Source organism: Bos indicus x Bos taurus, chromosome 2 (assembly GCF_003369695.1).
Source record: "Bos indicus x Bos taurus breed Angus x Brahman F1 hybrid chromosome 2, Bos_hybrid_MaternalHap_v2.0, whole genome shotgun sequence".
Taxonomy (NCBI): Eukaryota; Metazoa; Chordata; class Mammalia; order Artiodactyla; family Bovidae; genus Bos; species Bos indicus x Bos taurus.
The window spans coordinates 24,733,646-24,805,734 of NC_040077.1; the positions used below are offsets into that span (position 1 = coordinate 24,733,646).

The following is a 72,089-nucleotide window of genomic DNA, read 5'->3' on the forward strand; positions in this document are numbered from 1 at the left end:
TAGGAGGAGCAGGAGCCAGAGTGGGGCTGCCCTGGGTGATGCCTGACTCAGGTTTTATAGGAGATGCTGAATTTAGCAAGGCTCAGAAGGTGGGGTGATGTTTGGTCTCTTTTACCAGATGTTGACCATCTTGTAAGCTATTTCAGGGAGGTGGTTGGTGCTAAGCTTAGAAAGGAACCACTACTTAAAGCAGTTAATCTGCCATATCAGTGTAGTATTGTAAACCAGAATAGAGTTGCAGAGACTATTATGCTATACAATAGGACTTTAGGTACTGTGTGTACTTGATAAATTAGTAACCAGTATTATCTTCACAAGATTTTCCCATCTGTTTTTCCCTCTTCCTCTTCACAATCTTTTTATTCTAAAAAGAGATATTATTTCTGTACTAAAGGGGGAAATTAACTCATGCCAAAGATATCACCTGGGAAAAGATCAATTTAAAATTAAAAAATAAAAAGTTGGGTTGCTCACTTGGAATAAAGTACTGAATTGGTCAGTAGTAGACTCCTTTCTCGGAGAAGGCAATGGCACCCCACTCCAGTACTCTTGCCTGGAGAATCCCATGGATGGAGGAGCCTGGTGGGCTGAAGTCCATGGGGTCGCGAAGAGTCAGACACGACTGAGCGACTTCACTTTCACTTTTCATTTTCATGCATTGGAGAAGGAAATGGCAACCCACTCCAGTGTTCTTGCCTGGAGAATCCCAGGGACGGGGGAGCCTGATGGGCTGCCGTCTCTGGGGTTGCACAGAGTCGGACACAACTGAAGCGACGTAGCAGCAGCAGCAGACTCCTTTCTGTAGTCCATGGGGTTGCGAAGAGTCAGACACGATTGAAGCGACTTAGCAGCAGCAGCAGACTCCTTCCAGAATCCAAGTAAAAAACGCCTTTGCTTTCACATGGTGCGTATCCCCTCAAGTAACCTGTCCTTGCATGTATTTGTTTTGTCTGTATTCCCATCTCAAAGTGTCAAGCTGTTGGAATAAGATCTCAGATTCAGAATATTTATTTTGTCCAGTGACACAAACCTAGATGCTCAGACATTTTTAAGTGGAGATCACAATCCCTTAATATTCCCTTACAGTTCTTACCTTACAACAAAGGTCAAACTCTCACCTTAATTGCAGGCTATTTAAAACAGGTATGTTTTCTGCAGCATTTAGTTAAGTGAGAATTAAATCTAAGTGGATAATAAGCAAGGTCTGGTTTTGGCAAGAAGTTGTAAGGACACCTTGAATAAGGCTGTCCTCTGATCAGCTTTTCCCAACGCAAAGCAGTCATTCTGCAGCTATTCCATGAAAACAAACAGAAAAGATCTTTCTGGTCAAAATCAGTAAAATACTGCATATTATATACTCTGCCTTGTAGATTCACATCATATAAGCATGTTATAATGATATGCTAATTCATATCACTAGCAATGAAAGGGCGTCCCTGGTAGCTCAGCTGGTAAAGAATCTGCCTGCAATGCAGGAGACCCTGGTTTGATTCCTGGATCGGGAAGATTCCATGGAGAAGGAATAGGCCACCCATTCCAGTATTCTTGGGCTTCCCTGGTGGCTCAGATGGTAAAGAATCTGCCTGCGATGTGGGAGACCTGGGTTCAATCCCTGGGTCAGGAAGATCCCATGGAGGAGGACATGGCAACCCACTCCAGTATTCTTGCCTGGAGAATCCCATGGGCAGAGGAGCCTGGCAGGCTACAGTCCATGGGGTCGCAAAGAGTCGGACACAACTGAGCGACTAGGCACAGCACACAGCACAGCAATGAAAAGTGTTGCAAAGTTCTGGTTTCTAGTAATGGAGGAGTAACTTCTATTAGACAAGCCCTTCCACAGATAACAGCTAAAAATTCTGGGAAAAAAATTTTTTTTAAACTACCTGAAGACACTAGAAAGCAATGAAAAGCAGGCAGAAATCTGAGTACAGCCTACATTTGGAAGAAGGGATTGGCACTAGGTAAGTTTCCATTTTTAGTTTTTATGCTGAAGAGAGGCTCTGATCTCTATAGCACGGAGGCTGAAATTCAATAGAAAACTCTAGGCTTTATCTGCTTGAAGAACCAAAGGACAAAGTTCAGAGTGACCAGAGCAGCTTGAAAGAATGGAGAGAATCCTAGGCAGAAGAGAGGCTCTAAGGAAGAGTTTTAATTCCGCACAGAAACTCTAATCACATCTTTGGCTGCCCTTGAATTATATATGCATGAGCAGATGCTAAAAGAACTGAGCAGAAACTTCAGCTGCTGCTTGTTTGTCAGTCTGACCAAGTTTACTGCCTACTAAAGCAAAAGGTCAGTACTCTTAGAATAGCAGTCCCCAACCTTTCTGGTACCAGAGACCAATTTCATGGAAGACAATTTTTCCATGAAGTGAGGAGTGGGAGGGGGTGGCTGCAGGATGACTGAGGCATGTTTCTTTTGTTGTGCACTTTATTTCTGTTATTATTACATCAGCTCCACCTCAGATCATTAGGCATTAGATCCCGAGTTTGGGGACCCCTGCTTTAGAGGAATATGATCCAGAGTCTCTTCAACCATTAACAGTGTCTAGGATACAATAAAAATTGGTAGACATACTAAGAAATACAAATGCAATCCACATTCAAGAGAAAAGGCAATCATTGGGAACTCATCTCAAAATGATCAAGACATTGGTATCAGTAGACAAAAGTTATAAAGCAGCTATGCTCAGGGATAGAAATGGAAACATGCTTGAAATGAATGGACACAGAAATCCATGCCCATACAAATCACAACCAAATTCCCAAAAACAAAAAACAAAGGAAAGGTCTTGAAAACAGCAAGAAAGAAAGTTACCTTACATATTTAAGGGAAAAACTATTTAAATGACCACAGATTTCACATCAGAAACCACAGAGGCCAGAAAGGAATGGGTAACATTCTCCAAGTCCTGAAAGAAAAAACAGTGAACCCAGAATTCAATATTCACTGAGAATATCCTTCAAGAATGCAGAGGAAATAAAGTCATTCTGAGATAAAAACTAAGAAAATGTGTTGTGAGAAGACCTGCTCTAAAAGAATGGATATGGAATGTTTCTTAAAAAGAAAGAAATCTTGGAACATTGGAAAGTAAGGAATAACAAAGGAGAGAGCAAATATTAATATATATGGAAAATGCAATGAATTTCTTCCTAATCTTGAGTCTTCTAAACTTTGGTTGGATGGTTGAATCAAAAATTGTATACTATCTGATGTGATTCTCAATAGGTAGAGGAAATACTTAAGACAACCATAATAAAATTTGGTGGGTGGGGGAAGAGAATATAAATGGTGTAGGGGAGAGGAAGTAAATTTGAATATAAGAGTTTTGTGAGAGAACTTTGTGGTAATGCACAAAGTTGGATCTTGATTGTGGTGGTGGTATCATGAATCTATACATGATAAAGTGGCAGAGAACTATAAGCTTGCATTGCACCATTGCCAGTTTTATATTATACTATACTTATGCAAGGGCTTCCCTGCTGGCTCAGTGGTAAAGAATCTGCCTGCAATGCAGGAGCCACAGGAGACCTGGGTGTGATCCCTGGGTTGGGAAGATCCCCTGGAGGGGGGCATGGCAACCCATTCAGGTATTCTTGCCTGGAGAATCTCATGGGCAGAGGAACCTGGTGGGCTGCAGTCCATTGGGTTGCAAAGAGTTGGGCATGACTGAAGTGACTTAGCATGCATGCACACACACACATATTTATGCATGATATCATCATTGGGGCATACTGGGTCAAAAGTACATGATACCTCTGTACCATCTTTGCAACTTCCTATGAGCCTGTATTATTTCAAAACTACACTTTTTTTTTTTTAAGTAGAAGAAGAGGGAATATAAAATACAGAAATATTCACTGACTTGAATTCTTACTTACTAAAAATATATATAATTTTAAAAAATGAACAGAGCCTCAGTGACCTGGGAGCAGTATCAAAAGCTCAAACACATTGTAAATGGAGTTCTAGAAAGAGAAGAGAGAATGAGGCAGAAAAATATTTGGAGACACAATGGCTAAAAATGCTCCAAGTTTGGTAGAAGACATACATTTATAGATTCAAGAGGTTCAGTAAGCCTAAAGTACAACTTTTTAAAAAAACATACACTTGAGTATATCATAAGTAAACTGCCAAAACCAAAGATAAAGAGAAAATCTTGAAAGTGGCCAGAAACAAAAAAACACATTACATACAAGGAAACAATAACACGACTACTGCTGACTACTATCTTTTTTTTTTTTCTCTATTATGCAATGTGCAGGATCTTAGTTCCCAGGGTTGAAACCCAACTCCAGCAGCAAGAGGGCCGAGTCCTAGCCACTGGACCACCAGGGAACTCCCCTAACTACTGTCTAAACATCATAAGTTACTGAGGCAAAAACACAGTAGAATAACATCTTTAGAGTGTCAAAATGAAAAATCTATCAACCCAGAATTCTACACCCAGGGAATATATCTTTCAAAAATGAAAATTATATAGACTATTTTTAGAAAAATGAAAACAAGAATTTATCATCAGCAGACCCACACTAAAGAATTACTAAAGGAAGTTCTTCAGGATGAGGTAGAGGATGCCTGGTGGAAACTTAGACTTCAGGAGAGGATGACGAACACTGGAAAACTACTTGTGATTTCTTTCTTTCTTTCATAAGATTTTTCATTTGAAATATGGTCTAAGAAACACGAATGTAGTACATCTTCATTTCTTTAAAATACTTATGATTATATAAAACCAAACTGTAAACATTATATTGTGGACTTATAGTAATATGTATAATTAATTGTGACAGAGGAAATGCAGGTTGTGTGTGGTCAGTAAAATGGAGCTGCCTGGAGGGGCCAGGGCATGGTGGGCACTGTGACATGTCTAGACCACTTGGAAATTAAACTGAATGAGCTAATATATATAAAATTACATGACCATGTGCTTGAGTCATATATTTTAAAAAATGTCAAAAGTACTTGCCAATTAAGATCAATCTGAAATGAAATATGATATGCCTGAAATTGATAATATAAATCAGTGACAAAATATATAACTTATACAGATTCAATTTACCCAATATCATGGCTCTATCGCATAATAGGACATTCACAATTAGTGTTATTACACCTACGCAACATAAAATACCATTAACATTTCCCAGGAGACAAAAAGTAGGTGAAAAAGACTAAATGAACAATTAAATTAAGATTCAATGAATATTGACACTGCTCAGATGCTAATTATCTTTTTCTGTGTGGAAAAAATAAAAATCCAACCATTCATCCATAATGAATTATGTTTTCTCAAAGATTGTGTGTGTGTGCTCAGCTGGTCAGTCACGTGCAAACTCTTTGTGACCCCATGGATTATAGCCCACCTGGCTCCTCTGTTCATGGGATCCTCTGGGCAAGAATACTGGAGTAGATTGCCATTTCCTCCTCCAGGGAATCTTCCCAACCCAGGGATCAAACCTGTGTCTCTTGTGTCTCCTGTATTGGGAGGCAGGTTCTCTATCACTAGCGCCACCTGGGAAGGCTTTCTTGAGAATGAGTGAGTGAGTGAAGTCGCTCAGTCGTGTCCAATTCTTTGCGACCCCATGGACTGTAGCCCACCAGGCTCCTCCGTAGCCCACCAGGCTCCTCCTTCCATGGGATTCTTCAGGCAAGTGTACTAGAGTGGGTTGCCATTTCCTTCTTCAGGGGATCTTCTCAACCCAGGGATCGAACCCAGGTCTCCTGCATTGCAGTCAGACGCTTTAACCTCTGAGCCACCAGGGAAGCCCCCTTCTTGAGAATAATTTACTATAAATACAGAGTTCTGTAATAACTAGCAGTTTTATTATTTTTTAATATTTATTTGACTGAGCCAGGGGTCTTAGGAGGGGTAAGCGGGATCTGTAGTTGTGAAATGTGAGATCTAGTTCCCTGATCAAGGATTAAACCCAGGCACCTCTCTCCACGTTGCGAGCGTGGAGTCTTAGCCACTGGACCACCAAAGGAAGTCTTTTTCTAACTTACACTGCATCTGCTTTGATTGCTTAATTTTGGTTCCCTTCTATACTATAGAGTATGGTGCCAGCTTAGATCCTATATGGAGGAAAAACCATGACAGTTTTGAAACAGTCTCTGATCCTTCTGGCAATATAAAGGTACGGTACTCAGAGTACACGCTTTAGAGAAATCTGACAGCATTTTCAATAATAAACAAACTGTCGACTAAAAAATTAGTTTACAACCTGAAAGCAGAGAGTGTTTTATTCGGTGGGAGAATCTTAGGACTTCAAGTCTAGGAGACAGGATCTCAGGTAGACCTGAGCGACTGCTCCAAGGAGGAGGGAGTCAGGCTACACCCAAGTTTGTAACAAAGGGGGCAGGCGCTTGAACATCAAAGATTATTGTTAAGTAAGGAAAACCAGATAGCAAGGTAAGGAGTTTATCATTCTTCTATGTATGGGAAGAAGCAAGAGTCTGGGATTTTTGAAGTCATTCCTTTCATATGCATCTCAGCTATCTGGGCCAGCGTCTGTATCTGTTTTTTGACTTTTCACTGCCCTCCTCCCCTCACTCCCACCCAGCTCCTTGGCAATCACCGTAGGGGGCATGGTGGCATGTGCTGGATTGCAGGTATTGTTTCCCCCTTGGGAGACTTCATTCACACTTGGAGGCCTGAAATCGCTAATAGCTGTTACATCCTTATTTACTGATATTCCATTCCACAAAACGTAAAAAAATTCTTCCCCACTGAAAAACTAACAAAAAAAAAACCTGGGAAAGAGACTTTCAGAACAATGTCTACAACACAAATAATATACACAAATAGCTTCCAAAATAACTTTTATTACTATATAAAAACAAGAAAAAAATAGATGCATATTTTTTCTACAAAATTACAAAATATTCAAGCTATTTAACATTTTTGCATAAATGTATTGAGATTAAAAAGGTAGATTTTAAACAGAGGAATCTTTCCCACTTAAAGTTTTCAGGTACTTTGTAGAGGATAAAGAAGTTTTCATTCTTCTATACTTTCCTATGTGTAGCTCGAAGACATAGCAGTAACAGTTTTCTGTCAGAGTTATCTAAAAAAGGACATACAAAGATAAAAATTCCATCTTGCTGCAATAAAATTAGCAAAAAGCTTTACTTCAGGCTTTCAAATTTGGCAGTTGCGGTCTATCAGTTTTGCACTGGAATTTCCAACTCAGCAGGGAAAGAGCCTAATTAAAAGCAAGACATCCTCTTTATTTTGTCCTTTAGAAACAAAAATCACTTGTCAGTATTCCTGAAAAAGTGCGATTATCTCCTTTGTCATTTGATCATAAGGTCTGAGATACTGTTTCTAACCCGCACAGCTTAAATGAAACCAGGAGAAGAAAGGGAGGAAGGTACTTTGGAGGGTGGATTCAGTTTGACACAATGAGCACAGGAATTTGTACAGTTTTGATAACATTAATTTAAAAAGTATAATCATCTGAGTTTCTCAATAAACCCTTCGAGACAAAAGGCTTTAGTGTTGATTTAGATGCGTGTTAAAATATAGCTTTTTTTCCTGAAATTATATTATGGGGTAAGGCAAGCCAGACTATCTCTGTAGATGATATAAGCTATAATTATTTGGGAAGATTTCAATCACTGTTTTGGAATTGACACCTAAGGCTTTCTTCTCCCGTGTTCTTTTTGTGGACTTTTTAATGAGATATTTTGGGGGGAGATGCTTTAGGTAGGAAATACCAGCTTTTGAAAGATAAAGGTATAATTATCATTAGAATAAAAGGTCCATTAAGAGAATCTCATAACAGAAAGGTTTCTAGATATATTTTACTATGCATTGTTTTCACAAAGGTTGAGAAAGAAAGAAAAGAAGTTCTTATAATATCTGTAAGATGAACCTCACATTAACCCACAAGAGGGATAAAATAAAGGGCTAAGATGAGGAGTGCTCCAATACTTCTCAATGGGGCAGCACAGCCTAGTGCCAAACCCATAATTAACTTTTCATTGATAACCTCTTTCCTGAACTGTAGGAAATGGAATGGCAGCTTCAATTCTTGGGGTGGTCATTAACCCCTTGCCCCCCAAAATACCTGGAATTTTGTGCACCTCTATGTAATGAAACATCCATTTACCAAAATATGTTTCTGTGTGACAATTCAATTCCTCCTTCCACTTAGGACCCAAATTGCAGCAGGCTCTACTTCTACTGAATTTATGTGCATATTGCATACATATATGCCAGGCACTGGGCTGGGCACTGGGGATCCCTATGACTATTGCCAAAATTTTGGAAACAGAATGAAGAAGACAACAGTGTTTTGGCGAGTGACTCAAATGATTATCATCAAATTTCAGGGATGTGATGAAGAGTAGCTTGTACTCAGTCTATGGGCATAATAACCAGTTACCCTAAAAGGAAATTCGCTAAACACCAAAAACGTTAAGTTTATTTGGTAGAAACAGTTTAAAATTGCAGGGAAACCAAAAATTAACCCTCAGATAAAAATACATTGTTTCAGCATAGGCACCACTCTAGGTTTTACCAGGCCAGAGTCTATACAGAGATCTCATGCATGAAAACTATCATCTCTGAGTCTTAATTCACTACTGAGAACCCAAAACACAAGATAGCCCCGAGAATTCCATCCAAATCAGGAAGGACCCTAGCTCTTGCTCCCTGGGAAGGGCAGACCATGAAGTTCATCTCTCCTACCTCCAAACCCAAAGCTGTTTAGCAGCTAAGATTCTGAAGAACCGAATTGATAATTGATGAACTTTGAAAGCTATAGATGTTCTTGCCTAAACCTCTCTTTATTACCAAGACACAATTTTAAGATCAAAGGAGCATCAAGGTAAGCCATGGCTTGTTGGCAGTGGCAGGGTGCCCATGGTGAATCTCCAGGTAAGGGTAGGCCCTTTTCCTTGTTTATTTGAGGAATCTGCCTTGTAAATGGAGCCAGAAGGTAAATTTTAAAAACTCTACTGTATCCCACCAAATGAGGTTTATCCAAGGGTGGGTCAAAGCAGGTGTAAATTAGCAAGGGCTTCCCTAGTGGCTCAGAGAGTAAAGAATCCACCTGTAATGCAGAAGATCTGGGTTTGCTCCCTGGGTTGGGAAGATCCCCTGGAGAAAGAAATGGCAACCCACTCCAGGATTCTTGTCTGGAGAACCCCATGGACAGAGAAGCCAGGCAGGGACTTGGGGTCGCAGAGACACGACTGAGCAACTTAGGATGCATGCATGAAGACAACAATATGGTGAATCATGGACTGACCTGAGGTGCCAAAATGCCAGTTTTGGAGTCTCAGTTTCACTACTCATTAGCTGTGTGACCTTCAGGCAGGCTACTAACCTCTCTCAGATATCTCATCTGTAAAATGAAGATTTTAATGGTGCCTACTGCAAAAGTTATATCTGGGGATTGAATGAGCTAAGATTTATAAAGTGCTTAGGATAGTACTGGCACTTAGTAAGTTCCATGTTTAAAAACACCAGAAACTTGGGAGAAAGTGTTCTTTAAGGTTTGTAGAGCAGTTTATACTGCTTATGTATTCAGGTATATTCTCATCATAATTAGGTTTGGAATCTGGATCATAAAGTACATCAAACCCAAGGAAGCCTTGGGATTAAGTCAACTTGGAAAAACTTCTGGTCTGACCAGAGGAGACCTTCAGCTACCTACAGTCTTGTCACTGCTCCAAAGTGCCCTAAAATAAATCCTGCTCTCCAAGGCCAATCTAAGGACAAACCAGCCGGGGAGGGAGCAAAGGGCAGGTACAGGGAAAAGGGAGCCAGTTCCTTTCCTACATTTTTTTCTGGGCTCTAGTCATGATACCTGTGGAGCATTAACTCTGTCCCAGATAGTCATGATCTGATTCCAAAACTTTATAACTGGATTCCAGAATACACAGAAAATGACTACATGATAAGAGGCCAGGGAAACTGCCAGTTTATCAGATTTACCAACTGTAGACACATTTTGATCATTTGTTCTATGCAAGGCACTGTGCTAAATGCTTTGGTCCTCAACGAGAAAAAGGTAATATAAGCACAATTTATATCTACTGTTATTAATATTTACACTGATCATCTCCCTCTCAATTTGGGTAAGTTTATAAGCCTCAGTCAATATAAACACTTTCAAGACATCCTATTTTTTGATTAGAATAAATATTGACTCTGTGGACCTCAATCATCTCACGGGTAAGTAGGAGAAGCTAAACTGGAGAGCTAGTTTTTTACACTGGAGTTATATGGCTACATTGCTACCCCATTTTACATGGTGGATCTCTGTCCAGCCTCATCAAGGGTGATGTTTCTTTTCCTTGCTGCTGCTTCACTGTTTAACTCCGAATCTGATTTGTCCACATTGCCAAAGTTCATTGCCATGGAACTTTCCACTCCCTCTGGAGCACCTCCGTTTGGCTGAAGAAGGACAGAATTTGGTTCTTTAGGACGTTTCCATTGTGGTCTGGTGACTATCCAAAAAATGAGAGCCCCAAACACCAGAATCAGAAGGCCAAGGGTGTTTGTGAAAATACCTTCTGGTGGCAATGAACTGTATGAAGGATTTTTCCTATAGAAAAAGAGAGAGTATGTCCAGTTACAAACAGGGTGATACAGCAACATGCTAAACAGTCTTGAATTATTTGCTCAAAGGGCACACTGGTACAGTGTGTGTAAATTCAACATAAATTCCCTTAAAGCTTGATATTAAGAAATTCATATAATTCACTCAGTGGATTAGTACAAAACTGTTAAAAATTTCATAAAGTATGAAAATAATATAGCATCTAAAACATCTGTACCACTTAAAATCAAAAAAAGGATGATACAAAAATAGGTATATCATAATTAGTTAACATAAAACATGTATATCAAATTGTATATCATGTATATCATAAAACATGTATATCAATTGAAAGGGCATGTATAACTTCAAAGGTTGCTTTGTAAGAGTGGTACAATTTGTTGGACTGCTTGGTTTTTCTTTCAAGCATTATTAATGCTATATTACATGTATAACACATTTTTTAAAATAAATATTTAAATTTTTTATTTTCACCATTTAAAAAATTTTGTCACATTTATATTTGTCCAGTGAGCAAGTATGTAATATTTTGTAGCTGAAGAATTGCAGTTAGGAAAACTATGAAACTTACAGGGCAAAAATCAGTTTCTCAGTCAATCCCATAAGTACAGTTGCAATCACTGTTCCAAAGATGAAAAGTCCGGAATAGACGTGTATGGGCATGAGAAGTGCTCGGAGAGAAAGTGGAGCCCAAGGAAGCAGAAAGACAAAAAAACCTAGGAGAAGCTAAACATAAAAAATTCAGAGGTTATCAATTAATTGTAAGTTTTAACTGTTTTAAAATTATTGTTAGAGAAGCAATATGTGCACGAGAAAACATTTCATTTAGAACCAAGTTTCCCCATTCTAGTTCCACTCAAAACTGACACCTACTATGACTTTCTCAAGCATCTTTTCATAAAATTTCTATGACCAAACAAGCATATGTGTGTGTGTGTTTAAAGAGAAAGTGAGTTAGACATAGAAAATGAACTTATGGTTACCAAAGGTTAAAGGGTGGGGAGGAATAAATTAAGAGGATGGGATTAAAACATACTCCCTACTATACATAAGATAGATAACCAAAAAGGCTTATTGTATAGCACAGGGAATTATAGTCAATATCCTGTAATAACCTAAAATGGAAAGAATCTAAAAAAGAGTGTGTGTGTGTGTGTGTGGCGCGCGCACACGGTCTCCCCAGGTGGCGCTAGTGGTAAAAAACCCGCTTGCCAATACAGGAGATGTAAGGGATGTGGGTTCGATCCCTGAGTCAGGAAGATCCCCTGGAGAAGGGCATGGCAACCCACTCCAAGTATTCTTGCCTGGAGAATCCCATGGACAAAGGAGCCTGGCAGGCTATAGTCCATAGGGTCGCAGAGAGTTGGAGACAACTGAAGTGACTTAGCACAGCACAGTACGTGTGTGTGTGTGTGTGTGTGTGTGTGTGTGTGTGTGTACACACACATATATATTTACATATAACTGAATCATCTTGCTGTATACCTGAAACTAACACAACATGTAAATCAACTATATTTCAATAAAAATTTTTTTAGAGAGAGAAAGAGGGAGTTTTTAAAAATGTAAGTGGGGTTTTATTGTACATATTTGTTCTGCATATTGCTTTTTTCTCTTAACAGTATATCTTGGAGATCTTTTCGTATCAACTCATGTTAATCTAGTTTATTCTTTCTAATGGCTAATATTTTAAGACTAACAAATTATTCAGTTCCCTGTTACTGGACATTTCTATTTCCAGGTTTTTGCAGCCATTAATAAGGCTACAATGGACATTCTGATACTTAATTGTTCTTATCAGTTTCCGTAAGATTGCCAAGTAGGAAGGGAAGTAAAAGACTTTTAAGTCACTAAATCTAAGTACAATAGGACACATTTTGTCAGTACAACCTAAAGAAAGCTATGTGGAAAAAACATGACAATTTTTGTTTTTTTTTTTTATGAGGAAGAAATGAATTCTGCAGAAAATTCTCTCCATCTCCTCAATAATTAAATCCTTACTGGGATACTTCTCTGCAGTGAAGACAGTAAGATCCTTACAGAAACCAAAGTCTGTTAATGCTTTCACATTTGTTTTGTTGTCCCACACTCCTGCCCATTAAGGAATCACTTCGCCTCCAGAAAATAAAGATGACTTAATGACCACTGAGTTTAGAGGGGTATTTTTTTTTCAGCTATCTCTTTGGGATCTACCACCCTAACAAAACAACTATGAGAAGACACGAGAATGAGAAGAAACACTAGCATCACTGTTCATTTTTCCTGATTGAGATCAAAGGGGGATAGAGAAGAATGAAAACAGAAGGGGTTTGAAGCCCTAAAACACATTTAGAAATCAGCATAAAGGCAATAGTAATGAATGCAAAGTAACTGAAAATGCATTTTATAGGCTGGTTTGCATACTTTATTTTTCATTAACGTCACAAATGCCTGAATATATTAGAAAGGGTTCAGAGAGTCCTCCTTGGTGGTTCAGAGTGTTCCTAATCCTCCTTCAGTGCTCTTTAGTGATTGATTCTTTTAGTATTAATATCAAAGGGCAAGCATCCTAATGTACAGGTTGCACTTTCTATACAAAAATGGGGCTTAGGTGAGTGACTGCCAAGGATTTAGGACAAATATATTTCTATGAGTAAGTCACACTATCTTTTCTGTGACTAATCCATGGAAATATTTTTTTTTCCATATTCCTATTCTCCTGCCTCTTCTGAAATTTCTAAGATTCTTATTGTTTTAAATAATTCTTAATGTTTTCTCTTATTTCTTTCAGGATTTATCTTGTGTGTCTCTTATAATCCCATAAAGCTCAATGATCTAAGTAGATGGGACATCGGACTTACAGGACTCCAGGGTGATTGCGCTCTAAGTCTTACTTTTGCTATGAAAACATTTTTTTCAACATCAAGTTATTTTTAAAAGGAAAAGAAAAAAAATTACAGGATGCTTATCTTTGATTAAAAGTGTTCCAAATTATGCAAATTTATAACATAAAGATGTATAGTTTATATTAATCATTCTTTATTTCCTTTTTCTAAGCATTTCTCTTTGGGCCCATGCTTGTCTTATGGAACGATGTATCCCCCACAAGCTAGATAGGTATCCAATGCATAATTGGTATTTAATTCTGTTGAAAAATGGATAAGTATTTTTCAACAGAGTTAAATGGGGTCCTGTAAGCAAATTTCTGATGTCCCATCTACTTATATCATTGAGCTTTACGGGATTATAAGAGACACACAAGATAAATTCTGAAAGAAATAAGAGAAAACAGTAAGAATCATTCAAAACAATAAGAATCTTAGGAATCTCAGAAGAGGCAGGAGAATAGGAATATGGAAAAAATATATTTCCATGGATAAATCATGAATAAAATTTCAATGACATAAAATGATATTCTCAACCATGAAGGTGTTAATGATCTATAGCTGAAATGAAAAGGTCATCTTCAGGTTGTAAAGGAGCCTACCACAAGGCTTCCAGTTTTAATAACAACAGTTGACTTGTGTCATTCTAGTACGCTAAGCCCTAGTCTGAGCCTTTCGATGCATTATTTGTCCGTGGTTCCTATGATGTTGTGAAGGATGTATGAAAGTCTTACTAAGTGAGCAAACTAAGCCCAGAAAAGTTCAATAACAAGTCCAAAGGTCACAAATTACAAATGAATGAAACTGATTCAAACTGAGGTCTTCCGGATTCCAAGTCCTGTGTTCATAAATACTACCAGATATTTGGATGTAAGCAAGGAAAAAGTCAGGGACCACATTTTCTCCTGTTAAACAAAAGTTATAAAGTTGTGACGTGGCATTTCTGAGAAGCCTAGTTAGTACACAGATAAAACAATAAGAGATAAGAATCTGAATATTTCAGAGAGCAAAAGAGAATCTTGAAACAATTAAAAATGTTTTCAATTTACCCAAGTTTAATATTAGAATATCCATTGATGTAACTGACTACGTTAACAGATTAAAGAGGAAAAACCGAAGTCACATCTCAACATACACAAAAAACATCCAATAAAATTATACATTCATTCATGATCTCAGGTCTTCCCTGGTGGCTCAGATGGTAAAGAATCTGCCTGCAATGTGGGAGACCTGGGTTCAATCCCTGGGTTGGGAAGATCCCTTGGAGAAGGGAAGCACTACCCACTCCAGCATTCTGGCCTGGAGAATTCCATAGACTGTATAGTCCATGGGGTCACTAAGACTCAGACGTGACTGAGCGATTTTCACTTTCATGATTTCAAAAGAAAAACAAAACCAATTCACAAACTGGAATAAGAGAAAATGTGAAGCATCTGTACTGAATAGTGAAATATTAGAAGTATCCTCTTCAAAAAAAGAACAGTACAAAGATTCTTATCTCTACCTCTATTTTATACCCTGTAAATACTTCTATATACTTCTGTGTACTTCAACAGCTTCCCTGGTGGCTCAGTTGTAAAGAATCTGCCTGCCAGGGCAGGAGATGTGAGTTTGATGCCTGGGTCAGGAAGATCCCTGGAGAAGGAAATGGAAATCCACGCCAGTATTCTTACCTGGAAAATCCCATAGACTACAGTCCATAGGGTTGCAAAAGAGTTGGACACAACTGAATGACTAAACGACAACAAATATATACTTTAATACTTCTATACTCTTCAATTCCACTGGCTTGGATGCAGAGAAAAAGAGACAAAACTGGCAGTGCAGATAAATGGCAAAGACAGGGACAATTCAATAAATGGTGCTGGGGAAAGAGCTTATCAATCTGCAGAAAAAATGAAGTTAGATAACAGTATCTCATCATGAACTAACAATTCTAGATGAATTAAGTATACTTCATATCAAAGACAAAACTTTAATACTCTTAATAGAAAACATAAAAGAAATTAATATTTCCAATAATATTATTGTAATGTAACCTCTTGGCTATTCATAGGTTTTTCTCTTCGACCAACTGTTCTCAAATATTAGTGTGTATCTGAGTCACTTTCAGGGACCATGAAAGCACATATTGCGGGGCCCACCCACCTTCCCCCTCCCCCACCCTCCATCGTTGAGTTTTTGATCTAGGAGGTCTGGAGTAGAACCTGAGAACTGGTTTGTTTTGACCTCACGGTACAGAAGGATTTCATAAACAAGTCATCAAAACAAAACAAAAAATGATAACCTAAAGGAAAAGATGATTAATTTGTTTCACTAAAATTAAGAATTTCTATTCGTCAAAAAATGCTAAGAAAAGAGAAAATACAAGCCTCAATGCTTGAAGATATATATAATACATATAAATGAACAGGAATCTGACACAGAATACCTACAAACCTTTAAGAAAAAGGAAAACAAACTCATTGTTTAAATGCACAAAAGACACAAACAGGTATCTTTTTTTAGAGGTGAACCCTGAGTAACCAGTGAAATAAACAAGAAAATCACAAGACATCATTTTATACCCACCACTTTGGCAATACTTAAAAAGTGAGAAGAGGATGCATGTTGGCAACAATGTGCCATATGTGAACTCTTATTTGCTGCTGACAGCAACATAATTGGAAACACTTTGGAAAACAAGTTGACACTCTTTTAGACTGAGCATACAACTGTTATTGTAAGAATACCGCCAGAGAAACCTTTGCATATGAGGGCCAAGAGATGTGTATGTGAATGATCAATTCAGCATTGTCAGAAACAGAATACAACTCAAAATCATCTAAAAGTGTAATAGCAGGAGAATAGATAAGTAAATGTGTGGCCTATTTATGCAGCAGAATACAAAAGTAGAAATGATTAAACTACAGCTAGAGGAGTCGGTATAGTTGAATCGATAGAATGAAAAAAATTGTAATCAAATACTTAATGATACTGTTTCTTAAAAAAATAAAAAATACAAAGTAAACAACATATTGTTCGGGAATTTACAGCATGTAGTAAAATTACAAAGAAAAACAGGAATGAGAAAAAGGTTCTGGAAAATGGTTACCTGCAGGAGTTAGGATAGGTAGAAAAATGTGGGATCAAGTTGAGGGGGAGAGGGGTTCTATGTTTTCTAAATTAAGGTGGATAGTGGAATTATGAGAGTTAATTTTATTACGATTCATAACTTCTACATACACACACACACACTGGCTTTTTTTTTTTTTAAATCCCCCATAGGCTAGATGTCACAAGTAGAAAAAAAGAGCCTAAAATTTGAAATGCTTTGCAATTCATAGACAAACACAGGAAGCGTGAAGACTTTCAGCTTGTTTTGGTTGTATTGCTTTGTTGCTAGTCCCCTTTCTTGCTTCTTTTCATTTATTGAAACAGCCTGGACCCTGGCTTCATTTGGCCGGTAAATCTTGACTTTATAAAGTGGTTAAACCAAAGTTCAAGATCGCTAAGGTAATCTCTTGACAATCTCTTCCATGCTCTTCATACTCTGTGGTAGGTTTGTTTACTGAGTTGGTCTTGGGAAGAATGCAAACAGACCTCACAAACGTGGATGAATGGCCTGCACACAATTATACTTTGCAATTGAAGTGCACAACAGTTGGCGGCTGTGCAAGTGAGCAGCAAGCAGGCTGCTGTAGCTGCTCCAAGAGGGGGGGACTTCCTGTTCTCCACCTACAAGCGGCAGCTCTGAGAACCTCCACTTACGGAGAATTCGTCCTGATTCACGGAGAAAATGGTTCCCCTTTTTTACTTCTAACTTAATCTGACAGAGGCACATCTCTGTCAAAGCATGTTTTTGTGGTTCATGAATTTTTACAACTAAGAATAGGGAGGGATCTTTGTAAATCTTAATAAGAAAGAGGCTTGAAAGTGAAAGTGAAGTCGTGTCAGGCTCTTTGCAACCCCATGGACTGTAGCCTACCAGACTCCTCCGTCCATGGGATTTTCTAGGCAAGAGTACTGGAGTGGGCTGCCATTTCCTTCTCCAGGAGGTCTTCCCAACCCCAGGAATCGAACCCAGGTCTCCTACATTGCAGGCAGACGCTTTACCGTCTGAGCCACCAGGGAAGCCTAAGAAAGAGGCTTAGCTCCTATCAAAAGCGAAGAAAGCAAGCTTAGAATTGGTTTCTTTCCATGGGGATAGGAAATATTCTTTCGTTTAATTTCTTCCTGAGAACATCTGGGTGATCTCTTCTGTCACTTCTTCAGGGAAGCAATGCAAGTAACTTAAAAACAGCTTGGATGCAATAACCGAATAAAGTTGGAATGTAGTCATCTTTCCCAGAAAAGGAATAGGAAGGAAATGGTTCATCTGGTCTCCAAACAACCAACCAGAAGTTACCACACGTGACATGAATATTCACAACCTGATTTGAGGGAACACTGTTTGCTTATTTAGTTTTAAAAATTGTGTATATATGATCTTTTGTGACATGTGATTTACTTATATTTTAAGACAAAAGAGCCACAAGTTCAAGCAAGAAAAACAAGATGCATTTAAAAATTTAATACCCTCCCCCAGAACAAATAATTCCCCAACAACCCCACAATAGTATTCTGGTATATTCTCCCATAACTTTCTTTACCCATCTACACATAAATGCTTTTTTCCCTTTCTTTCCTCCCCCCTTCTCAAATGACACTTTACTATACACATTATTCTTCAGTATTTTTTTACATTGAAGAACATATAGGAGATGCAAGAGATGCCGGGTTCAATCCCAGGGTCAGGAAGATCCCCCGGAGAAGGAAATGGCAACCCACTCCAGTATTCTTGCCTGGAGAATCCCATGGACAGAGGAGCCTGGCAGGCTATAGTCCATGGGGTTCACAAAGAGATACAACTGAGCATGCATACATATCACACACTAGACAGAACTACATTCTTTGTAATAGCTGTGTCATATTCAACAGATTTACCACAGGTTCTTATTGATGGTCATTTAGTTTGCTTCCCATTTCCTGCAAGCACTGCTGCACTAAAAATCCTTTTTTAGAGTTCCTTTTGTGACAGCATTTTATTTCTGATCTCCCCAAATGTGGGACTGCTAGGTTAAAGAGTAAGTATATATGTTACAATGTTGTGTAAAAGTATATACATATTTTTTTAAAAAATAATAGATATTAACAAACTACTTCCCTAATTTGGTGGCAATTCACTTTTCCATAAGCAGTGTAGGAGCGTACCCTTACCTCTCACCTCTATGCCAGCAATGGATATCATTATTGTTCTGTCTATTTCATGGGAGGAAAATTACATTTTATTGTTATTTTAACTTACATTTCTCTAATTTCTTAGTGAGGTTGGACATTTTCTCATATGCTCATTGGTGATTTAATTCTTTCTTATCTGAACTGTCCAAATCTTTTGTTCATAATTCTATTAGGTTGACTTTTTAATTATTGATTTTTAGGAGTTGTTTTGTATATTAAACACATTAAGCCTTAACACATAACAAGATTACTCCCCATATCTCCTTGAGCAGTTCCTGGTGATTTATTATCTTTGGTCACATATACAAACAGTCCTCTATAGCCCCAGGTTCAGAATCCATAAATTCCACCAACCAGAGATAAAAAAAAAAATGTTCAGAAAAATAACTGCAGAAAGTTCCAAAAAGCAAAACATGAATTTGCCATAGACCAGGAAATATTTATATAGGATTTACATTGTATTCACATAGCATTTAAATTGTATTAGGTATTGTAAGTAATCTACAGATGATTTAAAGTATATGGGAGAATGCATATAGGTTATATGCAAATATGTGCTTAGTCACTCAGTCGAGTCCCACTCTTTGCAACTCCATGGACTGTAGCCACCAGGCTCTTCTGTCCATGGGGATTCTCCAGGCAATACTGGAGTGGGTTGCCATGCCCTCCTGCAAGGGATCTTCCCAGCCTAGGGATCAAACCCAGGTCTTCCTCATTGCAGGCTGATTCTTTACCATCTGACCCACCAGGCAAGTCCTGTATGCAAATACCACACCAATTTTTACAAGAAGCTTGAGTATCTTTGGAATTTGGTATCTGAGAGGGTCCTGGAACCAATCCCCCCAAAATATTAAGAGATGAAAATAATTTTAAAAAAATTTATGTACCCATATATGTCTTTCTTTTCCTTCTAGATTTCTTGTCAACCTTATAGCCTGCCCTACCTCAGTATTATACAGATTACATGCTTTTTAATTTTCTTTTTCTCTTTTGATTTTGGATTTTTTTTTATATCCATATCTTTAATCTACTGTATCTGGTATCTTTTTTTTCTTTTGTGTGATATACATAGTCTTTTTGTTTGGTTTCCTTCAAATGGGCAGTCAGTTATGATGATAACATTGATTAAATAAGCATTCTTTCCCTGGTAAATTAAAATACTATAATGCCATAGAAAAAGTTATTATATATACTGTCTGTCTTCTGTGTTCTGGCCATGAATATATTTTGTTTATTCCTGTGGGAATACCTTGTTTTGAATAAAGCAGGTCTCCCTGCACTTCAAAATTTTCTTGGTTATCCTTGGGCACTTATTCTTTTGCATAAAGTTTAAAATTCTCATTGGGTTTAAAATTATAATAAAAATACAGTTGAAGAAGGAAGAATGTTTCTATATTAATTTTTCTCTCTCAGTAGCATGGTATTCCTCTCTTCATACCATATTTTCTGTTTTTTGGTAGAATTTTATAGTACTGCACTGTAAAATTTACAGGATTCTACTTCCTATTCTACGTGGTTATTTGTAGTATAGGGAAAAGTCATTGGATTCTGTTGGCTATCTTTTATCCAGATACTTTTCCAAATTCTTTCATAATTTAGTCATCTCTTGGATTTGTAGATATCATATGATCTGAAAACAGGAAAAAAGGTCACAAATTTTGTATTATTTATATGTATTTTTTTCATTAGCTGTACATTAGCTAAAACCTCTAAAATGAAATTGAATACAAAGGTTGCAAACATCAGTGTTTTATTTTTTAATGGAAATGTCTTCAGTATTTCAGAGTTTAAGCTTATGTTTGCTGTTAGATGTTGGTAAAGGTGTTTATTATTAAAGCCGCCTCCTTAGATATGAAGTATGCAGTACACAATGGGGCCACGTTGAAGAAGAGCTTGTTTCCTCCCAATGTACTGGATTGGTTTAAAGTATTAGTTCCTTGTAGGTCAAAGTATAAAACAATCTGGAACTGCTAAGCTGCTAAGTCACTTCAGTCGTGTCCGACTCTGTGCGACCCCATAGACAGCAGCCCACCAGGCTCCCCTGTCCCTCGGATTCTCCAGGCAAGAACACTGGAGTGGGTTGCCATTTCCTTCTCCAATGCATGAAAGTGCAAAGTGAAAGTGAAGTTGCTCAGTTGTGTCTGACTCTTAGCGACCCTATGGACTGCAGCCTACCAGGCTCCTCTGCCCATGGGATTTTCCAGGCAACAGTACTGGAGTGGGTTACCATTGCCTTCTCCTAATGTCTTTTTTAAATGATAGATTTCAAATGACCTGACGAATCGCTTATAATGTTATTGGTCTGCTTAGGTTTTCTAATTCCTCTTGGGTCAACTTGTTAGTTTATACTTGGCAAGAAAATAATCATTTTTTCTTTAAGATTTTAAAGAATATTACCATATTATTAAAATTTAATAAACGGTCCTAATTTTAAAATATTATTTGTATCTGTGATTATATTTTTAAAATTCTGAATGATGTGTATATTATGCTTTTTCTCAATCAGATTTGCAGTGGTTTATCTATTTTTATCCTGGGCTTCCTAGGTGGTGCTAGTGGTAAAGAACACACCTACCAATGCAGTAGACGCAGGAGATGTGGGTTCAGTCCCTGGGTTGGAAAGATCCCCTGGAGGAGGACATGGCAACCCACTCCAGTATTCTTGCCTGGAGAACACGATGGACAGAGAAGCCTGGTGGGCTACAGTCTATAGTCGCGAAGACTTGGACACAACTGAAGCAATTTGCTCACGTGCACTTTTATTTTATTCTACTTGTTTTAAAGAACCAGCTTTTCATTTTATCTATAATTTCTTCTATTTTTTTTTTTTTAAATTTATGGTTCTGATAGGCTAAATCATGCCTTTTCCCAAAGATGTCTACAGCTTAATCCCTGCAAGCTGTGAATACATTATAGTAGCAAAAGACACTTTCCTGATGTAATTAAGGTTATGGATGCTTCTGATTGGGGAAAAACCCTGGATTATATGGGCAGCCCAATCTAATCACATAAACCCTTTCAAAAGCAGAGAACTTTGGCTGGAGGAAGAAGAGATGAAGAGGAGAAAGAGGGAGAAGTCAGAGAGATTCCAAGCCAGTTTGATGGAGGGGGGCCATGTGCAAGGAACAGAGTGAGAAGCTAGGAACAGCCCTGAGCTAATAGCCAGTGAAAGACTAGCACCTCAGTCTTACAAGCACAAGGAACTAGATTCTGCCAACAACCTGACCTATTTTGCAAGTTGATTCTACCCTAGAGTCTTTCTATAAAAAGCCCAGGCCAGCTAACACCTTGACTTTGGCCTTGTGAGACCCTGAGCAGAGAAACCAGCCAAGCCAACATGGATTTCTGATGTGCAGAAACTGTGAGGTAATATATTTGTATTGTTTTAAGCCCCCATGTTTGTGGTAAATTGTTACGGCAACAACAGAAAATAATACAATTGTTCACAGATTTTTTTTGGATGGGAGGGAGGGGGTCTTTACTATTCCTTGTATATTTTGCTGTTCTTTTTTATTTCCTTTTTTTCCCTTGTTTTACTGAGATATAAACAATCTTTTATTTTCTTAAGTGAATACTTCATTTATATATTTTAAGTTTTTCTTTCCAATAAATAAACACATTTAAGCCTATATTCCTCTGAGAACCATTTTATCTAAGACCCCAAAATTTTAGAATAAATATTCTCTTTTTTGCTAATCCCGATATATTTCTTGCTGCTGCTGCTAAGTCACTTCAGTCGTGTCCGACTCTGTGCAACCCCATAGACGGCAGCCCACCAGGCTCCCCCATCCCTGGGATTCTCCAGGCAAGAGTACTGGAGTGGGTTGCCATTGCCTTCTCCAATATATATTTCCTAATCTTACATATTAAGATATAGAGCACAGCATAAAATTAGTTTTCAGAAATTCCAGTTTAAAAGATCTAGTGTAAGAAACTTTGTTTTCATTTTAAAAGCTTTTTATTGTTATACAAGAAATGCATCTATATTTAGAAGATGCAGAAAGTGAAAAGAAAAATAATCAACTAGAATACAGCCCCATAGAGATCATCAGCATTAACATTCTGATACATCTTTGCAAGTGTTCAGAGAATGCTTTGGTGTATAACTAACTTAGTAAAGGCATTTCATCTAATCCATTTTAACTTTGTACTCAGAAGCACAGAACCCTCTCACAGGGAAGCTACACAGAGTTGGGGTGGGTGGTTTCCATTCGGCTTCTCAGAGACACGGCCCTCCACCGAGGATGCTCAAACACAGGTGAGTGATGATGGGGATGTTGCGGAGGCAGCAGAAGCAAGCGGGGAGGGCTCAGGATTGGCAAGACCAGGACCTGAGTCCTAGCTCTGCCACCTGTTCTTCCTCAGTGACCGTAAAGGTTATCTCACTTAAGGGGTTACAGGAGGTAAGCAGAATGCTGTCTGCAGAATGCACAGTGGTATCTGCAGAATGCACTCTGGCTCTCCTTTACTGCGTCGTGGTGTGGCCCACAGGAGGTGAGGCAAAGTGAGGGGAACAGACAGCTGAAAGCAGAACAGCGAGCTGAGAAAGTCCCAAAAAGATGGTAGTAGGCCAAGGGGACCCCCAAAGCAACTGAGGGATGTCCCCTGCTCGTACCATCCTACTCTGAAGGGAAACGGCCCACTGACTGCAGCAGAGGAGGACACTGTTCCAGATGAGAACACTGAGGGAAAATCAACTTTGAGGGCAGGAGATCTGGGCTTGGCCCGGCCATCCAGCATGGCATCTTTTCCTTGTTCCTTCTTGATCAGGAAGATCATGTTTGATATAGGATTTTCCCCATGCTCCCCTCTTGTCTGGCACCTTTCAATCCCCTGATCCTTATCTCCTGGCATGCTGATCCAAATTAAATAATTAATAGTGTCCGTATAGCTAGCAACTTCTATTTAGTTAAAATTAAAGAAGACTTAAGGCTTTAAAATCCTTACTTAAGAAGAAGAAAAATGACAAATAAATGTCTTCTAAGAGATCCCTATTTAAAAAGGTCATACATTCATATATTCTAAGATATGCCTTGAGGCTTTACAAACTCACTCCCATTTCTTCTCCTATATCCACAGGAAAGTAAGTTCACAATGATGTCCCAATCAGGAGTTGGATATATGTACTAAGGAAGGGAAATGAATTGACATAGTTTACAAAGATTTTTCAACAAAATGGTTAACACCAAAAACTTAAAAAATTAACCTTTACTTTTGTGACCTTGAACAGCCAAATTCCTATCTCACTCCCTTAACATGTTTAAAAATAGTGCCCTCAAGAGTATGTGTTTTTAATAAATAAAGACATTTAATGAGTGAAATGAAAATAAAACAATCACTGAGCCTTCAAAATCTAACAAAGATGCAAAAATTCATCTCTTTACTCATAAACTTAGAAAATAGAAATGACAGGGAATGTGGGGAAGAAATATCGAGCTCTTGCCTGTGCTAGTTCATCCAGCACATGGAATTTAAAGAGCGAACGATGGCAGCCTAGAAATGGTGAGATGGCACTTTCTCAACATACATATGTCCATATTTGAAACCTCACAATCATGCTCATAACTGAATTCTGGTGCCCTCTCAAGGGAAAATACTTATAATGGAAACAAACTGAATGATGACTAGTGGAAATGAAATGATTTCCAAGAAACTATGAAAAACAGAAAACATCGACAGTATCTGAATTGTTTTACTTTTTGTATCTTGTTTAGAAATACACTGAGATACTGACCTGTAAGATGTAGAGAATGACAGCTGTCAGTCCAACCCAGCTGTGCAGACTGTACATATTGGGGATCTTCTTGGCATTGTGGAAATCAAAAACAGCCACCAGAGAAATAATTGCAAGAATGGCAGCAACAGTGTTTAGCCCTGCATGGATGGATTTCATCAGGAGCTTGCTGCATTTCCAGGTCCATGGCAGTCTGTATACAATGATGGCTGAAGAGAGAAAAAAGGGCACAGAATGTAGTGTTGCTGTTCTTTTAACCAACACGAGATGAACATTTTGACACAGTGAACACTCCCTTCTATGAAACCCTTTTCTGTTAACTTTGGCTTCTCCTCTCTTCCCTGCCTCTCAGTGGTTTCTTCTTAAGCTCTTTGCTGGCATCTTCTTTACTCCCAACTTACGAATGAACCTTGATGCCTCTCAGGCTCAGTCTTAGGATTTTTTCCTCTCTCTGTGGGTGATCTCATTCAGTCTCTCACTAAAATGCTACCTCCATGGTTGGGACTCCAAAATTCTCATCTCCAGCCCAGAACTTCTGAACTCCAGACCTACATATTCCAATGGCTTCTTGACATCTCTACATAGATGCCTCTCAAATATCTCAAACTCAACATGTCCCAAACTAAATTCCTAATCTTATGGTCTGGTTTCTTCATATAAGTGCCTTAATTTGACAAGAAAAAGACAGGCTAAAGAATAGAAAAAATAAGCGCAAAGATTTAAATAGACGAAAGAGTATTTCTAAGTATTTCATAAAAGAGTATATCCAAGTGACTAGTAAGCATAATAAAGATATCAACTTCATTGGTCAACAGAGAAATGAGAATACCTCTATCACACGTCTGAATGGCTGAACACGGAAAATACTGAGTACTGGAGAGGCTATGAAACAACAAAACTCTCATGCTCTGCTGCTGAGAGTTTAAAGGAGAACAAACACTTGGGAAAACTAGCAGTATCTACTTAAGCTAAACTTATGCATACCTTTTGTTGTTATTTAGTTGCTCAAGGCTGTATATTGTCTCCCTGCTTATTTAACTTCTATGCAGAGTACATCATGAGAAATGCTGGACTGGAAGAAACACAAGCTAGAATCAAGATTGCCAGGAGAAATATCAATAACCTCAGATATGCAGATGACACCACCCTTATGGCAGAAAGTGAAGAGGAACTCAAAAGCCTGCTGATGAAAGTGAAAGTGGAGAGTGAAAAAGTTGACTTAAAGCTCAACATTCAGAAAACGAAGATCATGGCATCTGGTCCCATCACTTCATGGGAAATAGATGGAGAAACAGTGGAAACAGTGTCAGACTTTATTTTTGGGAGCTCCAAAATCACTGCAGATGGTGACTGCAGCCATGAAATTAAAAGATGCTTACTCCTTGGAAGGAAAGTTATGACCAACCTAGATAGCATATTCAAAAGCAGAGACATTACTTTGCCAACAAAGGTCCGTCAAGTCAAGGCTATGCTTTTTCCTGTGGTCATGTATGGATGCGAGAGTTGGACTGTGAATAAGGCTGAGCGCCGAAGAATTGATGCTTTTGAACTTTGGTGTTGGAGAAGACTCTTGAGAGTCCCTTGGACTGCAAGGAGATCCAACCAGTCCATTCTGAAGGAGATCAGCCCTGGGATTTCTTTGGAAGGAATGATACTAAAGCTGAAACTCCAGTACTTTGGCCACCTCATGTGAAGAGTTGACTCATTGGAAAAGACTCTGATGCTGGGAGGGATTTGGGGCAGGAGGAGAAGGGGACGACAGAGGATGAGATGGCTGGATGGCATCATTGACTCAATGGACATGAGTCTGAGTGAAGTCCAGGAGTTGGTGATAGACAGGGAGGCCTGGCGTGCTGCGATTCATGGGGTCGCAAAGAGTTGGACACGACTGAGCGACTGAACTGAACTGAACTGGAGTCATGTCTAACTCTTTTGCAACCCCATGGATGGTAGTCCACCAGGCTCCCCTGTCCATGGGATTTCCCAGGCAACAATACTGGAGTAGGTTGCCATTTCTTTCTCCAGGGAATCTTCCAACCCAGGCATCAAACCCATGTCTCCTGCATTGACAGGTGGGTTTTTTACCACTGAGCCATTATTATATATTAATTCTACTCCTGGGCATATGCCCCAAAGAAATATATACATACATTCACCAAAAGACATGTATTAAGAGTAGTATTATAGCACTATTTGTTGTGGCCAAAACCTGGGAAATTCCCAAATGTTCATCATGAAGAGACTGAATAAATAAATTGTGATATATTCATACCATGGCATGAATGATCTAAAACTAGAACTTAAAAAAATAAAATAAAATAAAAATAAAAAAATAAAACTAGAACTTCACTCAATGATATGGATCAATCTATAATGTCAATGCCAAGAAACTAGACATAAACAAATACACACTGTATGATTCAATTGATATGAAATATAAAAATAGGCAACACTCATCTTTGAAATAAGAAAAATCAAGACAGGAACTTCTCTGGCAATTTAGTGGTCAAGACTCTCCATGCTTCCAATGCAAGGGACATGGGTTTGATTCCTGGTCAGGGAACTAAGACCCCAGGTGGCCAAAACCTAATTAATTAATTGCCATATACTTTTAAAAAATAAATAAAAGATTTAAAAAATTGAAGAGTCAAGATAGTGGCTGCCCTTGTGAAGAAGGGGTATAGCAACCAGAAAGGAATGCACGAGGGATTTCTGGGCTCCTGCTAATAATCTGATTTTCAACCTGGCTTAATCAATAGATTATATGGCCACCCTATCCAGCAACCAGAAAGGAATGCACGAGGGATTTCTGGGCTCCTGCTAATAATCTGATTTTCAACCTGGCTTAATCAATAGATTATATGGCCACCCTATCCAGCATGCAATTAATTTTGTTTGGAAGGTAATATCCTGCCCCAACCTACCCTCATCCCACTCCTTATGTTCATTTCAGGGAAAATTTAAATATCTGGAAACGTATGGCAGGTTGAAAAGTTTAAAGAATACTCTCTTGGAAATAGGTCCCATTATATTAGCAATGGGTCACAGAAATTTCTTAATTCCAGAAAAGCAGCAGCAGCACAAGCTGCTGCCTTTTCCCTTCAAAGACATTTATATTTTGAGTATAAGAAACTTAATTGGATCATAAAATGTAAAAGATTATCTTGTCCATTTTCAGGCAGAAACACAAAAAACCTACAAAGATATTAATAGATGTGAATTCAGGCACTTTAAAGCTTTCAGCACAAGATGTCAATCTTCCTATTCTTTGGTTCCTTTCTAACATTTGAGAGGCAGGCACCACAGTTAGGACAGATTTCTTTTATCTAATCCAAATTCTGAAGGTTGACTACCTACTCATTTTAGTGCATATATGGCTATCTTATAAATGTTGATTGATTATATCAATATTTCCTTGAGGACATAGAAACTTTACAGGTAATCATTTCTATAGTCAATAAATCTTTTCAAGCCATTTAATACAACACCTTGAAAGGTATATGTTTAGGGGGTGCTTTGCCCTGTAGCTTCCAGGATCCTAGTTCCCCAACCAGGGATTGAACCCAGGCCTGATGGTGAAAGCACCAAGTCCTGGCCACTGGTCCCCCAGGGAATTCCAAAAAGGTATGCTTTTAAAAGCTAGTTCAGGAAGTTCCCTGGTGGTGTAGTGGTTAGGATTCCAGGCTTTTACTGTTGTGGCCCAGGTTCAATCCTTGGTCAGGGAACTGAGATCCCACAAACTGTATGGCATGGCCAAAAAAAAAAAAATGAAATTAAAAAAATAAAAGTTAGTTCAACATCCTTTGTCATCCTACTTCAATGTCTTTGAGGGCAGAAATATGAGGGCACACACACACACACACACACACGAAACCGAGCTCTTGTAAGGTAGTAGGCACCATACTAAGTGCTCTACTTGTTTTCATTATAATGATCAACTCAACTCTGTGAGGAAGGCATAGTTATTATTACTGCTACACAGAGGAGGAAGTGGAGGCACAGAGAGGTGAAGTAGTTTGCTCAATATCATTGTGTTTTTAAATTAATATCATTGCTATCACCAGCATCATCATCATCATCAGCATCATATCCTCCAGGCACCACCCAGGGGAAGGACTCTTAGATTGCAGGGCTTGAATGGATGAATCCATATGCATAAGGGAAATACTCAGGCTGTTTCCCTGAAAAGCAAATTATGAGCCATGAATCACGACAGCTTTTCCTCCCTAATCTGGGTCATATTATACCCAAAATTTCCAAAATCAAAACTAAGCTCAGATGTTAGAAATCAGGAATAGTTATCAAGGATGAGGAGAGTTCAAGGGTTACCAGGGGGATTCTGGGGTGCCTGGAATGTTGTCTCATGATGCGAGCATGAGTGTGCTCATGCGATGAAAACACGTCCCTTATGATTTAGGTACTTTTCTGCATGTATGTGGTTCTTGAACAAAAAGTACCTGAAAAATGTCCAAAATTCAAAGACAACTATGTTCCCAGTAAAGAACTTTCACTCTTCTCCATACTGCAAGAACCCCGAAAAATGTGTCAAATTTTTCACAAAACTGAAAGTCTACCCTCTTTGAGTGTCAAAACTTGATTTTTAAACTTTTCACATTTACCCAAATGATTTTCAAGTCAGTTGCCCACTAGCTTTCCTTCTCTAGCAATAGCAGGAGTGGGACACAATCCAATCTTTTATTGATGGTTTGGGGTTATCAGTAAAACATACTGTCCTATTGCTATGAAGCAGGAGAGGTACTTACCTCTGATCCAAGTGGGCCCAGATAATTACGTTTTTGTTTTCTCTAGTCCTTGAGTCTAGTTTTAGAATTTTCTATCTCCTCTTTTAGTTTCTTGCCCAGGTTAGGGTGCCTGCCTCCAACCTCTCCTCTCATCAGCCTGCACTATCTATTATTCCTACCAGCTTTAAGTTCTAGTTGATAAATTTTTAGGATGGCAAAACTCTTTTAACATCTTTAAATATGGATGGTGACTACATGGGGATCTATTAGTTTCTGTATGGTTGAAAGAGTTCATGAATAAAATTTCTGTAAGCCTGCAAACCTAATAGGCAATTAGTCTCACCTTCTAAGTAGGAAGCTTGTGGAAACCTCAGTGGCTCTCTCATAGGAGGCAGGCACGGAGTTTTCAGCACCTGTCCTGGTGATAGAGAAGTTCTGCACGGTAGCTAAGTTTCAAATGCTCTCTGGATAAATGGAGGATAACTCCAAAGTGATGCATTTGCATAATGTGTTTATGTGCCTTTTAAAATGCATAAATAACCCAAATATGGTGAACTTCAGGAGAAAGGGCAACCTTAACAAATCAACCACATTTCTTCAACAAGAAGCTTTTTTCAACAGCAGTAAAAACTGCCTGTAGAGTGGAATTTAAATATTTCTTGCTTCTCTGGCTTGGCACTTACCTAGACACCATTCCTGAGGTTCAGTGAGAAGGAAGAAAAAGTTCTCAGAAGCCCATGAGGAGGGGAAATGCTATCAGACAGCTACTTGTGACTGAAACAAGGGTTTTCTGTTACAGGTCCGAGATGGCAAAACCATTTGGGGCAAGAAAAGAAGGGGAAACATGAACACATGTATGAGAAAAATACGTTAAAAATTTTTTTTAACTTTAAACTTTTTATTTTGTATTGGTGTATAGCTGATTAACAACGTTGTGGTGATTTCAGGTGAACAGTGAAGGGACTCAGTCATACATATACATGTATCCATTCTCCCCCAAACACCCCTCCCACCCAGGCTGGCTGATGGTGGAACATGCTGTTGTGATAAACTTGAAAAGGAAGGAGGGAAGGCAGGCAGGCAAGAAGGGAGGGAGGGAGGAAGACCTGTCTACAATTATTCTTTCAATAATGAAGAGGGAAACGCAGTAACTTGAGTTGTATTTACTTATTAGAAATCTTCTCAGTTCCTAAGCAGCATAATCAACTCAGGGACATGTGAAATACATATTCTCCAAGATGTAATCTCTGGTTTGACACCAGCTTTCCATCCATATACCATTACAAAACTATCCACATACACAAATTTGTCTTGTAGCAAACAATGCAAATGTAGAATTTGTCAAAGTGAATGTGGGGACAAGGGCACTTAGAGGGAGAGAAATGTGCCCATACATATAAAACAATTTGACTCTAGTTCTTCTTTCTTTAAATCTTGTGATTTATGAAGATAGGAGCACATCTGTCTAGGTCACGGTCAGATCCCAGCATTTAGCAAAGAGCTCACAGAGCCTAGCACATAGCAGAAATTCAATAAGTATGTGTTGAATATATAAATCTTAATAAAGTACAGTAATTTATTATTTCCCAGAAAATGAGCAGATTCTCTTTTAAAATGCACAAATTAAAACTTCAACTGCCGACCCAAGTGTTGTGTGTATATGCTCAATCATGTCTGACTCTTTGAGAACCCATGGACTGGAGCCTGCCAGGCTCCTTTGTCCATGGGATTGTCCAGGCAAGAATACTGGAGTGGGTTGCCATTTCCTTCTCCAGGAAAGGCAGTCAGATCTAACTGCTGACCCAAGTGTTAGCTCATATAAAACCAAATGGTCCTTTCAAATCAGTAAAAAGTATTCTGCCCTTGGACCCACTTAATAGCTTTAGATAATCTTTAAGTGAACCACAAAATAAGTTATTAAAAGTGAAGTACACTGGAAATTGAAGACCTTTATAAACTCTGCTTAAATATGGTGTGCCCATCACACTTTTCTCAACTTTTTGAATAAAGTATTATTTTGACCTCCTTGGTAGAATGTTCCAAACAGGACTATTAAAATTTATAATTTATTTCCTTGTGTACCCCAGAATGTAGCAGACTCAACCCAAAGGACCTCAAGTTTAAATGTACAAGCAGAGAACTCCCTTTAAGTACGCTTCCTGAAAAGATTCCTACAGCAACTATCAGGGCGAACCTGAGCTCTGAAACATGCCTGTGTACTCAGACTGTCTCACAGCATGAATGTCATGAAACTGAAAACCTCTGGAGAATCAGAATGAAGGAAGTGATCTGAGCGATTTGGAAGATTTGTTTTAGCATCTTGGTACTAGAAGCATCTCTTTGAAGTGACTAAAATCCTCACAAAGGTATCTTCTGGGTACCAAATAGTGTATGAAAAGAGAAAAATTCAATTAATTGGCTAGACATTTACAAATATTCAGAAAACTTGCATTGTTAACAACACCAGCCATATTTTCGCTATATTTTCTTGTGCCTCAATCAATATTATAACAGATTAGAAATAGTATTGGCTCTGATATCACTGTGGAGAGGGCGATGGCACCCCACTCCAGTACTTTGCCTGGAAAATCCCATGGATGGAGGAGCCTGGTAGGCTGCAGTCCATGGGGTCGCTAAGAGTCGGACACGACTGAGCGACTTCACTTTCACTTGCATGCATTGGAGAAGGAAATGGCAACCCACTCCAGTGTTCTTGCCTGGAGAATCCCAGGGACGGGGGAGCCTGGTGGCTGCCGTCTATGGGGCCATACAGAGTCGGACACGACTGAAGCGACTTGGCAGTAGCAGTTAGCTGATATCACTGGTGGTAAATTTAACCCTGGTCAGGCATTTGACCTCTAAAATTAGGAGCTGAACTTCAAGTCCTAGACAGCTCTAAATATTTAGGGCTCAGGTGGAGATAGGACTACATCTTACTCATTTGTTTTACACAGTGTCTGGCATACAGTAGTGGAGGTGATGGCATTCCAGTGGAGCTATTTCAAATCCTGAAAGATGATGCTGTGAAAGTGCTGCACTCAATATGCCAGCAGATTTGGAAAACTCAGCAGTGGCACAGGACTGGAAAAGGTCAGTTTTCATTCCAATCCCAAAGAAACGCAATGCCAAAGAATTCTCAAACTACCGCACAATTGCACTCATCTCACACACTAGCAAAGAAATGCTCAAAATTCTCCAAGCCAGGCTTCAGTAATATGTGAACCGCAAACTTCCTGATGTTCAAGCTGGTTTTAGAAAAGGCAGAAGAACCAGAGATCAAATTGCCAACATCCTCTGGATCATGGAAAAAGCAAGAGAGTTCCAGAAAAACATCTATTTCGGCTTTATTGACTATGCCAAAGCCTTTGTGTGGATCACAATCAACTGTGGGAAATTCTGAAAGAGATGGGAATACCAGAACACCTGACCTGCCTCTTGAGAAATCTGTATGCAGGTCAGGAAACAACAGTTAGAACTGGACATGGAACAACAGACTGGTTCCAAATAGGAAAAGGAGTTCGTCAAGGCTGTATATTGTCACCCTGTTTATTTAACTTATATGCAGAGTACATCATGAGAAACGCTGGGCTGCAAGAAGCACAAGCTTGAATCAAGATTGCCGGGAGAAATATCAATAACCTCAGACATGCAGATGACACCACCCTTATGGCAGAAAGTGAAGAGGAACTCAAAAGCCTCTTGATGAAAGTGAAAGTGGAGAGTGAAAAAGTTGGCTTAAAGCTCAACATTCAGAAAACGAAGATCATGGCATCCTGTCCCACCACTTCATGGGAAATAGATGGAGAAACAGTGGAAACAGTGTCAGACTTTATTTTTCTGGGCTCCAAAGTCACTGCAGATGGTGACTGCAGTCATGAAATTAAAAGATGCTTACTCCTTGGAAGGAAAGTTATGACCAACCTAGATAGCATATTCAAAAGCAGAGACATTACTTTGCCAACAAAGGTTCGTCTAGTCAAGGCTATGGTTTTTCCTGTGGTCATGTATGGATGTGAGAGTTGGACTGTGAAGAAGGCTGAGCGCTGAAGAATTGATGCTTTTGAACTGTGGTTTTGGAGAAGACTCTTGAGAGTCCCTTGGACTGCAAGGAGATCCAAGCAGTCCATTCTGAAGGAGATCAGCCCTGGGATTTCTTTGGAAGGAATGATGCTAAAGCTGAAACGCCAGTACTTTGGCCACCTCGTGCGAAGAGTTGACTCATTGGAAAAGACCCTGATGCTGGGAGGGATTGGGGGGCAGGAGGAGAAGGGGACGACAGAGGATGAGATGGCTGGATGGCATCACTGACTCAATGGACGTGAGTTGGTGATGGACAGGGAGGCCTGGCGTGCTGTGATTCATGGGGTCGAAAAGAGTTGGACACGACTGAGCGACTGAACTGAACTGAAGTGCTTAAATATTGTATGCTAGTTAAATAAATAGGATAATATGTGAAGAAATTGAATGAATGAATAAACAGACTTAGAAAGGTACAGCTGAAGTCTGCAACCATTTTGAAGCCTGTTCTGACTTTTTAAGAAAGTTTCTATAGGAAAAAAAGTTATAACAAAGATATCTGGTCTATATTTCTTAAAAGGGAAGATTGTTCTACTTTTTAAGGGAAATGTTGAAAAGCCCACTAAGGCAAGACAGAAAACTCTAGAGGTCACTGGAAGATAGAGACTGGATTTGGTCCACAGAAGTGTTTTGTTTGATTAGCATGATGATGTGGAGGTTTTGGTTTTGTGGCTGGTTTACTTTTAGACTGAACCAGTTTGTTTTTTTTTTTTAAATCTGGATTCTCTTGGATAATGAGAAGCTCTGACCTCTGACAGGATCCCCACATTGCCCCAACCTGCTGGAGCTAAGAGCTTTCTATTTCTCCAGAAGGAGGCCATCTCTAGTTCCCTGCAGTTCCTACCCCTCACACAAAGCCCGTACCTATACCCTGTGGCCAAGCATCTGAACTTTGGTTAACTGTGCTCGTAAACACAGTGGCTTCTCCCGAGTGTTATTAGGCAACACTGCTCATAATAAAATGGACCCCTGATTGGTAACTGTGTCTGGACTGAGAAGAACAATGAAAAGTCTACACATACCTGAAGAAAATGCCATGCTTTGGGCTTCCCGGAGTGCAGTGTAACTGCCATATCCTGTATTGGTTTCCTAGGGCTGCCGTAACAAAGGACCAAAAACAGAGACTTCAAACAGAAATGTATTCCCTCACAATTCTGGAGGCCAGAAGTCTAAGATCAAGTTGCTGGCAAGACTGGTTCCTTCAGGAGGCTCTGAGAATCCATTCCATTCCTCCTTCTTAGCTTCTGGTATCTGCTGGCAATTCTTGGTGCTCCCCTGACTTGTCCACAGATGACTCCAATCTCTGCCTCCATTTTTACAAGACCCACCCCTCTGTGTGTCTGTGCCTCAAATTTCCTTCTCTTTTCTCTTAAAAGGACACCAGTTATTGGGTTTAGGGCCCATCCTAAACCCGGGCTGACCTAATCTTAAGATCCTTAATTACGTCTACAAAGGGCTTCCCTGGTGGCTCAGTGGTAAAGAATCCCCTGCTAATGCTTTGATCCCTGATCCGAGAAGATCCCACTTGCCATGGAGCAACTAAGCCCATGTGCCACGGTTACTGAGCCTGTGCCCTGCAGCCCGTGCTCCGCAAGGAGAAGCCACCGCAGTGAGAAACCCATGCACTGCCGCTGGAGCATAGACCCCCACTCACCACAGCTAGAGAAAAGCCTACACAGTAACGAAGACTCAGCACAGCCAAAGATGAGTAAAAAACAAAATTATATAAAAATATTACATCTGCAAAGATGCTAAGCCCCTTCAGAGGTCACTGAGATTAGGACTTGAACATGTTTTTTGGAAGTCACTGTTCAACTCACCATGTATTGTTTTCAGGGGCACTAGAAACCAGGTCCATAGAGCATTTACAAGAGATTTCGGTTCAGTAAATCTTAAGGTCCCATGCGGGCCATGGGACCTTAAGCCCCAATCCCATCAATGGAGATCTCATCTCCTGATGTCTGGACAGTCACCTGGGGACAGGAGAGCTGATGGAGGGATTTACGCTGCAAGGATGCCCACTAAGGAGCACCTGTCACTGCCCTGATAGCAAACTCCGGTTCTTGTCCTACATTCCTCCTGCATAGACTGGTGTCCAGTGTGGACCAGGAATTTGTGTGTTTGAATATTTAAAGCCAGGAAGACATTCTGGTGGGTGCTACACACCCAACCCACTTCACATATTCACTTTATATGCCATCCTTGTATCTATGACCCCCAGTTTAAAGGACTGGCCAAATTTTCATTAATTTAGTGAATATTTATTGAATGCCAATTACATGTTAGGTAATTTTCTGCCCACCATGGATACAGCAGTGAAGAAGACAGACAAAGGAGCTTACATTCAAATGGAAGATAAGAAAGAAGGGAGGAAGAGAAGTAGGGAGGGAGGGAGAAAATAGTCAGTGGTCAGAATTTGGTTCATATTATATTTTGAATTTAATATTATATTTTGAATTTGGAATTTATATGATTTCATATGGGCTGGATGAGAAGTATGGAAGAAGCAGAGGCATCAAGGATGACTATATAGTTCTGACATGAACATACATCTGGAAGGATGAAGTTGCCATTTAATGAGATGGGGAAGCCTATAGGAGGAGAAGTTTGGGGGGGTATGAGGAAGACGGAGAGTTGAGATTTGGACATGTCTATTTGACATACAAGTTGAGAGTTTGAGTAGATGGATATTTGAGTCTGGAGTTCAGGGGAGAGGTCCAGGTGAACATAAACATAGGAGGATTCAGGGGGATACATGGTGTTTAAAGCCACAAGACTAAATGAGATGACCAAGATTCTGAGTGGATCAGGAGAGGAGAATTGGTCAGAAAACTGAAGCTCAGGCTCTCTAACCTTAATGGATCAGGGAGATGAGGAGGAGCCAGCAAAGGACACGAAAAGGAGTAGGCAGTGAGGAGAGAAGAGCCAAGAGAGTCAGGGATCCTGGAAGCCCAAGTGAAGAAGTGTCCCAAGGAGGAATAGTGGGTCAGTTGCGCCAAATGTTGCTTTTTGGTCAAGCAAGATGAGGACTGAGAATTGATGACGGCTGGAATTAGCAATGTGGAGGCAATTGGTTATGTTAAGAGCAATTTTGGTGCAGCAGTAGAGAGGAAGCCTGATTGGAGTGGGGTCAAGAGACAATAGGAGGAGAGGAACTGGAGACTGCAGGTATTGACAAGTATTTCTAAAAGTTCTGTGATAAGGCAAGCAGGGATTTTAGGCAGTAGCTGAAAGGGGAGTAAGGGGTCAAGAGTATGGTTGTTTTTTAAGATAAAAGACATTATAACACATTGGAAATGATCCAATGGGGTGGGAACTTGATGCACAAGGAAAAAGGGAGACCTGCTGGAGTGAAGAGGTGCAGGCAGTAACACTCTAATAAGCTCAAGGCCTTTACAGTAGAGATGCAATTCCAATACACCATCATGCCCATTCTCCCCCAAGGCTGACTTAATCGGTGCTTCCAAACCAGCTATAAACAGCAGGATCACTGAGAAGAAAGGTGGGCACTTCTCCTTTAGATGCTACTATTACTATCCCTGAATTCCCAGGTGGTGCAGTGGTGAAGAACCTGCCTGCCAATGCAGGGGACACAAGAGACTGTGTTGAGGGTTCGATCCCAGGCTTGGGAAGATCCCCTGGAGTAGTAAATGGCAACCTGCTCCAGTATTCTTGCCTGGAAAATCCCACAGACAGAGGAGCCTGGCAGGCTACAGTCCATGGGGTCTCAAAGAGTCGAACATGACTGCACACACACACCCAACAATGCATTACTATCTCCACAAATGAGTGGCTGTAAAAGTGCATTGTTACAATTAACAATGGTACTGAGAACCATCATTCAACAGCTATTTATTGGCCTACTTTGTGCCAGTTCTAGGTGTTATTCTAGACACTGGGGACACAACAGTGAAATACTCATGTCTGAAACATTTTTATTAGTTACATCACAAAGAGATCTGTATGCACTTATTTTTAACAAAAAAGAAAAATGTGTTTGGGGTTGTCTTGAATATTTATGCTTTGTAAAAAGCCCCGTTTCTTTATGAGTGATAGGCTTTATTATATATGGTGTTCCAAAGGCTGGTTTTGGAATAGGTATCTGAGGCACTTTCTCCACTCTGCCAGGTTTTACCCCAAGAGCCTTTCCAAATATATTTAAGTGGTCTTGGAATTTGGTCACTTTTAGGTACGTTAATAGATATCGCACTTGCCTTTTAAGAACCACTCAATTTCGTCTTGTTAGTCTTTTAAATGTGACTTAAATGAAGTTATAGTCTCTCACAAAACCAACCTGAGATCATTACACTATTGAATTTCTCTTCCCTCAGTTTATATAGTCAAAAGAGTTCTACACATGACAAACTAGGGAGTATAGGGTTGCTGAGACTTTTCACTACGTTTATATACCTGAATTTTCTACCTGTTTCTAAAAAACACTTTCCACCTTGCTGAACCTTTTAGAAGGTCAACAGCTACTTTGAGAGCATTTATTTGTTTCAGTCTTTTCTGTGGCCTTTTCAAGTTTTGTTCCTCTGATTTCCTGGCAGTATACTTATTTCATGGGAAACATTCCTTTCAGAGAAGCACAAAGCTCTTCTAAAGGTCTCTTTGAAACTTCCTCATTCATGTTTGCTAGATTTCCTACAAGTTTAAAATTTTATTTCAGCTTTAAATATCCTATAGTCTGTTATACTTTATTTTAGAACACGTATATTTTCCAAAAGACATACACAGACATTTATTTTGTAACTTTTGTATTACCCTTGCTTTCTTCAGAGCTTACTTCTTACAAGTATTTCAAAGGACATATACCAGTTCTCATACAGTTTTAAATATTGTTTGCTCTCTGCATTTGTGAAGCATTTCTCTAATCTCTTGGGCTTCCCTTGTGACTCAGCTGGTAAAGAATCCGCCTGCAATGTGGGAGACCTGGGTTAGCTCCCTGGGTTGGGAAGATCCCCTGGAGAAGGGAAAGGCTACCCACTCCAGTATTCTGGCCTGGAGAATTCCATGGACTGTATAGGGGTCGCAAAGAGTCGGACATGACTGAGTGACTTTCCCTTTTCTCATCTCTAAACATGTGTGCATCACAGAACTCAATTACATCATGTTCACTATTAGAGATCTGAAACAACATAGCCTAAAAATTTGCTCCTTGAAGCAATTACACACAGTACAAAAGGCTTTTATAATACGGATGGTCTATAACACGTGTGTCCCCTGTCCCCGCCCACCCCCCGTCTATAAGGTCAACTCTTTACTCCTACTCATTCTACGGGAGGCTTTCTACTGCGGGATGTGAGGAAGTGCAGGTGGGCCAAAACTTGCAAGAATTCATGAGGTCTATGTATGTGCCTATACGAATGAGAAAGTTTACATTCATGTCAATTAAATGTGTCATCTACATAGAGAACGGACTTGTGGCTGCCAAGGGGCAGAGGGTGGGGAGGGATGGATTGGGAGTTTGGGATTAGCAAATGCAAACTATTACATATAGAATGGATAGACAATAAGGTCCTACTGTATAGCACAGGATATATTCAACATCCTGTGATAAACCATGGAAAAGAATGTGAAAAATAATGTATATATGTATTACTGAATCATTTTGCTGTAGAGTAGAAATTAACACAACATTTTAAGTCAACTATACTTCAATAGAATACATTTTAAAAATAAAAAATAAATGTGTCATTTGATTAAAGTGTTTTGCATGCCTGGAATCCAAATAGTAAACAGGATGGGTAATGTTGATAGGACAAACATTCCAAAACTAATACAAATACAGCAGTTATGCTTAAATGAAGGCAGCAGATGAAAATTTCCAAAATATCCATGTTCATATTTTTGCTGCAAAGTGAATGTAAACAGACTTTTAAAAGCCCAAAGTTTAGACAAACTATAAATTCTTTTAGGAAAACTGTGATGGACTCCATCATGAAGAGTTTCAAAGTGTTTTTTAGATGAAGCTTTTTGCTTCTCTAAAAAGGGTATTTTACAGAGAATAAGCATATTGCCTTAAGAGTAGAGAAATAAAACTTGAAAATAAAACCACTGAAAACATGTATAGTACTTCTACAGGCAACTTACTTAGCTGCTCCATGCCTCAGTTTACGCTTCTATATATCTGTGAATTAATGCCCTGAGTGGGTGCACAGAGGCACTCAATAAACGATAGGCCATCTCCTTTTTAGAAGTCAAGAAACAAGTATTATCACCTGTTTCCATTACCTTAAATTATGAGAAGATCTTGTAGCCCCTCGGTAAAGTTTCTTAGTATTAGGTGCTGCTCAGAGGACTAGGTTGGAAGAGATGAAGAGTGTTTCTACTGCTTTGAGCAAACAGAAGATTTTGACAGCTCCAGCCAAACTTGAGGGCTCCACCAGGAAGGAAATAGTGCTTCTGCCAACAGTGACTTTGGAACTCGAGTATGTTTTTCTCATTTTAGTTTAGTGGCAAAATAACTTGAGACTTACGCAACGAACGACTCAGCCGTCCAGTGGTATTCACACCGGGGTGGATGCCAATCTCACACCAGGGAAGTCTCCATAGCTGGACACTGGCAGCAGCTTCCTCTACCTCCCAGAGTGGGAACATGCCACTATCCAGCCACACTGGCCAAGGCTGCTGCCCAAGTTTTAATCGGAAACAAAAATCTTTTCTTTAGGAATGAGGTCGGTGCTTTTTTGATCTCTTGTTTGTTTGGGGAAAGTTAAATACTGGTGGAGAAAAGGCAGCCTGCTCAGAGGCAAGGCTAGTGGTTTCAGCTGGTGGGCATCTGTTTCCCAGTCCTTTCCTCTCCTCTCCTTTCTTCTCTATGATATAACCCCAGTCCACTACTCCTGCCTTTTTCTAAATGCTTTCTCTGCCAAGGCCTTGACTTCACTTTTTGGAAAGTGGTTACAAATAAATGGCGCTTGCAGCACTAGCTAGAGGTTCCTCCAGCTCAACAACAGCTGAAAGAAAAGAAAGCTGTCAGCACATGCACAAAGATAAGAAGATCTGCCACTGACGAGAGAGGAGGTAGGCAGGGAAACAGTGAAGGTGGTCAAAAGGTACAGCCCTCCAGTTCTAAAGGGATGTAATGTAGCAGAACAGTGGTGACAAGTAATAATAATATATTGTAGATCTGAACAATGCTACAGAGACTATATTCTTTAGCAATGTTCTAAATGCTAAGTGAGATGAGATCTAGTTCTCATCCCATCTCAAAGGGGAAAAAATTGTAACTATGTGAGGTGATGGATGTTAATTAGTAATAGGTATTTCCATCTATAATCATGTTACACACCTGAAACGAATCTGTCAATTATAGCTCAAAACAAAAACAACCATCCACTGAGTCCCCCCTCCGTGCCAGGCTCATCCGAGAGAACGCAGGCCGGGCAGCAAACCCCAAAGAAGTCCCAAACATAAGCATTTCTCTCACTCAGCCAGGCGGCCACGGAACCCCTGCGGGCATCTCTGGCCCCATGATCCGGGCCAGTGCCCAACAGGAAGCCCTGCAGGGGAACTTTCGCCAGTCTGCAGCCGCAAAAACAAGTCGGGCTCAAGACTGTCCAGTAACCTGGAGATGCAGCGAAACACCGTTTTGAATCCTGGCAGCTTCTTGGGCTCGACTGAGTTTAACGCTCTAGGAGTGAAACCAGAGTTGATGCTTCCTTCACTCACTCGTGAGGCCACCCGCTGACGGGCCTCCCCTTCGCTCAGGGCTTTAGAGAAAATTAGAGAAGATGAGACAAGAGGCCAATTCTCCCCACTCCATTCGCCCCCGCCCCACCACCGTTGCCTTCCTCTCCTAACCCGCAGTCTCAAAGCAAGTTCAACGACAGGCCTAGACTAAAGAGATCTCCGCGCCCCTGATTGCGCAGGGTTGGTGCCACAGGGGGTGCTTTTCGGGGGGCTCGCGGGCTGCCTGGCTGCACCGCGCTCCTGCATCTCCCCCCTGCTCCCAAGCTTGGTGGAGTCTGGTGTAGCGTCCCAGCCACTCGCAGTACAGTTAACCTAGCCGGGTCGGTTGACCCAGCTACGCGTCTTCCAGCGAACCCGAGTCTCGCGCGCCCCGCCCCACCGCCGCGACTCCCGCGCTCGCGCAAGTCCGCTCGGCCCGCGGCCCCCGGGCGCCGGACCAGCCACCTCCCTCTGCGCTGCCGACTCGGCTCCCTGGCCCCCGCTACTCCTTCACCCCTTCCCTCGCCCAGCCTCACTCGGTTGGAACTGGGTCGGGAACCTCGGCCCCTCCTCCCCCGCCGCCTCCCAGGAGGTGCCAGTACCGATGCCCAGGATGAAGACGAAGCCGGTGACCACGAGCACCGGGTGCCAGTTAAACTCGAGCGCGGTCCCGTCCCAGCCGAGCCCCTCTCGGTGGTGGAGGACCCAGATGAGGGTGAAGATCACAGACAGGAAGCCGACCAGCAGCGCCGACACCAGCAGCGCCAAGAAGCCCCTGTAGCCCTCCATGGCCATCAACGCCCCATACTCCGCGCGGTGGCGGCGAAGGAACTCGGCGAGGCGGCGGCCCCTGGGTACTGGCCTGCGGCGGGACGCGGCGTCGACTTTTAGGAGCTGTCTCCGCCCCGGGGAGGGGCTTTGTCGCGGGCCTGCCTGGGATGCGGGGCCTCTGGGCGGGGGCAGCTGGCCCTTAGCTCAGAAACTAGCCCCACCCTGGGGATCTCGTGGTCGGTGTCTGCGCTTGCCGAGAGCTCGAGTAACCGATCTGGTTAGTTGTTGAGAGCAAGAGTCCAGAAGTTTCCACACCCACCACTTTAACTTTTCCCGTGTCTCTTCCTTCTCTGAGAGGAGGCTGAGTAAGGCAGTGGTGTGCACAATCGGTTAACAGAAGAGAGGGGTCCGTCGGGTGGCTTTGTGTGTGTGATTTTGACTTACGAAGCCTCCTAAGCTGCAGACCTAGAGGACTGGCTGTCTTTGATGCCAAGGAGGAACCTGTGAGACAGTGTGTACCTGGTCTCATCTAGCAAGAAAACTACTGGCAGTGAGCACCTAACAGAGAAAGCAGACACCTCTTGGACTCTCGACTTCCCCATATGTGATAAAAATGCATCTTAAAAGTGCCACCTGTTCAAACGTATTTGGACGAAAGCCTCATCTTGGTGGCCTGAGCTTACTCACTCCCTGCCCTCTTTCCAACACTCAGTTCACCCTTCTCCACTGGACAAGAAAAGCGACAGAATTATCATTCCTGTTGAAGAAGGCAGGGCTGTGGCTGCAAGGTCTCCCAGAATGCATTTGGGAACCTTAACTTCTAGCTCCTCCTGTGGCTCATCTCCAAAGAATTAATTGTTTACCATATTGTCTTGTTGCCATTGTGAAAGCCCTTAGAATGTGTAGGAGGTATATGGGCGTGATTTTCGATGGAAAAGACAGGTTTTAGGCAAGGAAGTAGGAGTGTCACGTACTGGTAGTGGTCCAAGATTAAGGTCTAAGAGTTAGAGGCTACAGACTTCACTGCTGTCACTAGTTTTCCATTGATGGTAAAAAGAAAGGAAGAAAAAGAGAGTAAACAAATGGGAAAAAAAGGACCCCTAACCACAGTATGGGGCTTCACCCGTGGCTCAGTGGTAAGAATCTGCCAGCCAATGCAGGAGACGCAGGTTTGATCCCTGGGTGTGGAACATCCCCTGGAGAAGGACGTGGCAACCCATTCCAATATTCTTGCCTGGAAAACCCCATGGACAGAGGAGCCTGGTGGGCTGTAGTCCATGGAGTCATGAAAGAGTCAGATGTGACTTAACAATACCCACAGTGTAAGGCTCTCTATGGTCTGGCCCTGTTGTCCATGGCTTCTCTCCCAGTTCCTGACCACTTCCTACGCATGTCCCTGCCTCTAAAATTGCCCAACACCATTTCCACCGAGAAACCTTACCTGTGTCTGCTTACACCCCTATCTTATACATGGACAGAGGAGTCTGGAGGGCTACATTCCATAGCATCGCAAAGAGTTGGACTAAAGTGACTTAGCATGCATGCACACAACCACCTCCCCATCCAGTGCTTCTCTGCATCACTCACCAAGGTGTGATATACCGATCTATTCCTGTGGCTGTCTCCACTCCCCAGACAGCCCCCTTGAGAGTACTCACTGTCTACTTTATCATTTTATCCTTCATTGACATAAAGTGGGAGAAGGAAATGGCAACCCATTCCAGTATTCTTGCCTGGAGAATCCCATGGACAGAGGAGCCTGGCGGGCTATAGTCCTTGGGGTCACAAAGAGTTAGACACGACTGAGCGACGAACACACTCTTGACATATAGTAGCTACACAGTAAATGTTGGGAGAAGAATGGGACTGACTGTGTCAGTCAGGGTGCTGGCAGGAAGAAAACGGCTCATTCCAGTTGGGCAATTTAATAATGAACAGGGCTATTTACAAAGTTGTGGGCAGGGTGTGGGAAACCACAAGGGGTTTGCAGTGCCCAGACCTGAATGGGAGAGGTCTGAAATCCAGAGAGAGAAAGAGAGAGACAAAGACAGAAAAGACACACACACACACACACACACACACACACACATGAGAATAGTGTAAAAAGGGCAGCCATACTGGGGCCATGGTCTTGAGTTGAGGGATGCAGCCAGCCTGCAGGGACCCCACAGGGAGGAAGAATGAGAAGGGGGCATGAATATTCCAGCCTTATTTTCTTCCCCTCCAGTCTCCTGCCTGGTCCCAAAGGACAGAAGCTAATCTGAAACCCAGAAGAAAGATGATGTAGCATATATAGGTCAGTATTCAGGACACAGCAGAGTGGAGAAAGGTGAGAGTAGATGCATAGGAATAAACAAATCATTGCCGCATCTTCTGGTTTTATTTTTTTGGACATTTGGGTTCCTGAGTGCTACAAAGATTCCCTGTTTAATTTTATACTGTTTCTCTTCCTCTTCGACCTTTAACTAGTACTTCTTTAACAACAATATCACTGTGTCCCTATTCTTCTCCCTCAAAGTATCTAGTTCTTGTCCCCAGGTAACTTCTTCACACCCTTAGCCCAGCACCTTCACTCCACTCTTGATTTGATTTTACTCTGCAGCAGCAGCAAAGAAGAATTCCAGATTCCATTTAACAAAACACCTTAGGAGAATGAAAACATGGCCAAATAAGATGGATGATGTTGAATCACGTTGAAGTTACCAGCTAAACTGAGAAAACTTTCAACTTTTAAGTTGTCCTTTAAAGACCTAACTTTGATAAAACTTGTCACTTTGATTGCTGTGGCTTGGTATGAATAACTTTTAAAAACAGAATTGTTGTCTAAGTTTCCCCCGGGGGTGAGTAACAGTTTGTCACCAAAGTACTTACTCAAATACTTTGTGAAGTACTTTATAAAGTTATTTTGTGTGCACAGACACGTGGTGTCCAACTCTTTGCAACCCCGTGGACTGTAGCCCGCCAGGCTCCTCTGTCCATGAGATTTTCCTTGCAAGAATACTGGAGTGAGGTGCCATTTCCTCCTCCAGGGGATCTTCCCAGGCATCAAACCCACACCTCTTACATCTCCTGCAGACAGATTCTTCTTTTTTCTATCTTTAAAAAAAAATTATTTATTTATTTCAATTGGAGGATAATTACTTTACAATATTGTGATGGTTTTTGCCATACCTTGACATGAATCAGCCATGGGTACACATGTGTCCCCCCTATCCTGAACACCCCACCTCCTTCCCTACCCCATCCCTCTGGGTTGTCTCAGGGCACCGGCTTTGAGTGCCCTGCTTCATGCATTGAACTTGCACTGGTCATCTGTCTTACATATGGTAATATACATGTTTCAATGCTATTCTCTCAAGTCATCCCACCCTCACCTTCTCCCACAGAGTCCAAAATCTGTTCTTTACATCTGTGTCTCTTTTGCTGCCTTGCATATAGGATCATTGTTACCATCTTTCTAAATTCCATATATATGAATTAATATATGTTGTGTATATATTATTATACACATATTAATATACAGAATGGGAAAGACTAGAGATCTCTTCAAGAAAATTAGAGATACCAAGGGAACATTTCATGCAAAGATGGGCTCAATAAAGGACAGAAATGGTATGGACCTAACAGAAGCAGAAGATATTAAGAAGAGATGGCAAGAATACACAGAAGAACTGTACAAAAAAGATCTTCACGACCCAGATAATCACGATGGTGTGATCACTGACCTAGAGCCAGACATCCTGGAATGTGAAGCCAAGTGGGCCTTAGAAAGCATCACTACGAACAAAGCTAGTGGAGGTGATGGAATTCCAGTTGAGTTACTTCAAATCCTAAAAGATGATGCTGTGAAAATGCTGCACTCAGTATGCCAGCAAATTTGGAAAACTCAGCAGTGGCCACAGGACTGGAAAAGGTCAGCTTTCATTCCAATCCCAAAGAAAGGCAATGCCAAAGAATGCTCAAACTACCGCACAATTGCACTCATCTCACACGCTAGTAAAGCATCTCACATGCTCAAAATTCTCCAAGCCAGGCTTCAGCAATATGTGAACCGTGAACTTCCTGATGTTCAAGCTGGTTTTAGAAAAGGCAGAAGAACCAGAGATCAAATTGCCAACATCCGTTGGATCATGGAAAAAGCAAGAGAGTTCCAGAAAAGCATCTATTTCTGCCTTATTGACTATGCCAAAGCCTTTGACTGTGTGGATCACAATAAACTGTGGAAAATTCTGAAAGAGATGGGAATACCAGAACACCTGATCTGCCTCTTGAGAAATCTGTATGCAGGTCAGGAAGCAACAGTTAGAACTGGACATGGAACAACAAACTGGTTCTAAATAGGAAAAGGAGTACGTCAAGGCTGCATATTGTCACCCTGCTTATTTAACTTCTATGCAGAGTACATCATGAGAAACGCTGGACTGAAAGAAGCACAAGCTGGAATCAAGATTGCCGGGAGAAATATCAATAACCTCAGACATGCAGATGACACCACCCTTATGGCAGAAAGTGAAGAGGAACTCAAAAGCCTCTTGATGAAAGTGAAAGTGGAGAGTGAAAAAGTTGGCTTAAAGCTCAACATTCAGAAAACGAAGATCATGGCATCTGGTCCCATCACTTCATGGGAAATAGATGGAGAAACAGTGGAAACAGTGTCAGACTTTATTTTTGGGAGCTCCAAAATCACTGCAGATGGTGACTGCAGCCAGGAAATTAAAAGATGCTTACTCCTCGGAAGGAAGGTTATGACCAACCTAGATAGCATATTCAAAAGCAGAGACATTACTTTGCCAACAAAGGTCTGTCTAGTCAAGGCTATGGTTTTTCCACTGGTCATGTATGGATGTGAGAGTTGGACTGTGAAGAAGGCTGAGCGCCGAAGAATTGATGCTTTTGAACTGTGGTGTTGGAGAGGACTCTAGAGAGTCCCTTGGACTGCAAGGAGATCCAACCAGTCCATTCTGAAGGAGATCAGCCCTGGGATTTCTTTGGAAGGAATGATGCTAAAGCTGACACTCCAGTACTTTGGCCACCTCATGTGAAGAGTTGACTCATTGGAAAAGACTCTGATGCTGAGAGGGATTGGGGGCAAGAGGAGAAGGGGACGACAGAGGATGAGATGGCTGGATGGCATTACTGATTCGATGGACGTGAGTCTGGGTGAACTCAGGGAGTTGGTGATGGACAGGGAGGCCTGGCGTGCTGTGATTCATGGGGTCGCAAAGAGTTGGACACGACTGAGCAACTGAACTGAACTGAATATATATTAATAATATGTATTGGTGTTTCTCTTTCTGACTTACTTCACTTTGTTTAATAGGCTCCAATTTCATCTATCTCATTAGAACTGACTCAAATGCCTTCCATTTTATAGCTGAGCAATATTCCATTGTGTATATGTACCGCAATTTCCTTACCCATTCATCTGGGAGATGGATTCTTTACCACTAGTGCCACGAAAAATACTTTACTCAAGTGCTTTTACATCAGTGCTATGAAAGGGCTTCCTGATGTGTGGGAGATGAGGTGGGGCATGAACAAGATAGCCTTCCAAAAAGCCTGAGGTTCTAGAAACAGGTACATATTGGCACAGATTTGTATTGTCCCTGACAGAGTGAGGAGAGGTATGGAGGGCCGGGGAGAGAAAACCTAAACCCCAGTCAACAAAGAGATCAGGAACTAGCGCCCTGTTTGCAGTGTTGCAGTTCTGTGGTGTGTACAGAAGTCTGGTATTCTAATGTAAAGTATAATAAGCTGTTTGCTTATTACAAGCAGTAGCTTGCTTTGTGGAATAAGTGGACCATTTTTTTAAACTTCCAGATGTTGACCATGTGTTGGTTACTCTCTGTTTACCCCTCTCCGCCCCACCTTTCTTGGCCTTGCCCTGTGCCCCAAGAGGCTCTTGGCCCTTGGCTTCCAGCTGCCTTTGGTGGTGCTGGAAGATCAGAGGGCACGAAGAAAGAGGGGTCATTGACCCATTTATCCCACCATGCCCCCTTGCTGGACCGTGGTTTTTACAGTGGCTGTGTTCCTTTTTGCTGCCTTCCCCAACTACAGCTCTCCCAGGACCATTAACGCCAGGTCCCCTTGCTTCTACAGGCCGCGTGTGCTTGTATGTGTTCCTGGTCTTCACCATTCCTTGTGGGGTCCTTAACCTAAATGGACTGAAGAGTCTGCTTGCTATTTACCCTCTGTATTAATTCAAGTCCCTCTCTCGAATGAAAGACTGCAAACCAGCTGTTTCCTGCAGGACCATGACAGAGACAAGTGGAAAAACACTCTTGCCCAATACTCCTGTTTCCCCAGCCTTCCTGCCTGTGCCTTCTTAGGAAATGTTAAGAAAGGAGGACTATGCGAAGCAAGAAGAAAAATCACAAGCAGAAGTGAACTCCCACATCTTCGTCTCTCCTCTCCTTCTAGGCAAGAGATTTGGGAATCAAAAAGCTGTCTCAGATGACTAAAATAGAGTGACTCACAGCTGACACAGTGACTCATGGTATAACCCAAGCCCAGGCAATGGTCAAAGGCTCCTTAGCAAAAGAAAACTAGGGTTGCAGTTTTGAAAGGAACACAGTCAAATCCCTGTTATTGGGAGGAATATACTTTCCTCCTGTGTTGTCTTCAGGGCAAAAACCAAAGGTCTGTTTTTCTGAGGCGTTTCTGAAGGAACTGCTGAGGAGATTGGCCCTGACTCTGGCAGTGGAGCCGGCCCCTATCACCTCCCTGAGCCGAAGCTCCCAGAGTCCATCTGCACTCAGAGGGAAGCAAAGAAGGACTTCATCTGTATCTGGCACAGCCGAAGGAGCCCTAGTGTGGGAGGAGGCAGAAAGGAACTCTTTCCGAGGAAGCAGACCCAGGAGAAGAGGAAGATGTGTGGGGAGAGCAGAGGGAGTAAGGACAGCACCTGGAGAGGTGCCCAAGGAAAGGCTCAGCTCCCAAGAGCTTCTTCCCTGTGTCAGGGGAGGGAATGGAGGTTAGACCAAGGCATTGCTTCCACTCTCCATTGCTTTGTAAGATCTACCTTACAAAGTGTGTGTGTTCAGTTGCTCAGTCGGGTCTGACCCTTTGCAACTCCATGTACTGTAGCCTGCCAAGCTCCTCTGTCCATGGGATTTCTCAGGCAAGAATATTAGAGTGCATTGCTATTTCCTTCTCCAGGGGATCTTCCTGACTCAGGGATCAAAACTGCATCTCTTACTCTCCTGCATTGACAGGCAAATTCTTTACCACTAGTGAAAAATCTACTTAGGAAGCCCCAGATCTGCCTGACCCTTCACTTAATTTTTGAATTTGATAAAAGGAGCTGGGGGCTGGGGGATGGACTTCAAAGTAATCAGTCTGGACAAAAGGGCATGCTGGCAGGCAAATTATCTCTAGGAATTAGTTAACCCTGGGAGGCGTGGTTTCCAGTCTGCAAGGATCCAAATGCCAGTGAATTAAGAATACAGAAAAGAAAAGATGCTCAAAATGGCTAATTGTTAGAGAAATGCACATCAAAACTATAGTGAGGTACTACCTCACACTGATCAGAATGGCCATCATTAAAAAGTCAACAAAGAGTGAATGCCGGAGAGAGTGTGGCGAAAGGGAACCCTCCAACACTGTTGGTAGAAATGTAAGTTGGTGCAGCCACTATGGAAAACAGTGTGGAGGTTCCTCAGAAAACTAAAAACAGTAAGAGAGAGATCAGTCGCTCAGTCGAGTCCGACTCTTTTCGACCCCATGAATTGCAGCACGCCAGGCCTCCCTGTCCATCACCAACTCCCAGAGTTCACTCAGACTCATGTCCATCGAATCAGTAATGCCATCCAGCCATCTCATCCTCTGTCGTCCCCTTCTCCTCCTGCCCCCAATCCCTCCCAGCATCAGAGTCTTTTCCAATGAGTCAACTCTTCACATGAGGTGGCCAAAGTACTGGAATTTCAGCTTTAGCATCATTCCTTCCAAAGAAATCCCAGGGCTGATCTCCTTCAGAAAGGACTGGTTGGATCTCCTTGCAGTCCAAGGGACTCTCAAGAGTCTTCTCCAACACCACAGTTCAAAAGCATCAATTCTTCAGCGCTCAGCCTTCTTCACAGTCCAATTCTCACATCCATACATGACCACAGGAAAAACCATAGTCTTGACTAGACGGACCTTTGTTGGCAAAGTAATATCTCTGCTTTTGAATATGCTATCTAGGTTGGTCATAACTTTCCTTCCAAGGAGTAAGCGTCTTTTAATTTCCTGGCTGCAGTCACCATCTGCAGTGACTTTGGAGCCCAGAAAAATAAAGTCTGACACTGTTTCCACTGTTTCCCCATCTATTTCCCATGAAGTGATAGAACCGGATGCCATGATCTTCGTTTTCTGAATGTTGAGCTTTAAGCCAACTTTTTCACTCTCCACTTTCACTTTCATCAAGAGGCTTTTGAGTTCCTCTTCACTTTCTGCCATAAGGGTGGTGTCATCTGCATGTCTGAGGTTATTGATATTTCTCCCTGCAATCTTGATTCCAGCTTGTGTTTCTTTCAGTCCAGCGTTTCTCATAATGTACTCTGCATATAAGTTAAATAAACAGTAAGACAAAACTATAATTCCAAAAGATACATGCACCCCTATGTTCATAGTAGCAGTATTCACAATAGCCAAGACTTGGAGGCAACCTAACTGTTCATCAACAGATGAATGGATAAAGAGGATGTGGTGTCTATAGATACAATGGAATACTGCTGCTGCTGCTACTGCTGCTAAGTCACTTCAGTCGTGTACGACTCTGCTCGACCCCATAGACGGCAGCCCACCAGGCTTCCCCGTCCCCGGGATTCTTCAGGCAAGAACACTGGAGTGGGTTGCCATTTCCTTCTCCAATGCATTAAAGTAAAAACTGAAAGTGAAGTCGCTCAGTCGTGTCCAACTCTTAGCGACCCCATGGACTACAGCCTACCAGGCTCCTCTGTCCATGGATTTTCCAGGCAAGAGTACTGGAGTGGGGTGCCATTGCCTTCTCTGACAATCGAATGCTACTCAGCCATAAAAAGAAGGAAATAATGCCATTTGCAGCAACATGGATGCATCTAGAAATTATCATACTAAATGAAGTAAGTCAGAAAGAGAAAGACAAATACCATATTATCAGTTATATGTGGAATCTAAAATATGACACGAACCTGTCTATGAAACAGACTCATAGACATAGAGAACAAACTTGTGGTTGCCAAGGGGGAGGGGGAGAGCAGAGGAATGGACTGGAAGTTTAGGGTTAATAGATGCTAACTATTACCTATAGAATGGATAAACAACAAAGTCTTAAATATATAGCACAGGGAACTAAATTTAATATCCTGGGATAAACCATAATGGAGCAAAAGAATGTAGATAGGTGTGAAACTGAGTTACTTGGCTGTACAGTAGAAATTAACACAACATCATAAATGAACTATACTTCAATAAAATAAAGACTGTAAACTTCCAGTTGTTAGAAGAATAAGTACTAGGGCTGTAATGTACAACATGATAAATATAATTAACACTGCTGTATATTATATATGAAAGTTTTAAGAGAACAAATCCTGAGTTCTCATCACAAGAAAAAAAATTTTCTGTTTATTTAATTTTAGATCTATACAAGATGATGGATGTTCACTAGACATAATCATTTCATGATGTATGGAAGTCAAATCATTATGCTGTACACCTTGAACTCATACAGTGCTATATATCAATTATATCTCAATAAAACTGGAAGAAAAAAAGAATATGGAAAAGAAGAAAATATAGTTAATACAGAGAAAAGGTTTTTAAAGACACACTCCTGGACAGACTGACAAGGTTAGAATAGAGAGCCTAGAATCAAGTCAGAGAATTAGCAAAGGAAAGAATGCTCTGGAACGCTTATGACCAAGCTTTCTTCTACATAAATCGAATTTTATAAGCATATTGGACTATTTGGATGGGACTTTACAGTATGTGAAGAACCAGGTTATATTACTATTAACGAGGAGCTAAAAACATTGTTTACTTTTGGAAAACTTTATGGGATGCTTCATTGTTTGCTTTGTAATAACAGGAATAAGTGCTCTAATTATAGTCTTCTCTCTCACTGATGCATTTTTTAAAGGGTGTTCACAGATGGAGTGTCTCAGAAACATATTTCCAGAATTTTGGCTCACAGATGTCAAGATTTTATTAAAGTATGAAGGGATCATACTTGTCCAAAACAGAACTCAGAAAGTAGACCAGACAGGATTTTTTTAATTGGCCAAATATTTGACTAAATAAATTTTATCTACAAATAGCTTAGACAGACCTCACTGAATCATGGAAAGCCTTGATTACAATTTCTGGAAGCAGGTAAAGCTCTATTTTAGAGAGAAAAACCAAATGGTGTAAATCCAAACTTTACTTTTGTTCAAGAATAATTTAGTATGGCTTCAGTTATTTATATATTGCTCCAAGTCTCAATCCTTGAAATTCCAGTCAACATGAAGCATTTTGGAATAAGGGAACATACACTGTTCCAGGACTTCAATCTCCTGTGTAATCAGACAATTTACATGGGTCAAAAGCTGGGAGACAGTTTGCTCATCTGTGACAGGATGGTTTCAGGCTAGATCAGGATTCTTAACTTGATGTCTATGGATAAAATCTGAATGGGAGAAAATTTGTACCTTTATTTCCATTCATTTCTAAGTGAAATTCAGCAATTTATTTCATTATGAATGCAGAGAGCAAGCTCAGTGGAGCATTCACAATGACTGTGATTTTGTCACCAACAGAAACCACTGTTAGCCTCCCATCCCATAGAGTGCTGTTGCAGGTATCTCAGCTCATCATTTGTGCTCAGCACTCTTAGAATAACAACAGTTATTAAATCCGTGGCTAGATCTTATAATGCATTAATAATGAAGCACCTATAGTGTTGTATCACAAACGCTTTCCTTTTTAATTTTGATACCCCCACTTCAATGTGACTGGTTTCCTTTGTAATCCCATGTTTAAAAATATTTATGCATTTTAAAACAATATTTGGACGAGAGGTCCACAGACCTTATTAGGCCTTTTAAAGGAGTCCATGGCACACAGAGGTTAGAATCCCTTAGGTAAATGACATCTGAGGCTTATGTCTGCCCTTAAATCTATATTTTGAATAGTTGGATTCAGAAAGCCAGGGGAAGGCTATCAATTAAATCAACCTCACATCATACAAAGTGCAGTCACAATCTTTCCGTGATAGGAATACAAAAAACAACCCTTGAAGAACTTGATGTATCTTTTGGAAAACAAACCTAGAAAAATCTTATATCTTCTTAATCCAGAGCTATTGTTAAATGCCAAGTTGTCCTGAATGCCATACTTCCTCAAGAATAAAAGTCTGTCTCTTGATTACTTTACATATTGATGGTCTGGTAAGTATGTTCTATAAGCATAGCCAATTCAGGCAAGAGCATCAGGCAGGCCCTGTTTGTTATGAGTATCCTGTTGTCGTTGTGTAGTCGATAAGTCATGTCCAACTCTTTTGCGACCCACCAGGCAGCAGGCTCCTCTGTCCGTGGGATTTTCCAGGCAAGAATACTGGAGTGGCTTGCCATTTCCTTCTCCAGGGGATCTTCCCAACCCAGGAATCAAACCTACGTCTCCTGCATTGGCAGGTGGATTCTTTACCACTGAGCCACTTGGGAAGCCCATGCCTCTCTAGTCTCCCCTACTTAGGCTGTTCTCCTTCCTAGTAGCTACATTTTGTACAAGAACGCCTAGTACTCAGACCTGCCTACTACTGTTAAGGTGCCAGATGAAGACTTGACCTTTTTTTTTTTTTAACCCCCTTTCAGTATAGGGGCTTCCCTTGTGGCTCAGCTGATAAAGAATCTGCCTGCAATGTGGGAGACCTAGGTTTGACACCTGGGTTGGGATGATCCCCTGGAGAAGGGAAAAACGTTTTTGTCAAAAACGACAGAATGATCTCTGTTCGTTTCCAAGGCAAACCATTCAATATCACAGTAATTCAAGTCTATGCCCCAACCAGTAACGCTGAAGAAGCTGAAGTGGAACGGTTCTATGAAGACCTACAAGACCTTCTAGAACTAACACCCCCAAAAGATGTCCTTTTCTTTACAGGGGACTGGAATGCAAAAGTAGGAAGTCAAGAAACACTTGGAATAACAGGCAAATTTGGCCTTGGAGTACAGAATGAAGCAGGGCAAATGCTAACAGAGTTATGCCAAGAGAACGCACTGGTCATAGCAAACACCCTCTTCCAACAACACAAGAGAAGACTCTACACATGGACATCACCAGGTGGTCAACACCGAAATCAGGTTGATTACATTCTTTGCAGCCAAAGAGGGAGAAGCTCTATACAGTCAGCAAAAGAAGACCAGGAGCAGACTGTGGCTCAGATCATGAGCTCCTTATTGCCAATTCAGACTTAAATTGAAGAAAGTGGGGAAACCCACTAGACCATTCAGGTATGACATAAATCAAATCCCTTATGACTATACAGTGAAAGTGAGAAATAGATTTAAGGGACTAGATCTGATAGACAGAGTGCCTGATGAACTATGGACGGAGGTTTGTGACATTGTACAGGAGACAGGGATCAAGACCATCCCCAAGAAAAAGAAATGCAAAAAACCAAAATGGCTGTCTGAGGAGGCCTTACAAATAGTTGTGAGAAGAAGAGAGGCGAAAGGCAAAGGAGAAAAGGAAAGATATACCCATTCAATGCAGAGTTCCAAAGAATGGCAAGGAGAGATAAGAAAGCCTTCCTCAGCGATCGGTGCAAAGAAATAGAGGAAAACAGTAGAAAGGGAAAGACTAGAGATCTCTTCAAGAAAATTAGAGATACCAAGGGAACATTTCATGCAAAGATAGGCTCAATAAAGGACTGAAATTGTATGGACCTAACAGAAGCAGAAGATATTAAGAACAGGTGGCAAGAATACACAGAAGAACTATACAAAAAAGATTTTCACGACCCAGATAATCATGAAGGTGTGATCACATACACTCACCTAGAGCCGGACACCCTGGAATGTGAAGTCAGGTGGGCTTTAGGAAGCATCACTATGAACAAAGCTAGTGGAAGTGATGGAATTCCAGTTTAGCTGTTTCAAATCCTAAAAGATGCTGCTATGAAAGTGCTGCGCTCAATATGCCAGCAAATTTGGAAAACTCAGCAGTGGCCACAGGACTGGAAAAGGTCAGTTTTCACTCCAATCCCAAAGAAAGGCAATGCCAAAGAATGCTCAAACTACCGCACAATTGCACTCATCTCACACGCTAGTAAAGTAACACTCAAAATTCTCCAAGCCAGGTTTCAGCAATATGTGAACCGTGAAATTCCAGATGTTCAAGCTGGTTTTAGAAAAGGCAGAAGAACCAGAGATCAAATTGCCAACATCCGCTGGATCATGGAAAAAGCAAGAGAGTTCCAGAAAAGCATCTATTTCTGCTTTATTGACTATGCCAAAGCCTTTGACTGTGTGGATCACAATAAACTGGGGAAAATTCTGAAAGAGATGGTAATACCAGGCCACCTGACCTGCCTCTTGAGGAACTTGTATGCAGATCAGGAAACAACAGTTAGAACTGGACATGGAACGACAGACTGGTTCCAAACAGGAAAAGGAGTATGTCAAGGCTGTATATTGTCACCCTGCTTATTTAACTTATATGCAGAGTACATCATGAGAAACACTGGGCTGCAGGAAGCACAAGCTTGAATCAAGATTGCCAGGAGAAATATCAATAACCTCAGATATGCAGATGATACCACCCTTATGGCAGAAAGTGAAGAAGAACTAAAGAGCCTCTTGATGAAATTGAAAGAGGAGAGTGAAAAAGTTGGCTTAAAGCTCAACATTCAGAAAACTAAGATCGTGGAATCTGGTCTCATCACTTCATGGGAAATAGATGGGGAAACAGTGGAAACAGTGTCAGACTTTATTTTTCTGGGCTCCAAAATCACTGCAGATGGTGATTGCAGCCATGAAATTAAAAGACGCTTACTCCTTGGAAGGAAAGTTATGACCAACCTAGATAGCATACTCAAAAGCAGAGACATTACTTTGCCAACAAAGGTCCGTCTAGTCAAGGCTATGGTTTTTCCTGTGGTCATGTATGGATGTGAGAGTTGGACTGTGAAGAAAGATGAGTGCCTAAGAATTGATGCTTTTGAACTGTAGTGTTGGAGAAGACCCTTGAGAGTCCCTTGGACTGCAAGGAGATCCTACCAGTCCATCCTAAAGGAGTTGAGTCCTGGGTGTTCATTGGAAGGACTGATGTTGAAGCTGAAACTCCAATACTTCTGCCACCTGATGGGAAAAGCTGACTCATTGGAAAAGACCCTGATGCTGGGAAAGATTGAGGGCAGGAGAAGGGGATGACAGAGGATAAGATGGTTGGATGGCATCACCAACACAATGGACGTGGGTTTGGATGGACTCTGGGAGTTGGTGATAGACAGGGAGGCCTGCCGTGCTGCCATTCATGGGGTCGCAAAGAGTCAGACACGACTGAGCGACTGAACTGAACTGAACTTCAATATGGAGTGAGTACAAGTCTCTTTCATGCTAAATATTGATGGCTCTTGATCATACTAACCATGAAAATTATTAAGTCTATGATCAGTTAGTATGTGCCAGGCACAGTTCTGTGAACTCTCCAGACACTTATAATTTTTACAACAACCCTATTTTATATATGGGAAAACTGAGCAACACAGAATGTAAGCTACCTGCACAAATGTCCATGGCATGGAAGTGAGAGGCTTGGGTTTCAAATCAAGCAATCTGATGCTACAGCCCTCACTCAGAGACACTGTGCTAAACTGCCACAATTTATTTAACAAATTCCCCATTTGTTGATATTAACATTTATGTTGCTTATAGTTTTTCACTACTAGAAAATGAATGATGTCTTTCTAAACAAATAATTTTATACATTTCTGGTTGTTTCTTTAGGGCAAATTTCTAAAAGTTAAACTGCTAGGTTAATTAAAAAAAAACAAATTGCTAGCTTACTTCATAAAAGATTATAGCTAATTTGATCAGAACTATTACTTCACTTTCACTTTTCACTTCATGAATTGGAGAAGGAAATGGCAACCCATTCCAGTGTTCTTGCCTGGAGAATCCCAGGGATGGCAGAGCCTGGTGGGCTGCCGTCTATGGGGTCGCACAGAGTTGGACACGACTGAAGTGACTTAGCAGCAGCAGCAGCAACATATGATCATCCATTTGCCTATGAGGCTTCCCATGTGGCTCAGCAGTAAAGAATCCACCTGCAATGTAGGACATGCAGGAGACTTGGGTTCTATCCCTGAGTTGGAAAGATGCTCTGGAGAAGGAAATGGTAACCCAGGTCAGTATTCTTGCCTGGGAAATCCCATGGATAGAGGAAACTGGCAGACTACAGTCCATGGGGTCTCAAAGAGTTGGATGTGACTGATTGACTAAAACACTTTGCCTTGACTTTGGTCTGTAAAAATACTGAATCACTATGGTGTATACCTGAAATTAATATGACATTGAACACTTGAAACTAATGATATTGTAAATCAACTATACTTCAATTTAAATATACATGTACAGAATACATACATACATGAATGGGGGAGAAAAAGAATGTTAGTTCTTCACTGAGCATGAGAAGACTGAGATTCTGCAACATCTGACAATGTTTTAGTGTGGTGAGACCTAAGGGATTATCTGGGTTACTTTAAGTCATCAACAGCATTCTCAGCTCTTTCTGAGTACCTCCTTGTTTGAGCAGGGAAACTCCGTTCCTCTGTCTTGTCCTTTAGATTCTCAAGTTCCTTTCTTCTGATTGCAATCCTGGATTGAAGAAAACAGGAAAAATAATTTCCTGCTATGCACATTTCTGTTCTCAATTTCCTTATATGTTGTAACTTTTTAGTACACATATGATTTTGAGAATCAAATGTGTCTCTTGAGAATCTCTTGAACTGCAAGGAGATCAAACCAGTCAATCCTAAAGGAAATCAACCCTGAATATTCACTGAAAGGACTGATGCTGAAACTGAAGCTCCAATATTTTGGCCACCTGATGCGAAGACATGACTCAATGGAAAAGACCCTGATGCTGGGAAAGATCGAGGGCAGGAGAAGGGGGCGACAGAGGACGAGATGGTTGAATGACATCCCTGACTCAATGGACATGAGTTAGAGCAAATTCCGGGATATGGTTAAGGACAGGGAAGCCTGGTGTGCTTCAGTCCATGGGGTTGCAAAGAGCCCGACACAACTGAGTGAACAACAAAAAATGATTACTATTACCCATGCTACCTAAAATTACACTTTGCCACAGAGCCTCAAATTTGCACACCATAAAGATCTATTTTCCATATGCTTCAGAAATCACCATGGTGAGGGTTACTTACCTGTTTTTTGAGATTCTCTCCCCTTATTAGACCCTACATCCGATTAATGGATCTATTCTACCCCCTTAGAAATCCATTCATTTCTCTCCATTTCACTGTTACTCTAGTTCCAGTCACCTTCATATCAAGCCTAGATCAGCAAACAACCATCCAATTGGTTTTCTTGTTTCTATCTCTTCCACGCAGTGCATTTCTCACATTTCATCAAAAGATAATCCAAAAATATCCGCCTCAACACATTCCCCTGATTAAGTCTTCCAGTGGCTCCAGGTCTGGCAGTTTGGCATGACATGCAAGGCCTTTCTGACCCAGCCCCTGCTTATCCATCCCCCCAGTCTCACCTCTCATCACTCTCCTCCAGGAATCTCTGCTGCCATCATCCTAAATTATTTGGCGCCCCACAAATGCCGTTTTCTCCCTTACTTTCTGATCTTGCCTTTGCACACACTGCTGCTGCAGACTAGGATTTGGTGGCCACATGACCCCTTCTTCTGCATGATGACTCAGTCCAGCCTAGGAAGTTGCAAATCAGAAAAGCCATTAATATTGACTCAGGAATCTTTTGCAAATATAATCATGTTTGTTGCCACTGTAAAATTACACAGTTCTCAGGCCTATAGTAAAATAATCAAGGAAAAGACTGAGATGAATTTTCAGATATTTTTTGGTCAAAAAAATCAATTTGACATATAAAAAAAGATTTTAAGAATGATGAAATAATATTTAAAAGAAAAGAGAAATGAGAAGCATGATAAAAATCGTGCTGAGAGAAAAGTGTCCTTTAATCTCAGATCAGATTCCTTGCTTAATATGCATGGTGCTCACCCCAAACTCAGAAACAAAGAAATAACATTCCAGTTTCTCACAGGTTTGGGTTTATATTATGTTTATGATGGAAACTTGGGATAATTAACTACATTAAGATTTCAAAACCAGGTATCTGCAGAAGACGGGATATATATATATATATATATATATATATATATATACATATATATATTTTAAATCACTCTGCTCCTGGGTGGTTGCATAATATATATTGAGCTGACATTTCTGAGTTTGGTTTGTTGGTCACATTTTGGTCAGTTACTGCATCCTATGCATTTTTTTAATATGCAAAATAAATTTATTCGTATTATAATTAGTAAGTTGTCTTATATTAGCATAAATTTGCAAAATATCAGTTATTCATATCTTTATGTGAACTTGAAGGACCTAAAGGTATATTTCAATGGGATATGTATACAGCCCAGGGCTTCTGAGACAAATTGGTGGGGAGGGTGTTATTTATTTATTTATTTATTTATTTTGAGAATTTTTTATTTTATTTTATTTTATTTTTAAACTTTACATATTGTATTAGTTTTGCCAAATATCGAAATGAATCCGCCACAGGTATACCTGTGTTCCCCATCCTGAACCCTCCTCCCTCCTCCCTCCCCGTACCCTCCCTCTGGGTCGTCCCAGTGCACCAGCCCCAAGCATCCAGTATTGTGCATTGAACCTGGACTGGCGACTCATTTCATACATGATATTATGCATGTTTCAATGCCATTCTCCCAAATCTCCCCACCCTCTCCCTCTTCCACAGAGTCCATAAGACTGATCTATACATCAGTGTCTCTTTTGCTGTCTCGTACACAGGGTTATTGTTACCATCTTTCTAAATTCCATATATATGCATTAGTATACTGTATTGGTGTTTTTCTTTCTGGCTTACTTCACTCTGTATAATAGGTTCCAGTTTCATCCATCTCATTAGAATTGATTCAAATGTATTCTTTTTAATGGCTGAGTAATACTCCACTGTGTATATGTACCACAGCTTTCTTATCCATTCATCTGCTGATGGGCATCTAGGTTGCTTCCATGTCCTGGCTATTATAAACAGTGCTGAGATGAACATTGGGGTACACATGTCTCTTTCCCTTCTGGTTTCCTCAGTGTGTATGCCCAGCAGTGGGATTGCTGGATCATAAAGCTTCTGCACAACAAAGGAAACTATTAGCAAGGTGAAAAGGCAGCCTTCAGAATGGGAGAAAATAATAGCAAATGAAGCAACTGACAAACAACTAATCTCAAAAATATACAAGCAACTCCTACAGCTCAACTCCAGAAAAATAAATGATCCAATCAAAAAAATGGGCCAAAGAACATCCTATGCATTTTCAGATTCATAGAGGGGAAATATAAATCTAGAAAAAGTCACTTCTTCACAATATGGTGATTAATTATAAATCTTTCTGCACACATGGCTGTGGAGCCTGGTGGTAGAGGACAAAGCCTTAGCTGTCAGGAGGGATCCTGGGTAGCAAAATCTCTCTGTATAGATTAGTTCCAGGCCCCAGAAGACTTCTGTCTGAGCTCTGTGGAGAGCATGGAGTGTGGAGATACAAAGTGAGCAAGACCTGTCTTTCCAGGGCACTTAGCAGCCACCTGAACAACTCAGTTCTGAGGGCAGGTTTGGTGCAATCCGGACTCCAGGCATCAGTATAAGCCTAGTGGAAGACTGCAGTACCCCCACAAGGCTGCTGCTAAAGTATTTGGTGAGAGATAAACTGCCTGGGAACTCCTAGAATTTGGGAGTAGGTAATTTAAAGGGGCTTCCCAGGTGGCACTAGTGGTAAAGAATCCGGCTGCCAATGCAGGAGATGCAAAAGATGCAGGTTCAATGCCTGGGTCAGGAAGATCTCCTGGAGGAGGGCATGGCAACACACTCCAGTATTCTTGCCTAGAAAATTCCATAGACAGAGGTACCTGGTGGGCTATAGCCCATGGGGCCGCAAAGACTAGGACATGACTGAGCGACTGAGCATGCAGGCATACACACAACCTTTGCATGAAATGAGCTCTAGGCAACAAAATTGAGCTGTTACTCAAAAGTAGATTGAGAAGGCCAGTAGTAGCTATAAATACTATAAGGAAGACTCTTCAAGTCATTTGGTATAAACCTAATGCTTTATTTTTCAGTTTTCCCCCTTTATTTTGAACACATAGAATTAGAACTCCTAATAAAGATAAAATTATATGAAAATGACTTTAAAAATTGAAGTATAGTTGATTTACAATATTGTGTTATTTTCTGCTGTACAGTGGTGGTTCAGTTATACACACACACACACATATACATTCTTATTCATAATCTTCCATTATGGTTTATCACAGAATATTGAATTTAGTTTCCTGTGATATATAATAGGATCTTGTTGTTTATCCATTCTGTATGTAATAGTTTGCTTCTGCTTGCATGCTCAGTTGCTTCAGTCATGTCCAACTCTTTGCAACACTAATAACTGTAGCCCACCAGGCTCCTCTGTCCATGGATTCTCCAGACAAGAATACTGGAGTGGGTTGCCATGCCCTCCTCCAGGGTATCTTCCCCCACCCAGGGATCACGTCTCATGTCTCCTGCATTGGCAGGCAGGTTCTTTTCCCCTAGGACCACCTGGGAAGCCCTTTTCTCCACTATCATGGGGCAAAAGCACCTCCTGCACATGTAAAGAAGAGATGGCCAGTGTCCTAGGTCCTTGCGACTCAAAATGTGGTCCTTGGATCAGCTTGTGAGAAGTATAGAACTTCAGGCTCCAATGCAATCTTCCTGAATCATAATCTTCATTTTAATAAGCTTCTCAGGTGATTCGCAAGCAATTTAAGTTTGAGAAGCGCTACCTTAGGAGAAAAGCACCACTTCAAGGAGTTTAACACCTAATAATCACAACCTAATGACCACAGTCTGGTCAGCTGTGACCTTCCCAGATGGTCATCTAGTGCCAGGTACAGGGATCTGTGTTTCTCCAAGGATCTGTATCTCAAATCAGTGAGATTTTTGGAAGGCTAGCAGTTATCCCGATAGGCATCGTCTAAGAAGCCTCTGTATAATTCTTGTATAAGTACTATCAGTTCAGTTCAGTTCAGTTTCTCAGTCATGTCCAACTCTTTGCGACCCCATGGACAGCAGCATGCCAGGCCTCCCTATCCATCACCAGCTACCAGAGTTTACTCAAAATCATGGCCATTGATTTGGTGATGCCATACAACCATCTCATCCTCTGTTGTCCCCTTCTCCTCCCACCTTCAATCTTTCCCAGCATCAGGGTCTTTTCCAATGAGTCAGTTCTTCACATCATGATGGCCAAAGTATTGGCGTTTCAGCTTCAACATCAGCCCTTCCAATGAATATTCAGGACTGATTTCTTTTAGGATGGACTGGTTGGCTCTCCTTGCAGTCCAAGGGACTCTCAAGAGTCTTCTCCAACACCACAGTTCAAAAGCATCAATTCTTTGGCGCTCAGCTTTCTTTATAGTCCAACTCTCACATCCATACATGACTACTGAAAAACCATAGCTTTGACTAGACAGATCTTTGTTGGCAAAGTAATGTCTCTGCTTTTTAATATGCCATCTAGGTTGGTCATAACTTTCCTTCCAAGGAGTAAGCGTCTTTTAATTTCATAGCTTAATTTCATGGTTAATTAATTTCATAAATACTATGGCTTTAAAAACAAACTGACTTACGTTGGAAAACAGGGTGAGATTTGGGGTTCCTAGTTTATCACCAGAGAATCACCAGAGAAATGTTAATGTTCTTGATGAAAATATATGCACGGGACAATGACCAACACACGGAAGCTACAGTGGCATTTTGCAACGGGCTGATTATAACCTGACAATTCAAAGCAGAAATCTGGTATGCTGAGCTAGATGATGTGAAAGGTTCTTTTTTCCTAAATTAGCCAAAGTATGCTTTGAGTGCTATGTTTCCACATTCATTCAATCAAAACAACCTTTCAATAGAAATATTTAGAGATTCTCTCTCTGTATGTCTCTATCTGTATCTACCTATCTCTATTTATCTCCCTATCTATCTATCTGTAATAGAGATGCCAAACACTATGTTAGGTGCTGAGAATATAATTAGGCAAAAACTGACAAGATCTCTGCCCTCATCGAACTCACAGTCCTCTCCAAGTACTAAACTTGAATCCTGGACCTGAAATCAGTTCAGATCTGAGGAAAGGTAGATCCAGTGCCTGCTTATAGCAGCAGGGGGATGGAGCCACAGGGTGAAAATGTAAAAGGAAGATACTTGAGGAAGGATCATTTCCTCAAAAACTGATATTTTACTGAGATTTTAACATCTGAAGCCTCTATTCCTAGAAATCTCAGCCTAGTCATTATCCGGGTATCTGTCTAACCAGTCAGCAACTTCTCCTAGGGGAAGAGATAAAGAGGAAGGTTGAGAGAGGAATCACAGATGTCCTTGTCTAGAATTTAAAAATAAGAGATTTCTGTGTTGCCTATAAAAGACTAAGACATTTGCTATACAGGAAAAAAAAGATTGTTCAATGTTCTAAGAGTATATTATTGTGCCAAGACCTTAGGACTACATCAGTGAACCGAAAAGGAAAAAAAAAAAAAAAGACCAATGCTTTATTAAAGCTTTATTAAAGCTTTATTAAAGCTTCTAGTTCATGATGGAGATTGGGGAAATACAGGTTTCTTCTAAAGAGTGAAATATGTTAATCTCCATGTTCCTGCCAAATACCTCAGGATCGAAGCCCTGAGTTAGAGCTGCAAGGCTGTCCCAAGCAGACAATGTCATAATTAAAGAGACTGTGTTGGCGTCCATCTGCCCTCTGGCAGGGCACAGGACAGCACCCTCCATGTGGGCACAGAGCAGAAGCTAGAGAATGAGGAGTCTGGGTCATGCCCCTGCTGCTAAGTCGCTTCAGTCATGTCCGACTCTGTGCAACCGCATAGACGGCAGCCCACCAGGCTCCCCCATCCCTGGGATTCTCCAGGCAAGAACACTGGAGTGGGTTGCCATTTCCTTCTCCAATGCAGGGTCATGCCCCTAGTAAGCTACATAATGGGATTGGAACAAGGCTTGTGAACCCAAGTCGTAAGACAGGTAGGATCATTATTATATAAACCTGGGTGACTTTTTTTTTTCTTGCGTCCTTTCCACAGTTTTAATGTTTAAATTGCACAAGTAATATTTGTTTATTTTGGAGGAAAAAGTCTGGGACGACAGACCGGTTCCATTGCAACAGCAGTTCTTCATCCTCTGAAACCAAAGCTGGTCACTGACTCATCTCTCTTGCTGTTTAAGTTTCCTGAGCCACAGTTAGACTTAGTCCTTTGTGGCCCTAAACTCAAGAAGACATACATCAAGCTCTTTAAGCCCTTCTAACTAGCCTTGAAGTGAAAGGACAGTTTCCTTCTGCCTCTCCTTGGAAAAGGAGAGAGCAAGTTTTGCCCAGCTTTGTCCAAAGAAAGCTTCCTCATAAAATGGTCTCTCTTCACTTCCACAGTCTTTGGACAGCTTCCTTGTGGGTTTTTGAGCTATATAACATGTCCTGGGTCACATACTTTGATATCTCTGGTACCACACTTCGGATTTTTCACATTTACTATTTTATGGAGCTGGTATTCATTTCCCACAGCTGCTGCAAAGAATCACCACACTCTTAGCAGCTTAACCAACACAAATTTATTATATTGCTATTCTGTGGGATAGAAGGCTGATATTGGTCTTGCTGGCCTAAAATTAAAGGGTCACATTTCTTTCTGGAGATTTTAGGGGAGGATTCCCTCTGTCTTGTTGTTTGCGGAACCCAGGGTAGGCAAGGTGCAAGCTAGAAAACTGGAAGAAGATGCGAGGAGCCATAGGAACTACCAACATGTTTATCCTCTCCCGGCTGGCACAGCAGCAAGGCAGCGGCAGCAGACATGCTGTCTTCTCTAGTGTTGACCCAGTGGACACAGCTGTGACTCCACACCACTCAATGCGACTGGACTCGACTACAAGAGCTTTTCAGGTGATGCTTACATAGGTCATTGCACATGGATGGTGCTATACATGATTTCAGCTGATGCATAACCATGTATCTACAAAACATGGGGCGAGAGCAAGAGGCCGTGGGGGCAAGAGAGCCGTCTTGGCTACTTTGCTCTTTCCCTACACCCTTCCTGCCATTTCTAGCTTCTACCCGCTCCTCAGATTCCTTGGTTATGGCGCCCTCCTCCATCTTCAAAGCAAGCAAAGTCGTACGTCTCTCTGTGCTTTTCTCCCACCACCACATGTCTTTCTCTGACCCTCTTCTTCTGCTTCCCTCTTCTGCTTTTAAGTACCCTTAAATCTCCTATCTGGATAATTGAGCATAAGCTCCCAGTTTTAAGGTAGCTTTGTTATCAACCTTAACTCTATTCAGTTCAGTTCAGTTCAATTCAGTTGCTCAGTCATGTCCGACTCTTTGCGACCCCATGGACTGCAGCATGCCAGGTCTCCCTGTCTATTGGCAACCTCAATTCTCCTTTGCATGTAAGGTAAGGTAACATATTCATAGGTTCTGAGTGTTGGGATGTGAACATTTGTGGGAGGTTGTTAGTCAGCCTACCATAGAGTTTCAGTCAAAACTTTGTATTTATAAAACCAGATATGATAATAATTGTGTGGTGAACATAGGTTTATGGACATAAATATTCCTTTACATTTTTTGTAATAATTGTGTTCTAAGGGGTAAGGAGTTGGGCTTTCCTGGTGGCTCAGTGGTTAAGAATACACCTGCTAATGCAGGGGATGCCAGTTCAATCCCTGGTTGGGAAAATCCCCTGGACAGGGGAATGGCAACCCTATCCAGTATTCCTGCCTGGAAAATCCCATGGACAAAGGAACCGGGTGGGCTACAGTCTATAGGCTCACAAAAAAGTCAGATATGACTTAGCAACTAAACAACAACATATTGGTATACCATAATGTTTAACAATTTCTGTATTGTTGGACAGTTAGGTCATATTCTATTGTTTATCGTAAATAACACTGCAGTGAACATCTCTGTTTAATTTTGGCACACATTCCCTGGTGACTTTTGTATTGTGTCAAGTAACCCACTCCAGTACTCTTGCCTGGAAAATCCCATGGATGGAGGAGCCCAGCAGGCTGCAGTCCATGGGGTCGCTAAGAGTCCGATATGACTGAAGGACTTCACTTTCACTTTTCACTTTCATGCACTGGAGAAGGAAATGGCAACCGACTCCAGTGTTCTTGCCTGGAGAATCCCAGGGACGGTGGAGCCTAGTGGGTTGCCATCTATGGGGCCACACAGAGTCGGACATGAATGAAGCGACTTAGCAGCAGCAGCAAGCTGCTCTTACATTTCCCAGGACCCCTTTCCCTGCATGGTTTTGAGTTAATCAGAGCCATAAAACAAATTTTTTTTTTTTTTTTTTGCATGAGATTTAGATGGTAGAAAGGAAGCAGCAAGTCATACGTATACCTGGAAGACTGGTGTAGGGTCAGACACTGTCACAGCTCAAGCATATCGTCCTGGCTCTGATAGTTCATCTTGTTAGAAGGGCCCAGCAGCCTGTGGCAACTCCAGTCAGTTCTTCATGGGACAGTACCTGGGCCTAACCGATCCAGCTCCCACCAGATCTCCTCTTTCAACTTCTCCGTGTATCGACCCAGGTACACATGCGCCCTGTGGAAACATGCTCTAGATCTTCTAGACGTCTTCCTCATCACTGAGGTAGGATGTTTGGAAGTTGTGAGAGGCAAACGCAAGTTCTGCTTCTGCTCTTTCAGTGTTGGCTCATCCTGCATGTTCCTCACTGTCTCCCATTTCATGTGCGTCTTCTCTTTCTAGCTGCTGCCCTGCTGACTGCAGGCCTGGCACCGGATGAAGAGCCACAGTCTTACACAAACTGCACAACCAGCTCCCACAACTGTGGAAGGCCTAATCTCTACACAGATCTCTCTCTCTATCACTCATAAGTGGTTCTGCTTCTCTGATCAAACCCTAATTGATGCTCATTCATAACTATTTTTTTTGGATAAATTCCTAGAAATCTGGGAGGAGATAGTACATTCCCTAAATATTTCTTTTTTGTTCATGTGTTTTATTTAGTGAAATCTTTTTTGGAAAAGTTCTAGCTTGTTTCTACTCTACTAGGAAGACTCAAAGAAAGGTATTTTTGTCCACACTTGCTTGCACCAGAACTTTATGGCAAAGCGTTGGACCCCTGGGCCACAGTGTGTATGGCAGTAGCAAGAATCTAGAGGAGATGAAATTCAAAAGGAGGTGGTCAGACTCACTTGCTGGATCACCCTTTGATAGCACTCCAAGGTGACAAAACCTTTACGACTCTCTTTTCTGTTAGAGACATGAATATTTCCTTTATGGTCTGTCTTCTTAGACTGGAGTCCTGTCTCTGAATTCTTAACTATTGGTAGACTTTGCTTGCTCCCACTTACTCCATATACCTATTTGGACAACCATTTACCTATTATTCCTGCATTCCCACCATCTGTGTTTGATTCACCTGCTGGGACATACCATTGACATAAATGGCATCATCTAGGTTTGTGCAGCACATGATCTGTACAACTATATTCATGAATTTTAAGTTACCCCAGGTTGTATCTTCCTGTTGCTGACTTGATCTTTCTATTGTTTGTGGCCATAGCTTTTGGATACCATGATCTGTCTGCTGGCTGGACATTAATCCATGGCCATAATAAGTTAGGTCCATTCCCTCAGTGTCTTCCCCAGCTAGGAAGGCAGATTAACTCTAGGAACCAGTAACTATAAAATCAGCACATCCCAGACCACTGCAGGTTAGGCCACTCCAGGTCCAACTGTATTCCAAGCTATGACAAACTTAGCTTCTAGAAACTCCTCCAAATCCATCTGTTAGGTGATAAATTTCTATTTGAGCTGGGTCAAGATGATTATGTAAGTCTAAAGTGCTAAAACAAGATTCTAGTAACCTGCCTCCCCTTCAGTGACATTATAAAGGCTTTCCTTGCTTATGTAGAGAGTCATAAGAACCATTGGTTTGAGGACTTTGATTTGGCTGGCTATCTTCACTATAATAACAATTTCTGGCAAAGATATTTCAATTGTACCTACCAACTATGAAATGAGTTATAGTATTTATTTTTCATGTTTCTCATGTTTGCATTGACTCACATCTCCCCATATCTATCTTTGTGGGAATAGTCTTTATTTGGGGACAATTAGGTACAGGGGATTTTTTTAATTTGCATGATTCACCCAGGCTAAACTCATGGGAAAGTGTTTTATGGAAATATATAATGATCTGGAAGTCCAGTCTTAGCTCTCTAGTTTGACATGGACATTAAAACTGAGAAGAGGGTTTACCTGGTGGCTCAGTGGTAAAGAATCTGTCAATTCAGGAGACGTGGGTTCAGTCCCTGATTTGGTAAGATAACCACATGGCGGGGAGCAGCTAAGTCCATGCACCACAACTATTGAGGTTGTGCTTTAGAGCCCGGAAGCTACAACTACTGAGCCCAGGTGCTGCAACGACTGAAGCTGTGTGCCCACTTGTGCCCTGCAACAAGAGAAGCCACTTCAGTGAGAAGCCCGTGTACTGCAGCTAGAGAGTAGTCCTACTCACCACAGCTAGACAAAGAGCCTGTGCAGCAAAGAGGACCCAGTACAACCAAAACATAAATAAATTATAAAAATAAAAAGCTGAGAAGAATAACTCCATATACTTGGTCCTTAAATAGTTTTCCAAGATTAAACTTAGAACACTATACATTGATTCTAGAGTGGTATGATTTGGGGGGCAAGGATATTTGCCATCAAACTTAAAGTTGAGGAGGAAGTCTTTTAAGTGATGCTTTTCTATAAGTGCTAGAATGACTATTTTTAGTTGTTCAGAATGTTCTTCTTATCACTAAAATCCAGCTCCAAATAGATGGGGAAACAGTGGAAACAGTGTCAGACTTTATTTTTCTGGGCTCCAAAATCACTGCAGATGGTGACTGCAGCCAGGAAATTAAAAGACGCTTACTCCTTGGAAGGAAAGTTATGACCAACCTAGATAGCATATTCAAAAGCAGAGACATTACTTTGCCAACAAAGATCCGTCTAGTCAAGGCTATGGTTTTTCCTGTGGTCATGTATGGATGTCAGAGTTGGACTGTGAAGAAGAAGAATTGATGCTTTTGAACTGTGGTGTTGGAGAAGACTCTTGAGAGTCCCTTGGACTGCAAGGAGATCCAACCAGTCCATTCTGAAGGAGATCAGCCCTGGGATTTCTTTGGAAGGAATGATGCTAAAGCTGAAATTCCAGTACTTTGGCCACTTGATGTGAAGAGTTGACTCATTGGAAAAGACTCTGATGCTGGGAGGGATTGGGGGCAGGAGGAGAAGGGGATGACAGAGGATGAGATGGCTGGATGGCATCACTGACTCAATGGACGTGAGTCTCAGTGAACTCCGGGAGTTGGTGATGGACAGGGAGGCCTGGAGTGCTTCGATTCATGGGGTCACAAAGAGTCGGACACGACTGAGTGACTGATCTGATCTGATCTGATCTGAAAGACTGAGGGGATATTTTCTTTGGATGGTTTCCATCACTGGCATCCTTATAACATCAAAAGTGAAACTTAGAACAGAATGATAATTCTATTGATGTGTTGGAAGCAGATTTAATCAGAATATTTTGTGCGTTTGAGCTGCTTTTATCCATGGGAGCAAGGCACAATTTTCCTGTCTAACTTTTTATTTAGGATAAAGTAGGGGTTTAAAACAGGACTGAGCGACTTCACTTTCACTTTTCACCTTCATGCATTGGAGAAGGAAATGGCAACCCCCTCCAGTGTTCTTGCCTGGAGAATCCCAGGGACAGGGGAGCCTGGTGGGCTGCCGTCTATGGGGTTGCACAGAGTCAGACATGAATGAAGCAACTTAGCAGCAGCAGCAGTGGCAGCAGGGGTTTAAACCAGATATTCTTTGTAATTCCTCCAATCCTAAAATAGCTTAATCTTTAAAAATGGTATTCATCTGTGGCCCAAATATTTAAAATGTCTGGTTAGTGTTTTCAAGGGCAAGTGCTAAAAGAGTACATACGTTGCAAAGTCAATAACTTTAACTATCAGATTTTCTAACATAGTGTTAAGGCTATAGGTTTAGTTTGGATATATTCTATAGGATAAAAGTCAAATACTTGTCCAGTTTAATTAAACATAATTTAGTCAATGGCTCAAACATAAAAAATATAAGAATATATTCGGCTGGTCAAATATACATAAATTATCTAATCCCCAAAGACATTAAAAGTCTTTGAAGTAATGTGAGAGCGTGATTTGTTTTACTTTGAAAATATTCTGCATTTGATATGCTAGTGTCCTGAATTAGAAACCCTGATGATGTGAAAAATCATTTTCCCTTGTTTGCTTCCAAAGGAATTTACTACTGTAATTTTCAAACAAGAACAGAGTTCAGTTTCAATTAACAGTGTACTAAGTTAATGATTAGCCTTCCCAGGTGCCACAGTGGTAAAGAATCTGCCTGCAAATACAGGAGACAGAAGAGAGATGGGTTTGATCCCTGGGTTTGGGAAGATCCTATGGAGTAGGAAATGGCAACCCATTCCAGTATTCTTGCCTGGAAAATCCCAGAGACAGAGGAGCCTGGCGGGCTACAGTCCATGGGGTCGCAAAGAACTGGATGTGACTGAGCATATGTACACATGCACGTTAATGATTAGTGTTTATGTTCTTAAGTTTCAGCTGTTTTAAAGTTTATGAATCCTAAAGAAGCTGGGCTAATTTTCTATCAGAAAAATATCATTGGAAAGCGCTATTCGTTTAAAGTGCAGAGGAAATAAGATAATATAACCTGTTGCTCATTTTAGCCGTGTACCATGACATCTAGTCTATTAATATTAAAGAACTTCAGGCTTGCATACTTACTTAAATTAATTTGCAATAAATGATTCACAAATTAATTGAGTAGATTAAAATTTTGGCAGCAATAAATCTTAATAAAGTTTGGTTCTTGATAGAGAAAGAAAAACAAGACAGTCTTTCATATGTAAAGAATAACACATGGGACAGTTGAAAACCAGTTTAGCTTAATATTCCATGTGTACTTACAAAGTTCTAGTTTTTCTCCAAACCCCATAAAATCTTCTTTTTAATGAGTCTGGTAAAATATCTAAATTGCAACACTGCATCTATATTTTGTCCAAAAATTTGTAGTATATTTCCTTTAAGTTTATAAAGCAAATATTCTGTGAACATTTAATTACTTATAAACAGTATTCTTTTGAATAGAAACATGGCAGTAAAGCATGAAGACCTTGCAAACTTCGGGATTCTTAAAAACCACCTGGAAAACAAGGCAAAGACCAAGATCAGAATATGGCTTCTCTGGTGGCTCAGAGGAGAAGGCAATGGCACCCCACTCCAGTACTCTTGCCTGGAAAATCCCACGGATGGAGAAGCCTGGTAGGCTGCAGTCCATGGGGTCGTGACGAGTTGGACACAACTGAGCATGGCTCAGATGGTAAAGAATCCACTTGCAATGAGGAAGACCTGGATTCAATCCCTGAGTCGGGAAGATTCCCTGAAGGAGGGCATGGCAACCCACTCCAGTATGTTTGCCTGGAGAATCCCCATGGACAGAGGATCCTGGTGGGTTATAGTCCATGGGGTCACAAAGAGTCAGACATAACTGAGCAACTAAGACAGCACAGCACAGCACAGCACAAGATCATAATAGTTCCAAGAAAAGGAAATACAAATTTCTCTTAGATGTATAAAAAGCATTGTCTTACCCTTAGTAAAAGATACAAATTGAAATTATGAGATATTATTTTCAACTATCAGATAGATAAGTATAAATGCATTTGGTGAGAATGTGAAAATATAGGCATGCTCCTATAGTTCTGGAGTTTAAATGGATACAAACTCTATGCTAGGAGTTGGGGGAGGGCATATGATCTAGTAATTCAATCTCTAGGAGGTTATAATACAGATATACTCAGGTGTGAAATGACACTGCACTATTGTAATGACAAATAATTGGATAGAATTTAAAGACCCATCTTTGGGGACCAGTTAAATAAATTTCATATAATAGATCCTTATGCAGCCTTTTAAAAGAATGAAAATGCTTTATATGTATGGATCTGGAACAATATGTAAACATATTATTAAGGACTTCCGAATGGTGTTATGACTGATTAGGT

At 40.9% G+C, this 72,089-nt stretch overlaps 1 protein-coding gene and 1 long non-coding RNA gene across 2 annotated transcripts; one reads left to right on the forward strand and one right to left on the reverse strand.

Moving 5' to 3' along the window:
* Positions 1-6,807: 6,807 nt before the first annotated feature.
* On the reverse strand, positions 6,808-41,813 carry LOC113902480 (cytochrome b reductase 1). Its single transcript, XM_027557815.1, has 4 exons — positions 41,527-41,813; positions 24,432-24,640; positions 11,146-11,300; positions 6,808-10,559 (listed from the first exon to the last, which is right to left on the reverse strand). Exons 1-4 carry the CDS (start codon positions 41,717-41,719, stop codon positions 10,259-10,261), a joined length of 858 nt encoding a protein of 285 aa, XP_027413616.1. The 5' UTR covers positions 41,720-41,813; the 3' UTR covers positions 6,808-10,258.
* On the forward strand, positions 41,572-51,763 carry LOC113902486. The gene is made up of 3 exons (XR_003513842.1): positions 41,572-41,778; positions 43,923-43,991; positions 51,295-51,763. It is a non-coding gene; the product is annotated as an uncharacterized LOC113902486 (long non-coding RNA).
* Positions 51,764-72,089: the final 20,326 nt, after the last annotated feature.

Coding starts and splice junctions, on each gene's coding strand:
- LOC113902480 (XM_027557815.1), bottom strand. CDS start 41,719: ATGGCCATGGAGGGCTACAGGGGCTTCTTGGCGCTGCTGGTGTCGGCG. Junction 24,641..41,526: donor CGTCTTCATCCTGGGCATCG/GTACTGGCACCT, acceptor TTCTCTCTTCAG/CCATCATTGTATACAGACTG. Junction 10,560..11,145: donor GAGAAACTGATTTTTGCCCT/GTAAGTTTCATA, acceptor CTTTTTCTATAG/GAAAAATCCTTCATACAGTT.